The sequence below is a fragment of the Squalius cephalus genome (genome assembly GCF_949319135.1).
Source record: "Squalius cephalus genome assembly, chromosome: 11".
NCBI lineage: Eukaryota > Metazoa > Chordata > Actinopteri > Cypriniformes > Leuciscidae > Squalius > Squalius cephalus.
Genome location: NC_137132.1, coordinates 33,638,420 through 33,695,756, shown reverse-complemented (window position 1 = coordinate 33,695,756; position 57,337 = coordinate 33,638,420). Strand labels below are relative to the sequence as shown.

The window sequence follows — 57,337 nt, the reverse complement described above, 5'->3', positions numbered from 1 at the left end:
CAAAAAAAGACTGAAAAAAGAGGACATTTGAATTTGAGAGAAGCAACATTTTAACTAATTCAATAAAATCACTGCTACTTTTTATTTCTTTTTGCCATTTTGGGGGCAATTTGTATCTCTTTTGTTTAAACGGTATCAAGGAAATGACATGAATTGCAGACAAAATATAAAAATAAACAAAAGTTTCTAACCGTGGGTTGGTTTTTACTTTCCTTGTCATCACAAATCTCTGCCGAAGTGTTTGACTACACGCACGGCTGGTTTTCCGGCTCCACGTCGACCCCCACACAAGCCCTGTGTGAGAGATTCAGCCCACAGCAGGGGTCAGAGTTCACCCAGGGGTCAACAGGAAGAGGCCTGTCTCTCTGACCCCTTAAGGTCACCCGAGTCCCTCCAATTTCATTTCTTTTCATTTTTGACCATCCATTCATTAGCTTTTCATTTGAATTATACTTTTTTATCATTTTTTTAATCTTTGTCCATCAAGTAGACAAAGTCAAGTCACCGTTATTTAAATAGTGCTTTTTATAATACAGATTGTATCTATGGAGATGAGTTTGTTGAAAAATCCCTTGATAAGACACATTGTCTTTCTTCATCTGTTATTATGCCTGAAATTTATTTGAAAGGCTAAAGGCCTGTTCACACCAAGAACAATAGCTAACTATATTAGTGTCCACATCCATTAATCCATCCATCCACCCATCCATCAACCCATCCATCCAACTATCCATCCATCCGTCCATCCATCCATCCATCCATCCATCCATCCATCCATCAAACTATCCATCCATCCATCCATCCATCCATCCATCCATCCATCCATCCATCCATCAAACTATCCATCCATCCATCCATCCATCCACCCATCCACCCATCCACCCATCCATTCATCCATCAACCCATCCATCCAACTATCCATCCATCCATCCATCCACCCATCCATTCATCCATCAACCCATCCATCCAACTATCCATCCATCCGTCCATCCATCCATCCATCCATCCATCCATCCATCCATCAAACTATCCATCCATCCATCCATCCATCCATCCATCCATCCATCCATCCATCAAACTATCCATCCATCCATCCACCCATCCACCCATCCACCCATCCATTCATCCATCAACCCATCCATCCAACTATCCATCCATCCATCCATCCACCCATCCATTCATCCATCAACCCATCCATCCATCCATCCATCCATCCATCCATCCATCCATCAAACTATCCATCCATCCATCCATCCATCCATCCAACTATCCATCCATCCATCCATCAAACTATCCATCCATCCATCCATCCATCCATCCAACTATCCATCCATCCATCCATCCAACTATCCATCCATCCATCCATCAAACTATCCATCCATCCGTCCATCCATCCATCAAACTATCCATCCATCCGTCCATCCATCCATCCATCCATCCATCAAACTATCCATCCATCCATCCATCCATCCATCCATCCATTCATCCATCCATCCATTCATCCGTCCGTCCATCCATCCATCCATCCATCCATCCATCCATCCATCAAACTATCCATCCATCCGTCCATCCATCCATCAAACTATCCATCCATCCGTCCATCCATCCATCAAACTATCCATCCATCCGTCCATCCATCCATCCATCCATCCATCAAACTATCCATCCATCCATCCATCCATTCATCCATCCATCCATCCATCCATCCATCCATCCATCCATCCATCAAACTATCCATCCATCCATCCATCCATCCATCCATCCATCCATCCATCCATCCATCCATCCATCTATCTATCTATCTATCTATCTATCTATCTATCTATCTATCTATCTATCTATCTATCTATCTATCTATCTATCTATCTATCCCATTGGCAAATAACAATTTCTTGTTTTGATCGAGTGTAACCCTTACTAAATGTTAGCTAAATATATTTATCAATGGCATAACACCTGAAATAAACCTATATTTTTCGACAAAATAAACAAATCTGTTTAAATAATAATAATAATAGGCCTATTTCTTGTTTTAGGGATGTTTATGGGAAATCAAGAAAACAATGATGATTAACAAAATTATATTGTACATTGTATATCAAAGCCTACATATATATATATATATATATATATATATATATATATATATATATATATATATATATATATACAGTATATGGTAATGGATGATTACTATTGTCATATACCATGGTATTTATGAAGTTGGTGCACAGTCATGCAGCTCCACTTTATAACTATACGTCACTGTTCACAGCACTATCTCAGCAAAACTGTCGTGAACAAGCTGCTGAAATGATACATTCACATGCGCCCATGACAGAAGAGAAGTGTAAAAGTGTGTGTGAGACAGAAAGGAAAAATCCAGGCAGTTGTTAATGATCCAGCCGTTGGTTTAATGTAGAGAATAATTGGTATGAAAGTGCTGGGGTGCATTTTGCCACTGGCACTTCTCTATTTATCTCCATTAACTCACACTCCTCACAAAGCTGTCAATCAAAGCATCACAAACTCAGAATGTGTGTATTTGAAAGCCAGTTGCTCTTTGTTGCTAAGCCTTTAAATACCTCAGGCTTCAACCGCCTGTGTATCCAAGAAACGCAAGAAAAGGTCATACTGTATATCCAACTTATGAGTGAAAAGTACATGATGGTCAAAAAGTTAAACTGTGTATTTTTATCACTTAAGTTCTGGATTTTGCTGCAGATGGGAAACAGGTTAATTATATGTAACATTTTAATTTAGACTTAATGCCACATGTCTGAATATATAATCGGGCTTGTGATCTGGTTCCTTATATATGCATTAGTCCAAACAAACAATTTAACAAATGTAACAGTTAAGTGCTAAGTGTTTGTGTTCACCATTCACAATAAACTGCCAAGTGATAGGAACTAGCAGAGTTTTTTTTTTTTTTTTTTGCCCTTTCAAAGTGTAATGGTATAAATGATCACACCTAGGCTGATTATGTGTTGTCTGTTAAAGAAATGAGAATTGATACAAGAAACCAAAATAAACTGCAGTCCACAAAACCAAAAAACAAAAACAAAAAAACATTTAAATTACAACCCTCTCCACATAAATAAAAAACAAAGACAAATGTATGAACAACACAATAAGAATTCAAAATCTTCTATGTTTTTGGTAACAAATGAATGGAGAAACATATACAATAGTTCCCCCTAGTGGTCACAATGAACGGCAGAGAATTCATAGTAGGCCCTCATACGAAGAGCCTGTTCCTATACCCAAAATTGCGGTGTTGGCCACTCGAGAGCGCGTGCATGCAACAGGAAAGTGTACAAGACTGTCCCGTCTATCCATCAATCCATGAAAAATGCCAAAGCGCACTTAACCCACATGAAATCCACATTAATAACACTCTAATACTGCTAAGCATATATCTCAACATTCAGGAACTTTCCAGGGCAAGTAAAATTGATTAGATATTACATTGATAATAAATGTAAAGTTTTGGAAATTTTGTTGGTGGAGAGATTTGATGAAAAAACCTTTATATATTGTGTTTGTTACATAGAGACTGAACAGACTCTTTTTTTTAAAGAGTATTGAAAATCATTATGTGTAAATAAAGCTCTTGCATTTTAACATTTTATTCTATGTTGTAAGTGTGTCCCATCCGGTTAGCAAAAGTTATATGTACACTTGCGGTCTTTACACCCACTTGAGCACTTGGGCCAAATACAGGAAATAAGTCATGCATGCAGACAAGGTGCGAAGACCACAAGTGTGGGTATCAGGACTGGCCCTTAACTCTGAAAGGGTAGACTGAAAGACAGGAAGAGGAAATGTCTGAATTCAACAGTCACTCAACAGAGGAATTTCATTAGTTGAATTTCCTTGTTATCTGGACGAAACAGATGACGTGTGCTGGTGTACAAGATTTTCCTCTTGTAAACCTGATTCATGTTGTTTTGCTCCATTTTGAACACTTTGGAATAAATTAAAGCATTCTGTGCCACTGGAAAACTTCTAACATGATATTAAAATGGAAGTCATTTATTAAATATAGGCCTACTCATGAACTCAACCAATCAGCATGTTCAGCGCCCATGTCCCACTCCTAAAAGTTCCTGAACATTGAAAAAGTACAACCTCGCGAGCAGGGCGACATTTTCCCCCGGAACATCATTTAGACCCTGGACCTGGGACTAGTCCCACCCCAAAGTCTCCAAATTGTTCCTGGGGAAAGTTCCTGTGGTGGAAACGCGGCTTAATAAGTCCAAAGTTAAGTTCTTTGATACCACGTGCTTGTTAATTCAGGATCCTGTGATTTCCGTCTTTTCTCCATCAGTTCTCTCGGGACAGGTGAGGTCCAGCGTCTCTGGTACCTGTGCTTGCTCTCGACCTGCACTTCCCTCCTCTTCTTCCTTCACAGCCTCCAACTCTTCATCCAACTCCTGGAGTGGTTCCTGCAAGCTGTGGGTGACGTCGCTCAGACTGCTGGACTCCACGCTCTCGTTTAAAGAGTTCCCGTCCTCATCCAGCGGCCCGTGCCTCCGGATGGTCCTGCGGTTTCGGCTGTGGCGCGATTGGTTGCCGTGAAGTGTGCGTCTGCGATGCCATTGGCTGAGAGACTGGTGTGCTTCTGCACTGAGTTGCCGCTTCGCTAGACGAGGCTGGAAGCTGCTGATGTAAAAAAGGGCAGCGTAGAGAGACGTAAGGTAGTACCCACCTGAGAGAAAGATGGAGAAAGAGGAGCACGTCATGCACAGCAGTGTGCGAATCTTTAATTACACACCCGACCTGGGCCAAAATACCATTAACGGTCATTCATTTGAGTATTCTAATGCAATAAATGAACTTTTTCAAGCAACAAATACATCCCAAAAAATTCACAACATCCTCATTATCCTCATGTTTTTCCAAATCCGTATCTTTCTAGAAGGTGCATTCTGGAATTTGGTCCCAATTGTGAAGAGTTTAATATTTCTATATAAACATGTTTTAATGATTCATGCTGCCGGTCACCTTTATCAATGTATTTTTCCGTGTTGAAAGGACAAAAAATCTGACAATGGAACGCACTTATTGTTGCGCTTTACAAGTGGAGAGAATCGTATCTGTCCGGCTGAAGAATCTGAGAAGCCAGAAAGACTGATAATGACAAAAAAATGAAGTAAATATTGGTAAGGCATACACAAAGTGGAAAGATTTGATGACGGAGAAAAACCTCCGTGCATTTTTGTTGTATAGGTAATAATTAATAATTGTTGAGATCAGGGTTCCTCAAACTCCTGGAGGGCCACTGTCCTGCACAGTTTAGCTCCAACCCTGATCAAACACACCTAGCTGTGAGTTTCTAGTGATCCTGAAGACATTGATTAGCTTGCTCAGGTGTGTTTGATCAGTGTTGGAGCTAAACTCTGCAGGACAGTGGCCCTCCAGGACCGAGTTTGAGGAACCCTGGTTTAGATCAATGGTTCTCAACTGGGGGCCTCCACAAATTCTTATCATTCTTATGATGATACAAGTCTTATTATTTACATTTAGTTATATTAACATAATCATAATGAAATATGCTTAACATTAAAAACATTAAAACATGTAAAAAAACATGTTTTTTTTTTAAAAACATTAAAAACAAAGATGCACCAACTTCCAGGAGGAAGAGACAGGAGGGCTTTTGAATATTGAATATAATGGGGCGTTGGTGTCAAAAGGTCGAGACCCACTAGTTTAGACCATTCTCTACAACACTCCAGTGTAATTTACACAAAACTCAGGGATGATCATACTGAAGTGATGGCAGTTTACCATTGTGGTTTTGCTAGTTAGACTAGAGAATGATGTTGTGTCGCTAGCACTGAATGAAATTATTAAGGACAACTTTGCCACTATATAAATCTGTTTGAAAACCAACAATGTTACAGTCAGTGTTGTGTAGTAAGTAACTGATAACATGTCATCTAAATGATGTAATTCCTTTAAGTACTTGTAATTAGATTATATTGCATTTTAAAATACTTGTAATCAGACGATATTTAATTTTCATTGATAGATTAAATGATATTCTCACAATGGCAGTAAATTATTCACAATGCATTGATTCTCTCTCCCTACTACAAGCAGATCCCTTCTACTTAGTGTATTATTTTAATTGTTTTGATTTTAAAATTGTTTAATTACTTTTCATTAAACTCACAAACCCCTGCAGTTCCATCACGAACCCCGGTCTGAGAAACCCTGACGTTCTTTTTATCTTTTAAATCTTCCTTTCTAAAAAAAGCCCACTGTTTATATCCGTTCAGAAGCTCTTTCGGGTTTGTTGAATCGCACACTAAAAACAGCCTCTAGTCATGTGACTATCACTGAAAACTGAGAGCCACACAGCAGTTGATCACAGGATTTACAGAAATAATTTCACTTTTAAGAAGTGTTTTCTCAACACTGCAACATTGCATACTGAATCATCTCATGGCAAACACATCCATTATTATTTGAATTATCACTCAGTGAGTCATTTAACCACGCATTGCTGTTTTTTGGAAGGCTTTTGTCTCTCAAACACATTGAAATATGCAGATTCACATCATTAGATTTTAATTCAAGTTATGAGATTAGTTAATAAGTTAGCCTAAGTAAGTCAATAATAATAATAAATAATAATAATAAAAATATCAAGTTTTTAATGTAGTTTATATGTCTGTGGTGTTTTTAATATGCTTTAAGACCATGTATAAATTCATAAGTCGACAGCATTGCTGAGTATTTTCTCCTTAAAACTGCAGTGAATCAAAGACAGTCTCAAAAACACAGTTTGAAATCGCTGGTGTTTCTAAACTACCTTGTAACCAATCAGATCAACGTGTGATCATCAGCGAGTGGATCTCTGAGCTGGTGTGAGTGAGTGGAGGCGGGGCTCATTTGCATATACATAGAACCGTGTATACTAAATGAGGCAAGGGTGTAGAGTTACATTCAAGCTATTTTAAGGCATGACGAATTTTTTTTTTTTTTTTTCAAGGAAAAAACTTTTAAATATGTAATTTTGGTGATCAAAGATGAGTTTTAAGGGATACAATTATTGACTGCAGGAGGACTTTAAGTTCACGGTTCTCTGATGTTGGTTAATGGTCACATGACATGGAGGTAAACAAATCAAATATTTAATCTTTTTTATTTAAAGTGTTTTATTTTGATTGTTTATATTTTAAAATTGTTAAAATATTATTAAAACTCATGAATTTTTAAACTCTTACACAATTTACACAATGTTCTCAATGCTCGAGTTCATGTGTAGAGCCCCTGGTGGTACGTCGAGCAAAGTTTCATGTTGTGTCGAGCCTTCTTAGTGTTTTAAAAATAATCTTAAAAGTGGCATTTCCATTCTAATTATGCTTTTACCCGAAAGTTTGACTCGGGTAGATTAACAAAAACAGCCTAGGTTCAATTTTGGCGAGAGTTACCCTTTAAATGTGTAATGTAATGGATTACGTTACTAACAATAATTTTGTCATCTAATTTGGAATCAGCACTTGTTACAATAAAATTTCCGATCATGTGGATTCTTATTAAAATGACTGGTTTCAGTCACAAAAACTCGCTTTGTAACTGCACCTTTACAATGGAAGTGAATGTAAACTAAAGTGGTCAAAAAACGACAAAGCCACGACATTTGCTAAATTCCAACTCTTCTGAAGCCATAAGATAGGCAAACAGAAAACATTTGAAGGTATGGAAAAATAAAATGCGTAAACAAGAAGTCCAACATATTAAAGGAACAGGATAGTCCATAGTAATGGTCAATGGTATGATTCAGTACATGTGCAATCCATCAATCCAAACAGAAAAATAAGAATGAAAACAACGTTTAAAGTGCATTCAAGGACACACTTCAGGTTAGTCACAAATAAAGGGATTGGGACTGTCCTGCCACTGAGATGAATTTGAATGCCAGTGGATAGATCTCTACAGATGATATAGACGCTCTTGGTTCAGACAAACAGCCATTGATTGAGCCAGAAGCTGACATGTTGGACAGAGTAATGCTTTTTAAAGAGTTACAGTGTTTGCCTTCATCAGGAAGCCAACCATAAAACTAGTGGTGTGAACACTGTTAATGAGTGTGAATGTGTGTGTATCCCCTACCCTCTCCTTGTAGTTGCATGGGGTCCAGCAGCTCCATCATGTAGTCAGTGTCCACCTGTAGTATAGATAGATCACTACGCAGCAACACCCACGTCAGGCACGGCAGGAAATCATCTGCCCCGAAAACCGTTCCTGAACATAAATCAATCAACATAATCAAATCTTCTACAGCTTAATGACTCGGGTATTAAGGTATATAATGTATGAGGTGCCTTGCAGCAATCATGCATAGGCATGTATGGACAGTGCTGGGTACTAATTGATTACATGTAATCTCGATTACGTAATCAGATTACCAAAATTAAGTATTTGTAATTAGATTATTGCCACGATTATTCTTAGTTTTACCCTCACAGACTTTTAGTTTGTATCCTGCAGTCACATGTTGGTGCTGTTATCTTTCTGTCAATAAACTCGTCTTTGCGTCCTGCCTACATCACATTCAGCCAAAGTGTGACAATTAAATTGCATTTTAAAATACTTGTAATCAGACTATATTTAATTTTCATTGATAGATTAAATGATATTCTCACAATGGCAGTAAATTATTCACAATTCATTGGTTCTCCCTACTACAAGCAGATCCCTTCTACTTAGTGTATTATTTTAAACCTTTTGATTTTAAAATTGTTTAATTAGTTTTCATTAAACTCACGAACCCCTGCAGTTCCATCACGAACCCCAGTCTGAGAAACCCTGACGTACAGTGTAATGTTTAAATTTTATATACTTCATGTTGTTGGTAACAAATGGAATATATTTTCTTTCTCTTTGTATTTTCATATAAAAATGGTACAGGATTATTCTATTCAAATCAATGCGATTAACAAGTTAGGTCAAAAGTAATCTAAAAGTACTCTTATTATACCCTGTTTTAACGATCTAAGCGCATGGTCTTAGTGCATGTCCGAATCCACTTTTGCTAGCTTAACGAAGAGAAAAAAGGTCGGCGCTCCCGGCGCATGGTCTAAAAGGGTTGTCCCTATTCTCTTAATGAGTAATGGGTGTGTTTTGGGTGTAACGTGCAATAAACCAATCAGAGTCTCATCTCCCATTCCCTTTGAAAGCCAGTTGCGCTCGCGCCATGGCGGATTCTCTGTTTAAATGGAGGAATTTGCAAGCGGAAAAACTGAACGCTTCTCTAGCGAGGAAACGGCTCTGCTCGTGCGCGAGGTTAAAGACCATCTACGGGACAAGCCGGATTCCACCATATCTTTATGTACACAATAATAATCTTTTACATTGTAATCCTTTTATTTTTAATATATGGCATGTTTGTGTGCTGCTGCGCGTCCCTGTGTGTGTAATAAGCAGAGTGTATGTGCGTTGTGCACCCGCCTATAGGCGCACATTACTAACACGCTTTTTAAATACCAAAATTTTTTGGTATAGACAATGGCGTAGTCTATTTTAGTTGGCGCCGTCTGGCACTGCATTGCGACGGGTGTATGATAGGGCTCTAAATGTGTAATGTTATGGATTATGTTACCAACTACAATTTTTGTCATGTTATTTGGTATCAGTAACCGACTAAAAATTGTAAGTAATCTCCCCAGCAATAACTATTGAATTCTTGGTTTTTCGGCACAGGACACGTTTCTGTATGTGTGGAATGGGGAGTATATAAACATAGAGCATACAGTTTCAGAGGAAGTGGAATGTGGAACAACCATGAGAATCCAGAAAGTTTGCATTGCGTCTCTACAGTAGTTCACTCACCGGGCTTAGCATTAGCATTCATGCTGTGGTAGATATTCTTGCAGACTTTGAGCAGGGTGTTAACTTTTTTACTAGGTGAGTAAGCCTCATGCATTGTGGTCCATCGATGCTGGATCTTTTCCATCATGCTGGAATCAGGCACTCCGGCTCCGGCTGCTCCCTCCAGCTCCTCCAGGCTCCGGTTCTCCAGCGTGCTCTTGTTGGCCTCTAAACGCTGCAGAATGCCGTCATCCCTGCGTGCTGTCTTCAGATACACGTAAAGGTGAGTGTAAACTGGTTTTAAAGCCACTTTATGCAAGGCAAGCTCCAGCATAGCATCTAAAGGCAGAGAGGAAAAACAGATTTGTCAATAAATTTGGTTTTAGTGGAGGCGAATCAATAAGAATCAAAACAATATACTAGCAAAACATTTGCTTAGTGTGACCATAGAAAGCTCTCGTTTATTGTGTAGGCATACGCAATAAACCCTTATTATATATAATAAGACGGACTAATAAAATGCGCAATAATAATAAAACATAAGATGCTTTTTGGTTGATCGGATCACAAGTAGATGTAGGAGACACATTCCCGTTTACACCTGGTGTTTTAATCCACAAATAATGTTCACTACCAGGTCAGTTGGAGGAGAGTAGATGGTCTTTTGCGGCTGTTCGAACACATTGAACCACATGAGTGTTTACACTACCAAAGCAATCCGGTCGAATGTGTTTTCAACTACCTCTGGAAGTGGTGGAAAGTGGACAAGCTCAAAATGTTTAAGACCCCGTTTACACCTGTATTATGCGTCGTCCACTTGTGATCCGATAGACCAAAATGCATCTTAATACCAGGTGTAAACAGGGCCTAAGTTGACATATGGTTGCAAAGTTACTTATAGTCAGAATGTCTGTTGGAGGAGCATCATAATGAAGTGTTAGCAGATATTAAGCAGACAGTCTACTAATACTCTAAAGAGAGCTAGTTGACATGTAGTTACAATGTTACTAATAGTTAGTAGAATGTCTAAAGTGGACCATCGGAATAAAGTGTCACCTTCAATTGTAAATCAATTGCATTTGTTGATAAAAGAATAATAAAGATAAGCTGAAAAGTTATGTACGTTAATCATTTTGAGAAAGAAACTCAGGTATTATAACGCAAAAAAATAACGTTACTTCATCAATTGATTCTGATTAAATAACACGCCTATAACTCATTATAGTCAAGGTTGGGGGGTGAAGGGATGAAGCGGGGACTCAAAATGCAGAAGTGTTGGGCTTTTAATGATAATAAAATAAAACTAAACACAAACGTAAACTAACCCTGAAGGGAAAAACTAGACTTGACAGCCTGACTTGACTTGACTAGAAGGGAAACTACACAGAGGGAACATAAATGAACCCTGACAGTTATCTCCAACACATCCACAGCTCATACCCAGCTCAAAATCAGGAATGTCTCCACAGCTGTCTGTGATGCTTTGGATCTCTGGACAATCAAACAGCATTTCCCTCAGATTAGTGAGAGCCGAGCGCACGTCCTGCAGCATCTCGGAGCAAGTCACTCCAGGGGCGTCTCCACCCGCAAGAGTCTCCTCTACAAACCCCCTGACCGCCTCTGCAAAAGCCCCAGTCCTCCGCTCGGCCATCTCCTGAACACGCTTGCTCAGTCTGCGCTGAGGAGACACAAGTCCACCTAGAGCCTGACCCACTGCCGAGAGGCGGTTCTTCATCTTGTCTGCCAGCTGGAAGCGGGACGAGGATAGGGATGGGCTTGAAGCCGGTTCGAACTCCTCTTCTATGCTGCTGACTGACAGCGAGTCCAGCTCTAAGCAGGGCGGTTGAAGCAGAGAGGAAGGCAGTGGTGAATTCAGCCATATCTTGTCCTCTATCCAGGACACGCGGTGTGGCGACTGCGGGAGAGGACTCTGAATGGAGTCTGTGCTTGCTCTTTTTAGGGGGTCTTCCTTGCTGGTGGCACTCGCCCTTCGAAGCACAACTCCACCCGGGGTACATGGAGAGACTGGTGACGATGATCCTTTGAGAAGAAACAAAGACGTCAATACGTGACACTTTCTATCAGACTTCTTTTTTTATCAGCACATCCAATATATAAACATTAGCCGCTTTTTCCACCATCGGGCCGAATAAGTAAGGAATAGTTCCACTTGAGCTTGGTTTGGCACGGCACGATTACAAACCGTCCCACAGTGGGAAAATGTAACCGAAATGTCCGAAATTTTCGCTTGCATTTTTCCATATTCTTTGTTCGGTGGCTCCCAGTTGTCAAAATACCTCTCATAATGCTTGCTACTGATGCGAAAAACGCAGAAAAACAAACCTGATCCGAATGTTTGTTTGTTTTTATGACAAACAAAATTTTCGGAGGCAGTGTAAACGTGATTGACACCACGTGAGGGCGGTTTTTTTTTTTTTCTTTTTTTTACGTGCGAAAATTTTGGACGAGAATTTTGGACTTAAGCAACAAGAATGGTTTGGCCCAAGAGTGGAAAAGCAGCTATTGTTTGTCGGTTCCTTGAAATCAGTGTTATTATTGTTTACTAAAGCTGAAACTATTACAAATCTTTTTCGTTCTATGAAATTAAGCTGAATTCAAATAAAATATAAATATTTGATGAAAAACTTAAAAATTCTGAAATATATATAAAAATGTTTTTATAAAAATGACATACTTTTTAAACTGAAATAAAAAAATTAATTGAAAACTAAAAATATACAAATAAAAATAAACAAATAAACAATAACAAATAAAATTCTAAATACTATACTAATTAATACTTGAAATTATATAACTGAAAAAAAAAAAAAAGGAAAAAAGTCCACCACTACCTTTGTCATGGTCTAAACTGCTAGAGTTGTCCTCGGCTAGTGTAGATGACCTCAGTTTCAGTCCTCTCCCTTCCCATGCTCTTGTGGTACTCAACCGCTTGTCTCGCCTCAAGCCGATTGGACGATTGACTGGGCTGGCTGGAGACTGAGTCAGCCAATCATCCCCATGCTCTTGAAGGTACAAGGGATTGATGAAGCACAGGGCACCATTGGCGGCTGTAACCTACCAACAAACAGAAATAATTTGAAGATCACGTCTCTATAGAATACAGCCTCAAGTGTCAATCATTGTGGTCCAATTAAATCCCAAATTAAAAAGAATAGATCCCCATGGACACATTTGTTGTGTTGGTAAATTTCAACTTCCTTGTTTTAACATTGGCTGGGTAGATTACTTAGAAACTGCAGTCAATTACTTATTCCAAATGACGTGACAAAAATTGTAGTTATAACATAATCTATTACATTACACATTTAAGGTAATATAATCTGATTACTTTTAGATTACTTTTGAACTAACATTGCTTTGAATAGGATAATCTTGTACCATTTTGATATGAAAATACAAAGAGAAAGAAAATATATTTTATTAAGTGCATTAAATATTACATTACACCAGACTGAGGTTTGTGAGTTTAATGAAAAGCTATTAATTAAACCATAAAAAAAAAAAAAAAAAATTAAACAAAAAAACACTTACTAAAAAAAGATTAAAATATATATTTTATTTGTTTACCTGCTGGGTGAATCAATGAATTATGAATAATTTACTGTCATTGTGAGAATAACATGTAATCAATAAAAAAGTAACTGTAATCTGATTATGAGTATTTTAAAATGCAATATAATCTAGCACTGTTCATAGTTGCACAGGTTTTCTTCCTTTTAAGCACCCGCTAGCATCATGAATTGATGTTTGGACTTTGCACTTAAAATAAGTCTTGGTTTGCCAAATGATGATGGTTTTGATAATGTTTTGTCAGTGTCTAGAAGAGACGTGTTAGTGTTAGTGTTAGAAATGTGGTTACACTTTTGGTTTCACTTTATTTCAAGGTTTCCCTGAAATAAAGTAACTGTAATCTGATTATGAGTATTTTAAAATGCAATATAATCTAATTACAAGAACTTAATTTTTGGAATTTTATACTTAATCCAGATTGCATGTAATCAGTTACTATGCTGCACTGTTCATAGTTGCACAGGTTTTCTTCCTTTTAAGCACCCGCTAGCATCATGAATTGATGTTTGGACTTTGCACTTAAAATAAGTCTTGGTTTGCCAAATGATGATGGTTTTGATAATGTTTTGTCAGTGTCTAGAAGAGACGTGTTAGTGTTAGTGTTAGAAATGTGGTTACACTTTTGGTTTCAATTTATTTCAAGGTTTCCTTAGTTACTTAGGGGCTTAGTTTATGGTTAGTCACTTGCTATCGATGGCTTGGAATAATGCATAATGACTGTTACCTCTACAGAAAGTAGATGTGTGTAACATAAGTTTTTTTATAAAATAAGTTCAATACGTAAAACAATCTATAACTTTGTAGGTTTGCTTTATGTTACTGATTACCTCAATTCACATACAATTCAAATCCAGAAATAAGAATCTGGAATTGGAATTTCAAAGCATTCTCAGTTCCGAATCACTTATTTAAAGGATTAGTTAACTTCAGAATTAAAATTTCCTGATAATTTGACTCACCCCCACGGCAATCAAGATATTCATGTCTTTCTTTCTTCAATCGAAAAGAAATTAAAGGAGAACTCCGGTCAATTTTAACATTGAGTTCATTTTTTTGTACATTTGGAGTGCTGTCAATACAGAGAACAACAATAAAAATCGGTGTTGCCTACACCGTGTTATCTTCTTTTTAAAATTTGCACCCTGTTGACTTCAATGGGGCAAGTTTTAAACCTGCTTTTAGCCTCTTAACATCCTTGATGTGTCATTACAAGTGCCCAGCCATGTGAGTGATTCCTTCAGAGTGAACGCGGGTCAATCTGACTGCAGTAGATGTGAAAGATATGAATAAAAATGATGTTAATTCAGCCAGCGCACATACCTGTATTTATTTCCTGTTTTCGGTCGAAGTCCATAGTAATCGATTGTCGAGTTCACGCGCATAATCATAGGTACTAAACCAATGCGCGTGAACTCGACAATCGATTACTTTGGACTTTGACCGAAAACAGGATGTAAATACAGGTATGAGCGCTGGCTAAATAAATATAATTTTTATTCATATCTTTCACATCTACTGCAGTCAGATTCACCCGCGTTCACTCTGAAGGAATCACTCACATGACCTGTGCACTTGTAATGACACATCAAGGATGTTAAGAGGCTAAAAGCAGGTTTAAAACTTGCCCCATTGAAGTCAACAGGGTGCAAATTTTAAAAAGAGGATAACACGGTGTAGGCAACACCGATTTTTGTCGTTGTTCTCTGTATTGACAGCACTCCAAATGTACAAAAAAATGAGCTCAATGTTAAAATTGACCAGAGTTCTCCTTTAAGGTTTTTGAGGAAAACATTGCAGGATTTTTCTCCATATAGTGGACTTCAACGGGGACCAACTGTTTGAAGGTCCAAACTTCAGTTTCAGTGCAGCATCAAAGTCTCTACACAATCCCAGCCAAGGAATAAGAGTCTTATCTAGAGAAACGATTGGTCATTTTCTAAACAAAAGAAACATTTATATACTTTTTAACCACAAAAGCTCGTCTTGCTCTAGATCTGCAATGAGCCACACGTAATCACATTAATAGGTCACGCGTTACAGGCGGAAGTATCTTTGTATACGACCTATATATTTATAAATTTTTTTAGAAAATTACGATGGTTTCTGTAGATAAGACTCTTATTCCTCGGCTGGGAACATGTAGAGATCTTTGAAGCTGCACTGAAACTGACATTTGGACATTCAACCCATTGATCCCTGTTGAAGTCCACTATATGGAGAAAAATCCTGCAATGTTTTCCTCAACCTTAATTTATTTTCGACTGAAGAAAGAAAGACATGAATATCATGGGGGGGGGGGGGGGGGACGACGACTAATTCTGAAGTGAACTAATCCTTTAATACTGAACAAATATAGTGAACTTGAAAACATTAGAGAAGTAAAGCAGAGCTAACTCAGAAGCTCAGTATCACCTGTATAGTGCACAGGACGGTTTCTGGCATTTCTGCTGTGCCTTGTGTTTCTGAAGTCATAGTGTTAGCCTGCAGATCTGAGGAGGGGCACAGCCAGGTCTCTGAAAGTCAAACACACACAACCCTTGAAACGGAGAGAGTCTGACTTACATAACAGCAGATTTATAGTGTAGCACATCGAATGGTGAATGACAGGGGCAAGTACTAACTTGGACCAAGCTGAGGAACAAGGTGATCTGGTAGCTTGATAATGGTGTAAACCCACGAGGGAACCAACAAACAGACAGGCAAAACATCCCTGAGAGAAATGTGAGTGGAGTGGAGCAAAGAAAAAAAGAAGAAGGTTACAACAACACATTATTTATACAGTTTAGCACTTATTATAATCTTTGGTGTAAGGGAAACAAGGAGATTATTAATTCTCTTTCAAGAGCATTAACTGCAACTGTTTGCCCCATAAGAGATTTTTAGTATAATTTGCTATCTAACACAGCGGTGCAGTATTTCCTGTGATGACACTCCTGTTATCAAGAAAAACTAGTTAATAGTTGCTAGATAATACTAACTCATCCGCACCTGCTCAGTGTGTAGAAGTGCAGCAGCTGAAAGAGATCAGGAAAAGCCAGGTGTGATGTTGTCAGTTGAAGCGCTGTGAAAGAAAAAAAGACTCAGTCGGACTTGCGCTATGTGTCATAGAGAGAAACTGGACAAACTAGTCATGAACTTTAAAAGAACACGGATGTAATGAGGAAATAGAAAGGCTGCAGTGTTCATGATGTCAACTAGAACAGCGTGCGCAAATAGAGAAGAAAGCACAGTGCAGAAGAGTTTAATGAACTGCACAAACTTCTCATGAACACTATTTGCACATGGTTTCCCACAGTGTGCTTCCCATGTCTGTTTGTAACAGGAAATGTAGAAAACCTGCAGGCTTTACATCCGTATCATGCCTGACAGCTTGTGTGTTTCTTTTCGTGCAACATAAAAAAAAAATGCTATGAAGTCACTCTTTCATATCTCAGGAAGCTTAGCTATGCTTTGATAAATGTTTCCCTTATAAAATCATATATAAAAAGAAAAAAAATAATTTAAAAAAAACAAACAAATGGGGCTGTAGTTGATATACAGTAATAGTATACAGCTATAAACTGTGGACAGCATAGCTCAGATACGTAATTTGATGTTGAGAACATGTTGATCGTGACGAGTGTTTGAGTTTATGTAGAAATATGACTTTTGATTGAGTATCAATTAAGACTATAGAATAACACAAGACGCGTCTCTCGTATTGTTTTGAATGGGGAAAAGTGCAACACTCAATATATTGGAATAAGTCCCGCCTTCCAACGATAAAGGAATTCCACATCTCAAAACAAAATGGCTGCCGTTAGGTGTCTTGGTGTTTGTTTGTCAACAAAGCAACAAATTGTGGATGATAAATGATGCTATACTTTTTGAAGGTGTAGAATAACCATGTTTTACCATAGACTATAGAATAACACAAGACGCATCTCTCGTATTGTTTTGAATGAGGAAAAGTGCAACACTCAATATGGAGGAATAAGTCCCGCCTTCAAAATAAGAGCCAATCGCCGATTGGTGAAGTCATTAGTAAAGCTGCTGTTAGAAGCTCTGGCTATTATAGAAACAGTCGTATTGCGCTTCCACTGCGCATTAGCTTGCTCCAGCCTGAAAATTTTTATTTTCTGTCATGATTCGAGCATTTAGAAACAACATTTACGAGACAGTTGTCAGATTTCATTGGAAAATTAATCGTAATCTTGGTGAACAGGTTTGGAGAATTTGATGTTTCCCCATTCAAAGAGAGACAGAAGCTGCACTTGCACGCCCGAGAGACGTTTCAAAGATGGCCGCCGAGTGAAAGGACTTGTCTTAAAGGGACTTTGGTATCAGTCAAGGATGAAAGCTGTTTTCAGTACCTGTTCCAGTGGTTTTGATGGGGAATTCTTTGACCGGCTCCCCACTGTCCGCTACAGACACACACAGAAGCTGGTCTTGAGACAAAGACCCTTGGACCACCAGGAAACTCTGTGTAAAAGAACGTATTTCGTTGTTATGCGAGTTTAATGAAAGGGTTATATTGAGATCATTGAGGATTGAAATCTTTTGGAGAATATTGTCTCATTGCCATATGAGAACTCATGAGAATGAGTGACACAACCAGCTTTGACATCAAGGAAACGCACACTTTGTGGGTAAGCTCTCTCACAAGAGGAAGTCAGTGCGCACACAAGTCGGGTGCCAAAAAAACTAAAATAGATGACAGTGAGAGCTACTGAAGTTATTTGAGTTTATTTAGTTTATCGAAACCAATGATGAATATGCTTCTAACAATATTCACAGGATATATGTCATTCAAATTCACTCCCTAAAATATAAACAACAAGAACCCTCTTAGGAATTTGTTGACCACAGGGGAAGTGAAATGAGATCTTTGATCATTTTAACATCTAATTACACAGAGTAAGAGTGTGTAGGACTATGGGAGTATCTTTCACAGCTTTGAAATCGCCTTGGCACAGACTATCAGTGTTAGCCGACACTTCTAAAAAGTTCAACATTGGATCCTTAGATATGTTGCTGAACAACTCTTTTTTTTACAAATTTTTTTTATTCATTCTTTCTTCTTTATTCGGATCGCCATTAGCTTCCACGGAGTGGTTGCTAATCTTCCTGGGGTTCACAAAGCAATATTATGTAGATCTTGTATTATTTTTAACCATTTATACCAGCAAAAGCAGGGAACAAAGTAAAATTGCATAATGCTCGATTATTGACCATTCTGAATCAGCATATTGTAGATAACCACTTGCAGAAACTGTAGAATAGATCTTACCTTACAATACTGCGCTCCTTTAAGACATCAGTGCTCTACTCTCTCTCTCTCTCTGCCTCTTCTTAAGTACACTTGCACTCATGCTTTCTGCACTCTTATCTAACTCTACTTCTGCAATTGTCTGCAACATAATGACAGTTTATTCCATGCAAGAACTTATACTCATAGTGCTGGTTAGGTTAGTAAACCTTAATAAGATGATTTTTTTAAGATAATTGTATTATGGCACATGTATAAACAGCCGTAAGTCAATCATTGAAGAAACTTCTCCCCAATAGGAGACTACGCTTCCACTAAGTATTTAGAAAAAGAAATTAAACAGGTTTTATTAAACAGGGTCAAAGTTCAGCAAAGGGAACGGTGACTTTCCACAATAAAAATAGCATCAGTAATGCTATGTGTTATATAATATACATATTTCCATGAGACTCAGTGCTCAGCAACAAGAAATTCACAGGCTAAAACTAAATGGCTTTAAGGCAGTTGATTGAACAAACGTAATAGGCGAACATGGTTTCCCCAAGTAAATCAACCAATCAGCTTTGAGGGACAAGTTAACAAGTTAATGTTTAGGCTTATAACCAGGGTTAGGTGCTTCTACATCGGTTTAATTCACTATAATTTCCCTCTGATCTTAGGGATAAGTTATGGGTATAGGGTTAGGTTTAGGGGTAGGGATAGGGTTATGACTAAATTTTGATCGAGAAACATGTCTTACTTGGCAAAATTACCGTGATCTGTATTAATAATAAGAGATGAAAAAGAGTTATTAACAATTAAAGTCTAGCTTTCATGGAATTTGAAGCTAAAACATTTCAAGCAATGATTGGATTGTGCGTTACAATTCAAGTCACACTAAAACTGCTTGACTCTTTTTATTTTTATTGACAACATTAGGGTTTACAAGACCTACTGTTGAAACAGCTGAATGACTGATTTAGCAAACATTGCAAAAAAGGAAGTAAAGGCACCCACCCCAGGAGGTCTGCCCCACAGAGCGGCGTGCGCCCCATGACTGTCCCAGGGGCTCTTGGGAGCCCAGGCATCCTGACACAAGCGTAAACCTCGCAGTAGACTCAGGGTTTTTGTCTGATCCCCGAAGACCCCATTGGGTTCCGTCCTGGCATCATTTTGTCTATGAGAAATAAAAAAAGGTGTTTAAATAATAATTTTACAAAAAAAAAAAAAAAAAAAGAAAAAAAAAGAGGAACATACTGTATTGAACAAAATGGTGATTGTATCAATGTTATCTCTCACCTGTTCCCACTGCTTGTGAATTCATCTTTTGACTCTTTCATCATCATTGCACTGGACCTGTTCAGGAAATCTGTTCCAGCACAAGATCTTCCATTTTAACTATGTTGCTGTAACCCTGTTGATATTTGGAAAGAGAGAAATAAAATAAATTATGAAATATTGTTTCTCTCCAACCATACATCCTTTCATTTGTATGTCTTTTCGTTCACTCTTTGTCATAGTTCCTTGTTAACAGTTGAACATGTTTTATCAGCAGTGAAATCTAAAGTCTAAAAGGACATTTTTTTTTTTTTCAAACTTAGGGGAGGAGTTTCATCTGTGAAGTGCAACTTTGAAAACAGAGGCCATGTGCTGTGACAAAAAGAGCTACTTCCAGCTTGTTGAAATACATATGCACTATCTTTCAAAAAAAATTTGGACACGCCAGTTCTTTGCTACTTATTATTGTTATTTGTCACATTTTAGATAATAGTAAAGTTATTAAAGCAATTGCATTATTTTACAGTAAATTCACTTACAGTGTATATGAAAGAATATAAGATAACTACATTGGTTAAGTTTGGGTTTAGGAGTAGGTTCAGGGTTAGTAGGTTTAGGTTAGGTACTTTAATAAACAGGACTGCAAAATAAAGTGATACCATTAAAACAACACACATATGGGACTTATGTAGTGATCAACAAACTGTTTAACAAATTACAAATATATCATATTTTAGATTATTCAGTGTAACCCGCAGGCCTGCACCGGTTGTTTAGGGATTCTCTGAGCCCAATATAAGGCATATCCCGGGATGTTTTGAACTGTAAAACTGATGCTGAATAATTGATGCCTGTTTTTTCTTCACTGTGTACTTTGATTAATTTATTAAAACCCTTAATTAAAAATGGGTTTGTATTAAACTATTTGCACATCTTAAATTTGTCTTCATAACAAACTGGCACAGTAGTTTATACTTTGGATGGATGACAAATTAATAAATCGTTAATTTCGCTCACATGAAGGCATTCTTCCATTTGCTTTAGTTTGACAGCTGGGAGATACATTGCTGGGTTCCCTATAACAATAAACAATGAGCACAAATTATTTTGAATTCATTGGGCGAAGAAAAAAAAAAAAAAATTACTATGAAATAGAAACTTACCATTAATAGCCACTGCTGTAAAATCAAATTTGACTTGCATAGAAATCTCACACATTGACCTCCTGAGAACACACACACACACACACACACACACACACACACACACACACACACACACACACACACACACATTTTTTTCCAGGGTTTTAGAAAACATCTTGAATGTCGAGTGTGGTTGCTTTTTCCATTTAATTTTTTTTGTATTTAGTCATCTGTAGAAGATTACGATTTTGAGAAATTTGTCCAACACTGCTACTTTATTTAATAAAGTGTTTAAATATTTAAGCTTGTGGTGCAAACTATATTTTTTTGTCAGCCCTTTCAGCTCTCAACTCCGCTGTCATCAATAAGAACTAACTGTTTGACAGCCTGTTTATTCTTAATCCATGTTTAATGTCAATATTTATAAAAAATATTTTTCATTGCAGTGTGTATTATTTTAAATCTAACACTTTTGACAATTCTATTGAAAATGGAAAAAGCATGTGATTGCTCCCAAAAGTGTAAGCAACAGTAAATACATAAGTCCTTGGTAGGCTACAGTACATAAACTTGATTTTTTTTGTCCCATGTCTCAAGAATAAGTTGATAAATATGCATTAAAAGTAACACTCTTGGAATGATGCAAACAAACGTCTTTGCTTAACTCACATGTGGTGTCTTCAAAATGTCCTCCTACATGAAGAAAAGACTTCTCTGAACATCTCTGAAAGCTGCTCCAAACACCTCCACCCACTGCAAGTTTGCGCGTGGAGTAATTGAGACTCCTCATTACTAATCTTTTCTGTACTTAGTCATGTCACCTACAGTGAGACTCACTTTTGATCTGTGACATACATATAAACGTTCAATTTCAGTCACACTAAAGATCAGTATCAGCTTTGATAAGAGTGACAGAACTCTTGATGATGTCCTTTGTGTCTCTCACACCATAAGCTCCACCTACTTTTCATGACTGTGGTAAACCTCACTGTGACAAACTTTCAAGTGAAAGTAAGATACATCAGAAAAATTATATCTGAATGAGTGTTACAGTACCAAGTACATCAGTTCAGTTCCATTTTAGTCAAGTCAGCAGTTACGTTTCAAAAAATAAACCCGTATCCTTTTATAATAATTGAGCTTAAGGGAAGAAGACAGTTACCCGTGTTCCTCACTGTATTTCCTCTTACTATAAATGATACCATATTAACCCACAATAAGATCAAACTCATAGCCAACTCTAAAACCAGTTGACTCTAAAAAACTAAGATTTTTTTAAAGGTTTTAACAAATTTATGAGATGCTGTAACGTTCTATATCTTTAGCAGTCAGACAAACATCTAAAAAACGCAAAACTCCATAAAGGTCTATAATAAATCTGCCGTACTAATGATCACAAAGGTTGTTTTTACCAGAAATAGTTTTATCACACTGTAACTATAGCATGCAATATGTACAGTGTGATGAAATGATCTATGAAAAATTCTTATGAGAAAATGATAATAAGAAAGTTTTCCTAATTATTTCAATAGTCCACTTTACACTGTTAAACCCACAGCATCTACTCTCTCCCAGAACCGCCACCAGAGAGCTTCATGCCCAGAGGTTTAGCTCTTTACTCTCACAAACTGCATTTCCCATAGACCTATCCCCAGACTCATTTTTACCTCGCACCTGTTTCCTATTAGTCCTCGACTAATAAGCTCCCCATGTTCTCTCATACTTTGCAAAGTCTTGTTAGCCTAGCCTGCAATTCTGAGCGCCTATATTTCTATAATTTTTTCCTATGTTTAACTTGTGCCTATTTATTCTGCCTACTGGTTTGCACTTTGTTCGCCTAGTTGGACTGAATTTTGTGTACCGAACCCCTGCCTGTTTACTGTACTACATTTTTGTCGTTATCATTAAACTGCATATGGATCCTAACGACTTCACCTCAGTCTCTACTCAACAGAAGACGTCAACGCAATTGGATCCTGCAGCGGTTCAACAGCTACACAAAATTGTTGCTGCACAAGTGGAAATGCTGTCAAGTCACTGTCAGCAACTCCGCAAGCTCACCATGTTGACGGAGGAGCTTGCCAGATCTGTGCAGCTGCAATCCAGCATGAGCACGCGTCCGGGTGAACTAACCACAAGCATTCATGCCGGCAACACAACGCATATCGCATCTAGCGCCTAGAATCTCAACTCTCTCCTTGAGAATTTTGTGTCTAGGCTTTCTCATGCAATGTAATCTCTTTCTGACCCAACAACCCCAACAACCCCTTCACGAGTTCACACTTACATATAATTAGATAGAGTAAAGGTTTATGTGTATTTGGCATGCTGTCCGAGGGGAATTTGGCCCAAACCTACAAACGTAGTACTCCTCCATCCCAGGTTGGGATAGGAATAGTAAGAAGTGAGGAGATGGGGTAGTCGAGGGATGGGTCGATCTTCTATGTTGGCTGAGGAGCATAAGAGCCCATCTGTGCCTTTACTGTGGACAATCAGGACACCTACTGGCTCTCTACCCGATTCATCCCCTAGGAAGGGGTGACACATTAGGTGGTGAGTTTGGATTTTTATAATCTACTTTTTGTAGGCCATTTAGAAGTCCCAGTTATATTATATGTTCATGATGAGGCACATTTTCTATCAGCCAATTTAGATTCAGGAGCTGCGGGCAATTTCATAGATTTTAGTTTGGTTGATTCCCTGAATTGCTCTCTTGTTCTTTGTGTTCCTCTACAGTGCTAGAGGGCCGCCTGTGGGCACGGGCAAGATTTGACACATCACTCCACCCATTTGTCTGCAAGTGGGCCTTCTACACTTTGAGAAGATCCAATTCATAGTCACTCATTCTCCAAAAAAACTGGTGGTCCTCATTTTGCCCTGGTTAAGATTATACAATCCTGAGATTTCTTTTCACCTACTCTCATTTCTGTCTCAACCTTCTTGTACAATCCTTTCTCCCTCCAGTAAGCACCACAGCAGTGACCAGTAATGAGAACACTCTGGCCCTGCCCTCCTATTATTCTGATCTCCATGAAGCATTCACCAAGTTTAAGGCCACCCAACTTCCTCCACATCGCTCCTGTGTATGTGCTATTGACGTTTTGCCAAGTACCTCTCCCCTCACGGACGCATATATACCCCCTTTCAGAACCTCAGGCCAAAGCCATGGAGGAGGACATTTCTGAGGCACTGGAGAAAGGCTTCATCCAACCAGGTACCATGCCTCCGCCGGCTTCTTTTTCATGGGAAAGAAGAGCGTGTTTCTCCGTCCGTGCATTCATTAACGGCATGTGAATGCTATCACCATTAAGTATCACTTTCTTCTACCCCTTGTTCCTGCAGCCTTTAAAACAGTTGAAGTCGGTGAAGATCTTCACACAACTAGATCTTTGTAACGTGTACAACTTGATCTGCATCCGTGAGGGGCACGAATGGAAGGTTGTCTTTTCCACTTTCCACACAGGGCACTATGAACATCTGGTGATGTTGTTCGGGTTATACAACAGTTCATCTGTCTTCCAGGCCTTTGTCAATGACATCTCCAGAGAATTCCAGGGCAAGTGGGTCATGATCTATATTAGGGGTCTCCAAACTTCATCCTGGAGGGCCACTGTCCTGCAGAGTTTAGCTCCAACTTGCCTAAACACACCTGCCTGGAAGTTTCTAGTATGCCTTGTTTGACCTTGATTAGCTGATTCACCTGTGTTTAATTGGGGTTGGTGCTAAACTTTTCTGGACAATGGCCCTCCAGGAACAGGATTGGACACCCCTGATCTACACCCCTGACCACTGATATCCTGATCTACTCCTCTTCCCTTGATAAGTAGGTCCAGCATGTCAGAGCTGTTCTACAATGCCTCATTTAACAGCAGTCTTATGCCAAGATAATTTTTTTGATTTTTTTTTTTTTTTTTTTAAGTTTACAAGACCAGAATCTCCTTTTTGGGTTAGATCATCTCTCCTGAGGGTGTAGCCATGGATTCATCTAAGGCACAAGCCATCCTGGACTGGCCACTGCCCGCATCAGTCAAAGAACTGCAGCATTTCCTCTAAACTTTTTTAGATGCTTCATCTGGGGTTTTAGTTTAGTGGCCGCTCCGCTTACCTCCCTGCTTTGAGGCAAGTGCAAGAAATTTTCGTGAAGTTTACGTTTTTCAAGTATCTCAAACTACGTTTTACCAGCGCACCTATTTTTCACCATCCTAACCCTGCTTTCTTCTTAGTGTTTGAGGTCGATGCTTCTAATTTCAGCGCCGGATCTGTGCTCACCCAACGTCATGGTTCACCCACAAGACTCTACCCCAGTGCAGCTCTCTCATGGAAGATGTTGGAGGTACCCATCCCTTTTCACTAGAGAAGTCTCCAAGGGGTTCACTGCCATCCAGGAATCCAAGCTACCAGCAGGCTAGTTCAGAACCGGTTTTCACTTGTCACTGATGTCGCCACCTATGTTACTAATTGCAATGAATGTGCCACATCAAAATATTCCAGACAACTTCCCTCTGGACTCCTTCATCCTCTGCCTACTCTATGTCGTTCTTGGTCTCATTTTGCAGTGGATTTCATCACGGACCTATCCTGCTCACAGGGTTTTCAGCCATTTTGACAGTTGTAGACAGATTCTCCAAGGCCTGTCGACTCATCTGCCTTCCCCAAGAATGACCGTTCCAGTTCGTCTTCCACTTCTATGGGCTATAGATCTGGGAAAATTGCTCCGTGCTTACTGGCAGCTGAACCAGACGGACTGGAGTTGCTTCCTTCCTTGGGTGAAACACACTCAGAATTCTCTATTCAAACCTGCTACTGGGACCCACCCCTTCAAGTGCATCCTGGGCTTTCAACCTCCACTCTTCCCATGGTCCGGAGAGCCATCAGATATCCCTGCAGTTGACGATTGGATGCTACGCGGTGAAACCATGTGGAGCCAAGCCCATGTCTATTTGTAACACGGCATCTGTTGACAGAGGGAGCAAGGTCCCAGTATCGACCAGGTCCAAAATACTCTCTGGATCAGTGGGTGGGGCTGTCGACCAGAATTCTCCGTCTGCAGCTTCCTTGCAGGAAAGTCCCAGGTGTGTTGATCCTTTCAAAATCATCCGTCAAATTGATCCTGTATCTTTCAAGTTACAACGCCCTGAGGGAAGTTCCGGTGACATGGCGGCAGCTTGATTGAGCTCGCTCATACCTCCCCCGAAATTAACTCTGTACTTCGTCTATCCTACATTTAAAGAAGAAAATTTGCTTGGCAGTGAAAACTGAGGTATGAACCTTCGCTCTAGAACGCATATGGAGTTTAATAAGCATCAGTCAAAGAAGAAAACTGCAAATAGACAAACTGCTGGAGACGCAAACAGCATGGCTGACCTAAGTGAAATGCGCAACTTGTTTGCCGAGTTAAAAGAATCTTTAAGCAGTGAGTTCAAAGGACTAAAAGATGAATTGAAAGAGTTTCACCAAGAGACTGAACGTGATATAAGAACAATTATGCAACAAACAGTTGATTTGAACCAAAACCTGGACGTGACAACAACGTGCGTTGATCAGCTGGAAGCCCGGGTGAGTGATTCGGATGATGCTGAGGCTGATAATCAGAAAACTACGAAATGGATGAAGTCTCGAATTGATAAACTTGTTGAACAGATGGATTACTTGGAGAATAAGTCGAGACAAAATAATTTGTGTCATGTCATCATGTCATTTCTCGATCAGCTGATTGGAAAAAAATTTGAAGTACCGGGAGAACTGAACATCATTCGTGCCCATCGCACTTATCAAGAACATAAAGACTTGGTTCATTGTATCTTTATATAAAAAGGGACAATTTAGATCCTATCCCACTGAGTTGGAACAATTTATTATCTCTGCTACTTCAGTTAAGGGGAAGATATCTCACTTGCATAAAATTTTGTCTGAAAGCTCCTAGAATTAGAGCTTAAAAGGAAGTTCAGTGAAAAAGAAAGGTTAATTTTGTGCACTGAATTGACCTCACCTTTGACTACAAATATTAATGTTAAAGAAACTAATTATAAATTTCTGTATAAATAATATATAACTCCAGTGAAGCTTAATACATTTGATGATACAAATTCTTCTAGGTGTAGAAAATGTGGAACTGAATTAGGAACATTTACACATTTATTTTGGTATTGTAAAGCTGTTTACTCTTTTTGGGAGAAGATTCATAAAGTAATTCAAGATATTTGTAACTGTACTTTTGAGCTATGCCCTATGTTATATTTGTTGAATTATGATGTGGAAAATAAGTTTCCCTATACAAAAAGATGTGTGTTTACAATGTTTTCTTATTTTGCTAAAAAATGTATACTTACTACATGGATTTCCCAGTCAGGACTCACTTTGGGTCAATGGCTGGAGCAGATAATAGACTTGTTACCCATAGAAGAAGTAAACGGCATTTAAGACTGAAAGATTTCCAATCCACATGGTCCTTAGTACTGAATTATATAGAGACTATAAAATGATAAACCCACGTTGAATAAGGGATAACCCACAGACTGTGGTAGTGTAGATTTTATTTATTTATTTTTTATTTATTTTATTTTTATTTTATTTTATTATTATTATTCCCTCTCTTTAATGTCTTGTCAATATATTTAGTGGTATTGTCTTTACTGTTTGGTGTGTTGTTGTTGGGTTGTGTGTGTAATACAGTATGTGCTAAATTGTGAATAAAAAAATAAAAATTAAAAAAGTTACAACACCCTATCTCACCCACTTTTCATGTTTCTCTGCTTTAACCAATAAGGGAGGAGGGCTCACAAGACTCACATACACTCACCTAAAGGATTATTAGGAACACCTGTTCAATTTCTCATTAATGCAATTATCTAATCAACCAATCACATGGCAGTTGCTTCAATGCATTTAGGGGCGTGGTCCTGGTCAAGACAATCTCCTGAACTCCAAACTGAATGTCAGAATGGGAAAGAAAGGTGATTTAAGCAATTTTGAGCGTGGCATGGTTGTTGGTGCCAGACGGGCCGGTCTGAGTATTTCACAATCTACTCAGTTACTGGGATTTTCACGCACAACCATTTCTAGGGTTTACAAAGAATGGTGTGAAAAGGGAAAAACATCCAGTATGCAGCAGTCCTGTGGGCGAAAATGCCTGGTTGATGCTAGAGGTCAGAGGAGAATGGGCCGACTGATTCAAGCTGATAGAAGAGCAACTTTGACTGAAATAACCACTCGTTACAACCGAGGTATGCAGCAAAGCATTTGTGAAGCCACAACACGCACAACCTTGAGGCGGATGGGCTACAACAGACCCCACCGGGTACCACTCATCTCCACTACAAATAGGAAAAAGAGGCTACAATTTGCACAAGCTCACCAAAATTGGACAGTTGAAGACTGGAAAAATGTTGCCTGGTCTGATGAGTCTCGATTTCTGTTGAGACATTCAGATGGTAGAGTCAGAATTTGGCGTAAACAGAATGAGAACATGGATCCATCATGCCTTGTTACCACTGTGCAGGCTGGTGGTGGTGGTGGTGTAATGGTGTGGGGGATGTTTTCTTGCCACACTTTAAGCCCCTTAGTGCCAATTGGGCATCGTTTAAATGCCACGGCCTACCTGAGCATTGTTTCTGACCATGTCCATCCCTTTATGACCACCATGTACCCATCCTCTGATGGCTACTTACAGCAGGATAATGCACCATGTCACAAAGCTCGAATCATTTCAAATTGGTTTCTTGAACATGACAATGAGTTCACTGTACTAAAATGGCCCCCACAGTCACCAGATCTCAACCCAATAGAGCATCTTTGGGATGTGGTGGAACAGGAGCTTCGTGCCCTGGATGTGCATCCCACAAATCTCCATCAACTGCAAGATGCTATCCTATCAATATGGGCCAACATTTCTAAAGAATGCTTTCAGCACCTTGTTGAATCAATGCCATGTAGAATTAAGGCAGTTCTGAAGGCGAAAGGGGGTCAAACACAGTATTAGTATGGTGTTCCTAATAATCCTTTAGGTGAGTGTAAGTTGACATGTACTAGCAAAGTTACTTCTAGTCAGGAGACCATCAAAATAATGTGTATTAATTAGACAGTCTACTAATACTCTAATGACTGGTTGTTGACATGTAGTTGTAAAGTTACTTATATGTCTAAAGTGGATCATCAAAATAAAGTGTTAAGCAATAAATAAGGATGGGTCGTTCATGAATATATTACTACAACATTAAGAACAAAACAGTGTTCCTAATTATTAAACAGTGTGGAATGAGAGGTAATGCTATTATGAATATATTATTGCTTATTGCTAACAAACTTACAACACAATAAAATTAAGGACACATTTTTTTCATCAAAACATCAAGTAATCAAATTACTAAGGTGTCATCCTTAAGCTAAAAGATATGGACCTGACACATAAAATAAGGTTAATAGTTGGCATGTGGGTGTTATGTAGTTTTAATGCCTTTTGATAACATCACACCACATGCATACATACAAAACTTGTTCTTGTTTCCTAATAATGTTGCGTACGGCTAAATCAGATATGATAGTAATGTTGTAAAACACTACTGGGCCAACTTCCTCTTACACAACTGAAGCATAGGGTGGATATCATTCCAAACCAAAGATAAGCATCAGAAGAAGAAGAAGAACAAAAAAAACACCGGCCAAATGTATTAGAATAGTTTATATACTGCATATATTATTAATAATTCATTAAAAGAAACATTAATTAATTAACCCTTTTAAAAATATAACATTATAGTCTACTAAAGTCTACAAATGATTGCACAAAAAAAGAAAAGTCTCATTGACAAGGTACACCCTCATTAAAATTATGTTGAATATCATGAAACCTGTTAAGAATTTACCTCAGACTTAACACAAATGCATTTCATAACGCAAATAAATGTAAATCTCATTATAGTAGTGCACAAAAAAACCCGATTGCATCTAAATAGTAAAAAATGTATACAGCATGCTATCATTTGTTGTACAGCTTTTGTACGTTTCTACAAATTCTATTTAATTTAAGTTAAATTTTAGTTAATAATTAAAAACAATGTTAAAAAGGGTGAAAAGTAACACTCAATGCTTAAATTAAAATGTCACAGTGCAAAAAAATCTCCATGGTCCTTAAAGTACGCTTCATTTTCTTTATGTAGAATACATTTTTAGTTAAATGTGACCTCAACATGTTTTCCTGTTTCACCCATAAATAACTTTTCAAGCCAACAGCCAAGTTAGCCTGTGAGTCTCATTTGACACAACACGCCACATCCCTGCGGCTTGTTTCAGACACATTTGCTTTTGCAAGATTAAACGAGACCTTATGTGATAAAGCCAAGTGTAATGCTTATCAGCTTTAAAAAATTACATTTAAAGCATTATGTTTTTTTTATAATTGTGTTTCACAAACTGTTTTTGTCAGAGCAGTCTCTTGGCCAAAGCAGAACACCACACTTCTGCTAAAGTATTTGCTGTCTATCTGTCTCACTGTTCCTGTCTGAGCTCTATGTGGTTTCTGTACGATTTCTATGGCATCTATATTGCAATTACAGACAAAACAGCTCAGAGAAACAGAAAAACATGATGGACAGTAGATAAGAGAAGGCCAGAGTGGAGTGAATTACGGAGATCTGTTAGGACTGCCATGCAAACCCTCTGCATGCTCTGATTGGTTATTCTGTCTTGTCAGCCTTCACAGGCTCCGCCCCAGTGCTTCTGGAGCTCTGATTGGCTTCCTTGTCTTTCTTTTTATCATCTTTGCTGTCAATCAAAGCATGTTCACGCTTCACCATCTCTTCCAGCTCTGCCTGAAACCAAAAAGGTTGACATCTCATGCAACAAACAGTTTAAGGAGGGAACACTTTTACTGATTTACATTAAATGTCAGATCTGCATGTGAATATTTACTGGATTTACCTTCCAGCCCAGCAGTTCGGCAAGAGCCATGCAGCCGTCATCACAGGTGCTCAGGTGAGCCACATCTCTGTGAACGATCAATAAAACCCCACTTATACATGTACGTGTCTAAATGCTTATTCACACCACCTGCCATTTTAAAAGTATTTTAAAAGACATTTTATGTTTTTGGTATATTCAGTAGTGGGGTATAATGGTGTATATATGAGTTGAAGGGGAAAATCTGGAATCTACTGCTGCTTAAATGTATATCTAATGAGTGATTCTAATCAAGGTATTAATATTTTTCCTTCTAAATATCAAATGGGTTTATTGACATCTCTAGGCTTATGAGATTTTACTTCGTTATGTTCTTTTCAGGTAATCTCTAATGTCTGTATTTGATATCTGAATGATATCTTTGATATCTTTTCTAGGGTACCCTGACAACTATGGTCATTGAAGTCTATAGTTTAAGGGACCATTTCTCATTTAAAGCTTTACTTTACTGGGTTATTTTAAAGTGTCCTCTCCTTGAGAGAAAGAACACATTATCTTGATGTTTTGAGAATACTCTCCTGTTTATAGTTAGAGCCTGGCCAAATCCAAGCTGTGAAGCAGTGTGTCGGTGTGTGTGTGTTAGTCTTCTTGGTTACAGGTTAAGGAACAACTGCATTATTGGAAAATGACTGAGTTGTTGTTCTGGATATGTTGGCACCCAGCAACCCAGATCTGAGAACTGGAAGGTCAGGACGTGCCTAACTTCAGGGTCCGAGTGTCAGCTGCATAATCAATGATGATATGATTCAGTCTATCTGTATATGTGTGGAAAATTACTATGTTTATCTATTTCTTAGCCAATGAGAATCATTCACCTGAAGCAAGGACATAGCTTAGACCTTGGTGTAGGGTATAACTGCTGTGATCTTTGTAACTGTAAACGGGCGGCCTACAAACTCCTGTGTGAGTCTTGAAGCTGACTTCTGCTGATGAAACTGCAAACTATCTTCAGTAAAACTTTTCTTTAATTTATTATAATTCTGACTCTTGTCTTAATTAATCATTCCTGGTTCTGGGTCTTTGACTGTTAATCCCCTTACAGAGTCATTTGTCACCTATATTTCATAAAGTCCTTTTTTTTTTTTTATCATATCAAAGGTTAATGCTGAACTGAAGAAATCAAATTTTTCCTCACATCAAGCACAATTCCAATTTTGTGGTCAATTTTCAATTGTTAATTCTATATTACAGATAAAACAATTATTTAATTTTTCCTGAAATAAAATTTATAATAAATCATTCAAAAATTATTTTGCATTAACAGAGCTAAATTGATAAAATAATGTAACTAAGTTCAATATCCTATTATATCAATAGTAAATCCTAGGAACACACATAGTACACAAATAGCACAGTTTTGAGACAATTAACTATGTATTGTACCTGCTTAAATTCAGTATCATGTCATGAATAATGTGAATAGTTTGTTACACTGTAAAATCTAATTAGTTAAAGCATGCAAACCAAATGCCTTAGAAAACTAAGTAAAGTGAAATAGGAATATGTTGTACTGACAAATACTTAGTTTGAATACTTCACTTACACAAGAGTTCTAGTAACTAAAAAAGAACTGAGTACTTTATAATTTACTGTAGATTTACTCTTGACTTAGTATACTGTAGCTACCATTGTTGTGTTTTGCATGTTGAATGTTGAAGTCTGTGTGTCTCAAGCATGATCAATTGCAAGATATTGACACAAATATAGAGGGATTATATCAAAGTTTTACAAGGTGTTTATGACATAAGTGTTAGCAATAAAAATGTAAAAGATCATTATTCAACATGAAAAATAGACTAGTTAAAGATTTAGTTAGAAGTTAGGTCACCTTTTAAAAGCAACCTATTTATTACTTCCCTTCCTTTAAAATCAAATAACTGATTTCTTGTTGCATCGCTGCATCAATAGGAAGAGAATTACAATAATATAAATGAAGCCCCAACCAAAGGGAACATCGATCACCATAATGGTGAGTTCCAACAAAAACATGTTAGGAAAATCAACATCAATTTATGAAGTCAGCTTATGTGATGTTCTCTCAAATTTTTCAGTTGTATTGACAATTCAACATTTAAGATGACTTTGGGAAATCCGTGAATGCAAAAGAGAAAAATAACTGCAGAAGTGGAGGAAATGAGCGGAAGTCTAAAGGAGAACTCCGGTCAATTTTAACATTGAGCTCATTTTTTTGTCAATTTGGAGTGCTGTCAATACAGAGAACAACGACAAAAATCGGTGTTGCCTACACCCTGTTATCCTCTTTTTAAAATTTGCACCCTGTTGACTTCAATGGGGCAATATTTAAACCTGCTTTTAGCCTCTTTACATCCTTGATGTGTCATTACAAGTGCACAGGTCATGTGAGTGATTCCTTCAGAGTGAACACGAGTGAATCTGACTGCAGTAGATGTGAAAAATATGTATAAAAATGATGTTATTTAAGCAAAGTAGTCGATTGCCGAGTTTACGCGCGTGATCATAGGTAACTAAACCTATGCGCGTGAACTCGGCAATCGACTACTTTGGACTTCAACCGAAAACAGGATGTAAACACAGGTATTTGCGCTGGCTTAAATAACATCATTTTTATACATATTTTTCACATCTACTGCAGTCAGATTCACTCGTGTTCACTCTGAAGGAATCACTCACATGACCTGTGCACTTGTAATGACACATCAAGGATGTAAAGAGGCTAAAAGCAGGTTTAAATATTGCCCCATTGAAGTCAACAGGGTGCAAATTTTAAAAAGAGGATAACACGGTGTAGGCAACACCGATTTTTGTCGTTGTTCTCTGTTATTGACAGCACTCCAAATTGACAAAAAAATGAGCTCAATGTTAAAATTGACTGGAGTTCTCCTTTAAGAATTTGTTTTTTTGCCTGACAAAATGGCACTCAAACCAATCAATTAATCTTAACTTGGGTTTTTTTTGGGGGGTAAACAAGGAATAGTATGTGAATAGATTTTTACAATTAAGTTTAGACATTAAGTTAACTAAAAAGTGTTAGTTTGAACAACTGTTGGATTTTACAGTGCACTTGTTTTGTCCAGCACTTTACAATGCTCTTTGTGTGAACAGGCCTCAAGAAGACACGCTGTTTAACATGACAATACCTGGAGACCTCACCTGTAGGCTTTATCTGAGTCAAAGTCCATTCCTCCTCCAAAAGCGAACAACCCCATGCCAAATTCCGACTGTCGGAGAAAGACACGTAATGCAAGAATGTAATTATAAAACGAATTTGTTTCATTCAAATGTTTATTATAATTAGATTAGCAATTACAGACCTGTCCGGTTTTCTCCATGTTGATGAGCAGTCTAGGACAGCTGTTTGACACTCTGCAGATAAGACAATAAATGAGCCAGAGATTTAAACAACTGCAGACTTGCGCAAAATTAAATTTTTTGATGCGATGCGCTAGCCTGGCTCCGCCCTCCTAGGTTCTTCTGCTCAATTTTCATTTTCCTTCAGTACTCCGTCTGGGTTTGAGGTATATTCCTGGGTTTTCTCCGGCCAAATTTTTACCGGTCCAATCAGTGAACAGAGGGCGTGGCTGAGAACGATGACGTTGAGGTCGTGCGCTAGTTTGAGTTGTAGGGTTACGTCACGACCCAACGTTAGCGATTGGTTACGGCAGATCCAGAGAGGCTCTGGGCAGATCCAATAGCTTTGAACTTCAACAGAGTACCCGCCTTCAAGGAAGTTAACGCTTGTCAATGGAGAGTGGACAGACTTAGGGACGTCACTAGGATTGGAAGATGGGGGGGCTTAGCCCCCAGGGTATTTGTAACTTGCGTTTATAGAAAATCTTAGTGAATTTGAGTAAAAAACAGTTTAGCTGTATTTGTCTCTTCAACCCCGTTACCATCTTCAACCCTGTTACCCTAGTCTCAACCCCGTCACACCGTCACACTACCTAACCCTAATTTAATGTTTGTTGAACTTAGTCAGAAATGTTCAGACCAATCATAAGAATACTGATTTTAGTTCAAATTCTGAAGTTAAGCCACATATTTGATAAAAAATGATAGGGTTGCTGTCACAAAAAGTGCCAATTTTAGGCTTTAGTATAGCATAAGTGTAAATTATGGTGCATGGCACAATTTCTGGTAAGCTACGCTTTTTTATTATTTCAATTCAATTCAATTATTGTAATTTGATTTAATATTGACTCATTTGGATAAGTATTAGGTACTCAAGATAGGCGTTAATTTTTCTCAAGAAAAAAACAACTCACCTAATGCTGTAAACATACAGACAGCCCTATCAGCTGGTAGTATTTAAGGTTAAAATAACTCAAATTAAATAATAACAACAACTTTATTTAATGATATAAGTAAAAAAATATAATAAATATGTAATATAGAACACATATTTAGCAAAATACTCTCTATAGCCCTTTTTTTCTTGCCAACTACATGCTATAGCCTATATTATGTTCATTAAATGGCTTTCCTGAGGTAAATGTGACATAATTGTTCTCCAGCTATGTTATTGACCTCTTCACGCTGATAAAAAACACTCTGATTGATCGATATTATGTATGAGGAATATACATTTCGGTAAGTTGTAGCCTACTACTGTATCTTTCAACAGTGTTCGTGTTTTTTTACTATTAGCTAGTAGATATGATCGGTTCACGTGCGCTAGGGATCTGTCGCGTCACATCTACAAGCGCCAAAACGGTATTTATTGTTTGAATTTCGTAATAAAATTGACAGAATCTGAGAGTTGAGATTCTTTTATATCATAAAGTAACCTGCTCTGTCTAGTCTGTCAGTCTCCGTCACTCCGTGTCCTCTTTGCTTCGCGATTTTTCTGTGCGTGAGAAAATGGATGTGTGGCGTGAGAGCGTGTGAAAAGTGTCAATTGCGTGTGTCTCACGGTGAATGCGTGAGAGTTGGCAGCACGACTCTTTGTACTGTCCAACTTCCGACTTTTCGGCTATTTTTTGTATATATATTTTGATATATATCATTTGTTGCGCCTAAATATGAATGAGGATATGGTTATTGATAAATCGAATTGTTATTGTTGTTCTTATTATCATTTAGGGGGGCTTAGGAACATTTTGGGGTAGCTTCAGCCCCCCTAAAATAGGCCTAACGACGTCCCTGGACAGACTCTCTGTACAAATGAAATGTACGAGATTCTGATAGGACCAGGCTAGCGATGCGCATCTTTCAATGATAATTGTTGGAAAAATAAAATTAACCAACATTATTCATTTGAATTTGAATTTAATTTGTGAATTTAATGCACATTAATTCGGATACCTGGAGACATGCTTACCTACTGACTAGTGATGCGAACGGCTGAACCTGTAGGGATGTGCCCAATATGATGAGAAGATCACATCGAGGAAAGTCCTGTGGTACACAGTGGGATGACAGTAAGTCATGACAGAGTCGAACTGAAAATGTGGAACGACTGGCTTTGACCTTAAAGATGGGCTGAATTCTCACCATTTTCATGGAAGTGAAGAATCGGGCAGGAAGATTCTCCCCAAAAAACACAATATCTAGAAAAGGACAAGAAATATATCCACAAAGAGGCTAAAACCATCAGAATATAAAAAGAGACTAGTCACCAATGAAAGCAATTTAATGACGGAGTGAATATAGGACTGTTCCTCACACTAAGCTTGTATGGTATGGTATTTTTAAGTTTCATTGAGTTTCATTCAATTTATTTGTATGCTAAAGGGATTCTGCAATATATCTTTTGTGTTTTGTGGAAGAAAGAAAACCATACAGTTTTGGAACAATATGAGAGTAAATAAATGATGACAGAATTATCATTTTTGGGTTTGTCTTGAATCCAAAACTAATTCTAATAAGAAAAAGAAAAGGCTACAGATATTATTCTTATTCTTAGAAACGATTGCCCTTACCAGGTTTGACCAGGCTTCCACAGGAATCGCACTTAGGAGTATCTTCAGAGAAAATTTTATCTGCGAGTCAGAAACAAGGAATGAGAATAGTGAATCGAAACAACATTCCCACATCTCGTTTAAAACTGAAACCAGAAACCACAGAGACATGTCAGTGTTCAATCCTGTACCTTTCATCCAGTCCATGGAGTACTCCTTACGACAGAGGAAGCTCACGCAGTGAGAGGTGTGAAATGTGCCATGAGCTTCAATCAGGTCCTCGCCTTCCAGACCGGCAACTCTCTCTAGAGTATCGATATTCTGAAAAAAATAGCAATAATAATTGTATAATATACATATATTATTGTTTCGCTCGCAAAGTAATTGCTTATTCAAAATATGCATCCGAACACTGTCTTACCTGAGAGTAACAGCGACTCAGTAGGCCTTTGTCCTTCAGCATCTTCATGAAATAGTGACACACTGTGGGCTGGAGAAACCAAAGTGCGTGCATTCATGGGATGGGTCATTATTTGTATGTGGTGACTTTTTGACCACATGACATGGCAAAGACGACCATGTAATATGTGTAAAATAATAATAATGAAATGTGGAATAACATTTTTGGTATGACTTTACAATAAGGTCTCATTTGTTAACATTAGTTAATGCATTTACTTACATAAACTAAAAATGAGCAATATATTTTTACAGCATTTATTAGGGCCCAAGCCTAAGCGGTGAAGGGCCCTATTGTTTTCCTATGGCAAACCTTCAAACTTTCAGGCCCGTTTGGTGCCCTTAACATGCTCAAAAACTCTTGAAACTTTTACTAGCACAATGGGGGCTCTGTGGCGCAACCTTTTATATGGTTGTTGTATTTGAGGGGCTCTGTAGTGCACCCCTTTTCATCTACAGTAACCAAACTTCATATATTTATAGATCTCATGGTACCAACTGCTGCAGAAACTGTGGCATATTCAAACAATTTTGATGAAGTTCTTTTACATTTACCCACTTTAAATAACTTTTGATTTTAATAATGCTGAGATTAACATTAACTAAGATTAATAAATGCTATAGAAGTTGTTCATTGTTAGTTTAACTAATGTAGTTAACTAATGTTAACAAATGAAACCACACTGTAAATTTTGCAGGATTTTTCCATTTGAAGAAAAAAAAAAAAAAACTAAAACAATTAGAGACAAAAGAGTATAAAAAGAGAAGAGAGGAGATTCATAAACTACCTTAAACTGTCCTGGGTAGAGCTCTCTGGCCAGAGCAAAGAAGGGCTCCGGATGTTTCTGGAAAAAGGGAATGGAAAAAGACTTTGAAATATGACTTATGTCCTCTTAGATGACAAACAATGAGTGTAAGACAGCAGCATTTCTTCAGAATCACAATCAGACCTTGAAATAGTCGATCTGAAAGATGGCCTCTGGGTAAGGCAGGTTGTACTTCTGTAAATTGGCATACAGACCAGTGCCAGGAGAACGGAAATCTGGGATTCCAGCAGCTAAATTATGAATAATTTACAGGTTAATTAAAGGCACACTATGTAACTTTTTTTTGTTCAAAATTAACACAATTTAAATAATGAGCCAATACATCATCAATCCTTCTTCCAAAACGTGTTTTTGTCTTAACCTAATTCACTATGGCAAGCAATTATAAGCGTTTATATTTTAGACCTGACAGGATGGTTTCTACGGAAAATTGCGAACATGTCACTCGCCCGTGATTGCTTCATCATATCAGTAAATAGAGAGAAGTTGCTCCGGCTACTTTGACGTGTGTCTGGTGTGGGAGTGACAGAGGTTAGTTTTTACAAAGATTTCAGCTAAATCTCCATCCTCCGGGGAATCACCCGTTTTAAACAAACGCCGAACAGAGGAGAGTCTGCTGGTGAAAAGGGAACTGGTTCACGAGTAGGCACCGGCTCCGAACCGGCACCAGCACTGCCTTGGTGGAAAAGGGGTAAGAGATGGCGAGAACTGAGGGATTTGAAATGTTGTAGAAGCGATGCAGAGATGGCTTTTTTATTTCTCAACAGGTGAGTAAGGTATTTTATTGAATAGATAAACTGCCATATGTAGCTCTCTAACGGAGTTCATTGTAAAGCATTAATGGGTAAAGCTACAGTAACATCTTCAGCTAGCCAGCTTTCCATCTAAACTGGATGCTTAAATCTTAAGCCTAGTAGTGAATGTTTTATTAGCAGAAGAATAATATTCATCCACACAGTCACGCGGAGCCGAAGCACAACCAAAACAATGTTCTTCCACAAAATGCATGCAGCTTTGGGGGCCAAATGTGACAGTGTACCTTTAATAAAAAAGTCATTAATAAAGTCAATAATAATACATTTAAAATTAAAATAGTATGACCACAAATAATTTGCTTCTACAGAATATATTCATGCAGCTCTGGAAAAAATAAGACCACTGCAAAATGATCAGTGTATCTGGATTTACTATTTATACAGATTGTATATATTTTTTTAGTTTTCTATAAACTACTACTGCATTTTCTGCATTTATTTTCAGAAAGATCAAGACTTAATATTCTGCAATATTATTGACTTGACTGCACTGATATCACTGTTTTCTCCAGAGCTGCTTTATAGATGAATTGAACTCTTTCCATAATTGATGATCTTTACACAGTTATTGAACCAAACTGAATCAACACTGAACTGACTTCACAACTGTCTTTTTAGATTTGCTTTACAGAAGAAGTGAAGTTTTTTTGTGTCATTGAATCATTATTTTCTTGTTGATCACTGTAAAGCTATACAATCTATATTGTATAAAGTGCTATATATAAATAAAGGTGACTTGACTTGACTTGTTTTCTTTGCATTATTTGAGGTCTGGCATCTTTTTTTTGTTATTTTGACCAGTTGTTATTTTCTCAAATAAATGCTCTAAATCACAATATTTTATTTGAAATTGGAAAGAAAAGCTATCAGTAGTTTATAGAATAAAACAAAAATGTTGATTTTACTAAAACACATTCAGAGAAACCAACAATCTTGCTTTTTTCAGAACTCAAAAAATACTACAATATTATAGCCTGTTTAATTCTAAGGATCAGTGATAGGAAATGGTCTAAAAAACTAAATTATGACTCTATCAAGCTCTATCATTATAACAGGTCTTAAAAATATGATCTATTTAAAAATAGCAATGCTTAATTTAAGAAAATTGTATTTTATGATAAGATATTTACTTACATGTAGATATTCCAGCTCCAACCATACAGATAATGTTCTTGCCTGTTGACACAGACAGACACATCAAACTTCCTGAACAACCGACTCCTCAAACAGAGCATTATTTTCACTGCACCACAGTGTTTACACTGTTCAGGAAGACAACCTTCAGTTGGCTTTCTTATAGTTGGCTGTCCATATTGAATGGAATATAATAGAGTATTTTAACATCGAAAAAATGACACACTTCACAACTACCACCCTCATCTGAGAAGTCAACTCACATTTGTCACTCAGGATGTAGCGGGCGACCCCATCCAGGGTCAGCTCATCCAAGACTTTCTCTCCAGGACTCAGGCCAAGGGTCCGTGAGAAGAGATTGCGCAGGAAATCCACTGAAAAACATCGAACTTTAGCTAAGATCACATGAGCTTTTTAGATGTACTTAAAGGAACACTCCACCGTTTTTTCATATTAAACTATGTTATTCCCTTAAATAAGACGAGTTGATACATACTTCTCTCGTCTCAGTGCGTGCACTCAATCGCTCTGCCGCGCGGCGACACTTTGATAGCACTTAGCTTAGCCCAGTTCATTCATTAGGATCCAAACAGAGATGAAGTTAGAAGCGACCAAACTCCTCCACGTTTTCCCTATTTAAATACAGTTACACGAGTAGTTACACGACCAAGTATGGTGACACAAAATAAAACGTGGCGCTTTTCTAAGCGGGTAAAAAGGATAACTATAATGTATGGCGGAATAGCACTTGGGAGTACTTCGACTCGGCGCGGTAATATCATCACTCCTGAAAAATCCTCTCCCCCTCTCCCTCTCACTTCTGTCATTAGAACCAATGTGACTTTTTACTGCGCCGAGTCGAAGTGCTCCCGAGTTTAGAAAAGCGCCACGTTTTATTTTGTGTCACCACACTTGGTCGTGTAACTACTCGTGTAACTGTATTTAAATAGGGAAAACGGGGAGGTGTTTGGTCGCTTCTAACTTCATCTCTGTTTGGACCCTAATGAATGAACTGGGCTAAGCTAAGTGCTATCAAAGTGTCGCCGCGCGCCAGAGCGATTGAGTGCACGCACTGAGACGAGAGAGGTATGTATCAACTCGTCTTAGTTAAGGGAATAACATAGTGTAATATGAAAAAACGGTGGAGTGTTCCTTTAAGGGAGAAATTCCTTGACACATACTCTCAGTGTCTCCTGAAGCTTCGCCCTCGTCACTGCTGTCGTCAGACTGACCCTGCAAAAAAGAGTTACAAAAAGAATTACAGAGATTACCAATCCACTCCAATAATATAAAACAACACTCACTATTAAAACATGTCTTAATAATATATGAGTAAGAAATAAAGTGTGAACTTGTAAATGGTGGATGTTTGCTAAATTGACTTGTCTCATGTTTGTCTAACATAATCATCTCCTATATATATATATACATACACGTTTTGTGAAAGAAAAAACACTAGAAAAATATGACTGATATACTAATATATGGCTGAAATTTGGCCTTTTTTAAATATTGGCATTGGTTGATAATGATGATTAACAGATGTATTAGTTCCATTCATGCGTTTCAAATTCTATTGGCAGCTTTTCAATTTCATTTTTTTTTTGTACATATTGTGTAAAACAAACCTTTTTATTAATTAAATTCATTATTATTATTTTTTACTAATTTATTTTTATTTAACTTTTAACCACTGAAAAATATAGGCCAATAATAATGTTGATATTTACAGTAATAATAATAATACTGTAGCACTACCATGGTAAAGTGATGGCACAAAATGGTAATACCACGGTATTTTGATAAATACTACAGCACTTCAAAGAATACCATGTATTTCCAAGGTCCCAAAAAAAGAGAAGGGTTTTAGCTTTTTAAAAGCCCCAAATTACATGGTATTAGTAAGGTAAATGTCCTTGATTAGTATAATGATGTTTTTAGTGTCGTGTGCCAGGTATAATGCACATATTTTGTTTATACAAACATTCATCTCTATCATAAAAACAACTCATCGTTGTATCTTTATTTACCTCGAGATCTGGTGTCTCAGCCTCCTCTTCTGCCCTTTTAGAAACCTCTACAGGACACATAAATCATATCACACTGATGTGACTGTCATAATAACAAATATCAATCAAACAAACAGCGAAAAACTTCCAATGCACACTTAGCTTTCTCTTTTGCTAAAGGCTAACTGGATCTGACAACACCCATATATACAAAGGCATAATTATATTACCTTCAGACATCTATCCGCTTTCAAACCGTACTATACAATTCCAAAACACATAAAGTTAAGAGATGACAGCACTGTTTTTATTAAAGGGACAATTGCTTGTGTGCGTCGCTAATATTTCTTTGGGTGGCTTGGCTAATGTTGATAGTAAATGTTTAATATGGCATATACAGTTATTCCTCAAGGGGCGCATGGAGGCTCAGATTGCCATTTAAATCAATTAATTATATTTTTGGAGAAACATATATGCTAAAAGTACGATAATTTAAATTCATTAATGTAAAGGAATGGGCCTGACATATGAAAATCCGCCCTTGTAATGGATATAAAAATTAAAACACGGATCCAGCGATCACAAACGACTGTGATTGGTCCTTCTTGACAGTGATGAGAAAAGTAACACGCATCACATGACATGCCATCTATGCTTCGCATAAGTGTCGATCATAAATAATTTACACCGGTATAATGAAACTGAAAATGTATAGCCATTTAATTTTTATTTATCGCATCTGACCAATTAGAAACAGTCTTTGGGCCTCGCGTGCACGCACAGTTCGGCTATCGTGAAAATTACCATTATTTACAATTCTATATTATACATAATAGTTGTCTACAATTTATTGATCAGATCTTTCGGGTGGAAACTAATGATTTGTTCTTATATTATATTTGTTCAAAACATGTGTTTCAAGGACAATTTACAAACCGTAAAGTCAACTTTTAAGTCTAATATTTCTCTTTTTTTTATTGAAAGTAGATTGTTCAAATATTTACATTAAAGAAAAACATTACCTATACCGAGATTTCTTCATCCACCTTTCCATTGCATGTGCCTCAGTCTGTCTAACACTTAGATATCCTCACACCTCCATAAAAAGGATTACAGGATTTACTCCGTCTGACTAATTAGACTCAACACCTTTTATGGATGGTACCATAGTATTACCATGTACCACCACAGTGGTTTCATAAGGGAAAGTGGTAGCACCTTATTTTTTTTCTTTGCATGTACCATGTACTTGTAGACTAACTGCGTCCTAACCTTAACCCATGTAGTTACCTTACATTGCTCAGTGGTTTTGTGGCAAGTACACTGTAAGTAAAGTGCAAGTGGGAAAGCAGCGATTTATATGGAACAAATCATGTTTTAAGAACAAGTTCTCAACATTTACACATAAAACTTTATTGTGTCCGTCTCAAAAGTACAATGTATTTACAACAGTTATATATAAGTACACAGAACATACATGGGTGCAACACAATAACTCAGCCATGTAGTTTATATATGTCTGACTCCAGTGTTTGCGGAAGCTTCATGATCCTCCTCTGTTGGCTCTCGGGTGTCTGGCTGGATCAGGCCCTGCTCGTATTCAGCTCCAGTGACCCGACAGTGCGGCAGCATTTCCTCCAGCAGAATCCGGACCAGGCCTGGACTCTGAAGCCGGGCAAGTCCCGAAATATCCAGACGCTGTAGCTTTCTGTGGGGTAAAGACAGGGGGGGATCAAATAACACAGAAAATGAGGTTTAAAAAAACATACAAGGTATGATTTGGTTATTTGTTGCCCTACAAATATTTTGGGACACATGTCAGACTGAAATAAAAACCAAAGGACTACTAAAACAGTATTTTCGGGCATAAGTCCCAAGTGAAGACTGACTGAAATCACCTGAGGTTTTGTAATGCAGCGAGACCTCCTACAGTGACACAAGGGCAGTGGGACACGTCTAACTCCACCAGACTTTCTCCAAAGACATGAAGACGTGCGAGAAACCAGTCGTCCACCTCAGGACATCCTCGCAGAGAGAGACTCTGGAGTTTATTCTGCTTTACTGAGATCAGACAATTTGTTTGAGTGAGCCAGAGAACAAAAATACACCACAACAATATGTTTTACTGGCAGCTGAACACTTCATAATCTTCATATGGATCATACGTTTTGTTCCCATTTGATCCAGGAAGGCATTTTCTGTTGGCTACGTCTATACTGTTCAACATCAATCATAACAACTCCCAGAACAGATGTAAACAGCATTTATTGATAAGAATGGGTTAAGGCCCATTCACACCAAGAACAAAAAGTATATTAGCTGCTGCTTTGCCGTCTGAATCTCGAAACATAATTTGGCTTCATGATAAGGAAGGATTTCATACTTGACTAGTCAAAGGCTGAGACATCAGGAGAAGTTGATTACCAAGGTTGTCAAGTCCATTATGGTTTATTATGGTGCCACTCAGATCCACTTCCTCTATTTGTGCGTCAGGTGTGCTCATGAAGTCATAGCTGAATCTTCCTCTCGAGTCTGGACGAAACCATTCAGACTGGCCTGCAAATCTAGAGACACAAGGGTTGAGCAATGGAGACCATCTACTTGCTGGATGGGTTCATAAACGTTTTGTGATCAAAGACATATAAAAGTGTCCAAAAATATATTTAATATCAATATATAATATAATATTTATATATTTATTTAGTAAAAAAAAAAAGCTAAGTTCTTATATATGTACTTACTGTATTCATGTTGGTTTCATATTGTTATATTTAATATACAAACTTTTATACCATTAATTTCAATTTCAAGTGAAAATTCTGTCAGCATTTACTCACCATCAAGTTGTTTCAAACCTGTATGAGTTTCTTTCTTCTGCTGGACACAAAATAAGATATTTTGAAGAATGCTGGTAACCAGACATAGTAGGAACAAAATACTATGGAAGTCAATGTTTTGAAGAATGCTGGTACCCAGACAGTTGATGGACCCCATCAACTGTCTGGGTACCAGCATTCTTCAAAATATCTTCCTTTGTGTTTAACAGAAGAAAGAAACTCATACAGGTTTGAAACAACTTGAGGGTGAGTAAATGCTGACAGAAAAGTGAATTATCCCTTTTAGGACTTACTGTCCATAACACTCTCTATGATCTCATTTCCTGTATTTTTCCCTGCACCACATGATTTTGATTCAGCAGACAAATAGTAATTAAGCAGTTTTGTTTGAAATAATTATGAAATATTTCATTTCAAGGGTAACACTTTACAATAAGGTCTCATTTGTTAACATAAGTTAATACATTAACTAACAATGAACAATATTCTCTGACATCATTTATTAACTTTTGTTAATGTTGCTTAAAAAAATTAATATCATGTTCATGTTAGTTCATTAGAATGACATGTAACTTGGTAAAGGTTTTGGCTCTTGCTATGTGAACACAAAAAAAAATATTCAGAAAGGTTAAATGAAAAAGATAGTCACACTTGTACAAAAATGTCCGCATTGGAAATTAATGGGAAGCAAATTTCATCCAGTGGAAACATTTGGTACAAACAAAATCTTACTGAAAAAGCTCATTCTCACATACAGTGCTATGCATAAGTTTAGACACCCATTCTAAAGTTGACTAAAAAGAGGAATAAAAAATCATCTTTTGGAAATTGAACTTAATGCCTTAATTAAAACAAATAGGAAAAATCCAACCTTTAAGGACACCAATTTTCTTTGTGAATGAATAATGTATCGTAAATAAATAAATGTTCTTCCTTAAAATACATGGTGCATAAGTCTGGACACCCCTATGTTAAATTCCCATAGAGGCAGGCAGATTTTTATTTTTAAAGGCCAGTTACTTCATGGATCCAGGATACTATGCATCCTGATAAAGTTCCCTTGGCCTTTGGAATTAAAATAGCCCCACATCATCACATAGCCTTCACCATACCTAGAGATTGGCATGGCTTTATTTCAGTTAGCCTAATAGTTGGTTTGATTTGCATTGAGAGATGATCTTATGGAAAGTACTCCATGCCAATCTCTAGGTAAATCTGCCCTCCTCTATGGGAATTTAACATAGGGGTGTCCAGACTTATGCACCCTGTATTTTAAGGAAGAACATTTATTTATTTACGATACATTATTCATTCACAAACAAAATTGGTGTCCTTAAAGGTTGGATTTTTCCTAATTTTTTTAATTAAGGCATTAAGTTCAATTTCCAAAAGATGATTTTTTATTCCTCTTTTTAGTCAACTTTAGCATGGGTGTCAAAACTTATGCCTAGCACTGTATATAAAACTCAAATTTGGAACACAACTTGTTTAATAAATTCATGGCTTGTTATAAATGTTTTTTTTTAAACCTTTTTTTTTCACTGCGAAGTGTCTTTTTAAAAAAAAAAAAACAACTTAAAGCGACACTATGTAACTTTTCAACCTTCATAATATATTTCCAAGATCCTTGTGATGGTACATCGACTTACAATAGGTTGAATGACACGTCTGCCATAGCCTGACGGGGTCTGTATCGCTTTTACTGGCACTATGTAACTTCGGGGTTCGGGTAGTAACCCGAGCATAAAAAGAACTACAAAATTCGACTGCTTTACGGCATACGTCACTTCCCCCACCACTTCGTCAAATTTGGACGTGAGAGGCCAAGCAGCGTTTGTTTTCGGCTTTGGTGCGTATGTTTTTGTCATGGGGGTTGTTTACACCTGGCCACTTCATGCGTTTTCTCAGATCGGATAGCTATCCGATCGTGAAAAGACCAGGTGTAAATGTCCTCCGAAGCGCATTCAAGACGGATTTGAATCCGATCGCTCAAACCACTTCAGGAGGAGATCTGAGACGCATTCCAGACGAAACTGGACAAGTGTAAATGCATCTGGTTGTTGAAACCACATGTAAATTGTACTCCTCCCAAAAATGCTAAAAAAAACAAAAAACATGTGAGAGCGTGTTATAGGCTATATGTTATATCCAGATATGATGACGCTACTGGAACACGCATCACCGCAGATGAGCATCTATTCATAAGCCAACGTGCAAACTATCGCAAATCAAAGTGAAAGTAAGTCACAGACGCTTAACACACAATCTTCATCATTAAAAGTAAAGAAACAAAATGATCTTACCAGGGCTGTTACTGCTCTCTCTTATTGCGGTCTTTGATTTTGACATTTTAGCTGATGATCTATAAAATGCAGCTCATATCTGTTGCTTTCGGTGACGTGCACTCCATTAAATCTGCATAGGCTATAGCGCGAGAATTGAAGATCAGATTTAAATCCGTTTCGCAAAAATACATTTATGTGACCAGGTGTAAATGGAATCGTTTTGATACATCAGATAGCTATGCCTCACGAATTAGTTTGGCAGCTGAACTCAGGTGTTGTGAGGTGTATTTATCACGTAGTCCTGAGGGATATCAGACGACGCTGTTGACGTTGATTCCTGCAATTATCATGAGAACAGTTTTCAATATCTCACATAATCAGGACATAAATAAGCCTAACGTAGAGGTTGTTAATAGTGTAAACGAGCACAATTTGCAAACTATTATGATAAATTGCAATAATCATGTCTAATGACATCATAACGGCCAATGTTATGAAATAATGCGACGTACATTTCACTTTATTGATGTTATCTGGCATTTTGTAATGTTTACATTCCAATAAAAACAACACAAATTAAATTATACAGTAGGCCTAGACTATAGACTATTTACTTGTGATTTAGCTGCAATCATGTAAAAACGTTATACTATAATATATTTACGACAGTGCAAGTATTCCACAGCGACTCTAGGGGTCGCTGTTTGACAAAAACACAATTTCTACTTAGTGTGGCTTTAAGTCTGTGCTCCAAAGCATTCAAGATTTACCACAGTTTAAGTTGGACATTTCATTTTCAGGTCTATGCTCAAAAAGTTAATAAATGGATTATAACTACTGTATACATATAATTTAGTACCATAAAATCCCCTACAAATAGAAAAGATTAAATAAAAACACTTATAGAACTAAAATATGGTAAATTCATTTCATTGAATTAAAAGAATCAGCTGTTTCTGAGCTCTCCGTTTTTCGAGGAACACCATAAATGTATTAATCTGAGATAAACATTAACTAAGATTAATAAATGCTGCAGAAGTATTGTTCATTGTAGTTAATGTAGTTAACTAATGTTAACGAATGAAACCTTATTGTTTTTTCTTTATAATGACTTAAGACTTTATGCCCTCAATTAACTTTAATTCACAAAAAAGATTCAGCAGTAAAATGTGTATTCAATTAATGAATGTTTGAATTTCCTTTTAATGTAGTTTTTAATTGATTAACAGACATAAATAAATAGGATATAAAAAAGGGGCATCACATCATGGACTCTTACCTGAAGCTCCCTCTGAGAGTCAGAATATAATAGGCCGCTCCTATATTATCACCAAACCTCTGCTGTGCATAACCAAAAAACCTACAGAAAAAAGACCATAAAGTCAACATTTCAGCAGAAAGAAATAAGTAAATAAATAAAAAATGATTTGTTTATAGAGACACTATACAGCCACTATGGTTTTCATTTACAGTACAATATTCTATTGGGCAATAAGACAACATACATCAACACATCTGAGCACACATACACTCACCTAAAGGATTATTAGGAACACCTGTTCAATTTCTCATTAATGCAATTATCTAATCAACCAATCACATGGCAGTTGCTTCAATGCATTTAGGGGTGTGGTCCTGGTCAAGACAATCTCCTGAACTCCAAACTGAATGTCAGAATGGGAAAGAAAGGTGATTTAAGCAATTTTGAGCGCGGCATGGTTGTTGGTGCCAGACGGGCCGGTCTGAGTATTTCACAATCTGCTCAGTTACTGGGATTTTCACGCACAACCATTTCTAGGGTTTACAAAGAATGGTGTGAAAAGGGAAAAACATCCAGTATGCGGCAGTCCTGTGGGCGAAAATGCCTTGTTGATGCTAGAGGTCAGAGGAGAATGGGCCGACTGATTCAAGCTGATAGAAGAGCAACTTTGACTGAAATAACCACTCGTTACAACCGAGGTATGCAGCAAAGCATTTGTGAAGCCACAACACGCACAACCTTGAGGCGGATGGGCTACAACAGCAGAAGACCCCACCGGGTACCACTCATCTCCACTACAAATAGAAAAAAGAGGCTACAATTTGCACGAGCTCACCAAAATTGGACAGTTGAAGACTGGAAAAATGTTGCCTGGTCTGATGAGTCTCGATTTCTGTTGAGACATTCAGATGGTAGAGTCAGAATTTGGCGTAAACAGAATGAGAACATGGATCCATCATGCCTTGTTACCACTGTGCAGGCTGGTGGTGGTGGTGTAATGGTGTGGGGGATGTTTTCTTGGCACACTTTAGGCCCCTTAGTGCCAATTGGGCATCGTTTAAATGCCACGGCCTACCTGAGCATTGTTTCTGACCATGTCCATCCCTTTATGACCACCATGTAGGCCTACCCATCCTCTGATGGCTACTTCCACCAGGATAATGCACCATGTCACAAAGCTCGAATCATTTCAAATTGGTTTCTTGAACATGACAATGAGTTCACTGTACTAAAATGGCCCCCACAGTCACCAGATCTCAACCCAATAGAGCATCTTTGAGATGTGGTGGAACGGGAGCTTCGTGCCCTGGATGTGCATCCCACAAATCTCCATCAACTGCAAGATGCTATCCTATCAATATGGGCCAACATTTCTAAAGAATGCTTTCAGCACCTTGTTGAATCAATGCCACGTAGAATTAAGGCAGTTCTGAAGGCGAAAGGGGGTCAAACACAGTATTAGTATGGTGTTCCTAATAATCCTTTAGGTGAGTGTACACTGGCACTTACGTATTCTTGCTTCTGACCAATTTCGTCCTCGCCCAGTCATTCCAACCTACAATGTGCTCTACATCATAGAAGTAGCGACTGAGGTTTAATAAGAGCCTGGTGAAGACGGATGGAGGAGCAGCTGAACTCAAACCCCTCCTGACAGCAACAGCAACAGCAGCAGAAGCACAGATGTGTGCTGAACATCTCCTCATGCCATGGGACTTATATAAAGAGACAATATATGAGACATAAAGAGCATTTACAACATGATGCTACCAAGAAGATGAACACGTTTCAGATTAAAAAGCATATCCAGCTAACAAAAAAACAAACAAAAAAAAAGTCTTGATGAAACTTAGACTAATAATATTTAGTACGTGAAACTGTAGCATGAATTTAGCCCTCACAGAAGTACTGTGGTTTCATGGATGAGAGATCAGATGGCATTATCATCATGGTAAGGTGATAAATAATGGCAAGGTCCATGACATTTATAAGGGTTACCATTTATATTTCTGAACAATCAGCCTTCTTTCAATTCATGAGCTGGAACATGAGATGAATTCATTTCCATAGGTGGCATTTCAAACATTGATTATTACCAGCATCTAATATTTCTGAAAATATCCCATATGTGGTGCTGGCTGGATTAATATGTTTATGGGTAATTAATACTGAAAATGACACTCTATTAAATATGACAATTGGAGCAGTTTCTTTGAAATATTTAATTTAAAATCTACGTTCATAAATTCAAATTGTAATTCCTGAATTTGAATCGAATTAATTAATTCCTTGACATTACACCTTAGGTAGCTACTTCATAACAGCATGGTACCAGATACAAAACAACAACAAAACCTTACATTACCATAGTATAAACATGGTAACATGGTGCATTTTGCTAGTTTTTTGCAAGTAGTGAAGTGACTCGATTATAAAATGAACCAATTGTAATGTAAAACTCTGGTGTGTGTTGTGGAGAGAAAAACAACAGCAACAATTTCCTCAATAAATGAAATGTATGCACGCAGGACAGTTGAACTCACCAGCAAGGAGGCTGCCATGTTTGTTTGCTTTCTTCTGTAATTTCAAAGATTTGACGTTAGGAGGCGCGATCTCAGCGAACCCATTGAACTAACGTCTACATACATTTTGAGTTCGGATTAGTTTTATAATGTAGACATTTTATTGGCTTATTTGTATAGTAAAAAAGAACAGCAGTAGTTAATTGTCTCATTTGTATATATCAGTGGTGTGTGTGTATAGTACAGTTTGCATGTTTGCGTTTTCCTTACACTTACATGTTTTGACCAGCAGATGTCGCCATCGTATAGTCTTTTGAGCTTCTTAAAACAGTGAATGATTTCGATTGATTCAGTTGATTCGGAGCTTCGAGAAAAACTCTGTTGTTTCTCCCACCACTGCTTGGGGAAGTTGCCTCTGTCTCTTCATGTAATCCCAGTCTGACTTGGGTGAGATCAGATCTCTGTGTGGGTCAGAAAATCTGTTGCAAGACTTGGACATTCAAAATTAGATTTCCTGAAGGTAAGTAGCCCGAGTGGATGAAAACAAAGAGCTTACTTGCACACCTCCAAAAGGTTTGTCTTTGGACCACTGACGCAAGAACTCTCACATCAACTACAGTTTGATGAAAATACATCTGCCAGGGCTTATATTGTGCCAAAACTCATATGATTGTAAAGTTAAGGGGTCATGACATGAGAAATCAAATTTGCCTTGATGAGGTATTTGTCCCATTAAAACATCCTGCAAATTTTAATAGCTTAAAAAGGCCTCCTTATTATAAAAAAGCATGTATGGGTCGACAGTTGATGACCCCATTGCCTTACATAGTATGGAGACAAAATGCAATGAGTCAATGGGGTCCCATCTATTGTTTGGTTATACCAACATTCTTCAAAATATCTTCTTTTGTGCTCAGCAGAAGAAAGAAACTCATTTGGGTTTGGAACAACTTGAGGGAGAGTAAATGATGAATATTACTAGCCCTGTTGCTTTCCAGTGACCCTCACCAACCCAAATCTCCCAACCCAATCATTTATATATTGGAAATATATTTTCTTTTCATAAGGGCAGCCCCAGGATCCTTAAATATGAATATTAACTTTAGGTTTGACAAGCATTCTACAATAAATAATTTATTCAGTAAGAAACCTATAATAATCAGGATCTTGTGTGTCCGTGTTTGGGGGTGTACAGTATGTGATGCATTTTATTAACAGCTGTTTGTTAAACTCCTCACCCTTATGAAAAGAAAATATATTTCCCTATATATGAATGATCAATATATTAAATGGTTTAACAGTATATTTGAAAATACACAGAATAATATATTATGCTAATATATTACAATATATTGAATTATACATAAGGAATTGCCGCTTTTCATATATTGAAAAATATGTGACAATATATTTTCTAATATATCATAATGTATGTAATTTTATATTCAGTAAGACACTTCATAATATATAGATGTATATGTGATCAATATGGTACTGCATGTGTAAAATGTAATATCATATTATATTTTGCAGTATATTCCCTTTTTTTTTTTTTTTTCGAAAGGGGTGTTTTACTCTTTATTATAGTTTTCACTCTTACACAATAGCGATGACAAATAGTTTCTAATAGTTTAACAATATACACACAGATTCCACCATTGGACACATAAACTTATCATGCAGTATAAAATTGCTGGTGAATGTATGACGATTCACAATTGGCAGAAAATGGAGCAGGTTGTCCAACAGGTGACCTTACTAAATACGCCAGACACCCATATTCCTTTTATAACTGACAGCTAAACATCTGTTTTGTTGTGCAGCAAGTACCCAAGATGTTCACTCATCGCCTTGTTTTCCCTTACCATGCTCCCTTGTGTAGCCCTTCTCTATATGCATTCCTGACACCTTTATTTATAGCGCTTTATACAGTACAGTTTGCTAAAAGCAGCTTTACAGTTATACAAAAGTAAAGTAATGATTCAGTGATGCAAACATAATTCAGTTCTGCTGTAAAGCAGCTCTAAACAGACAATAGTAAACAGTCATTATTCAGTTTAAATCAGTTCATCAATTCTGGTTAGGGGTGTAACGATACCCTAATTTCATGATTCGATACATATCACAATACTGAACTCACGATACAATATTATTGCGATACTCCAAGACATATAATAAAAGGTTAAGAAAAAATGTATCCCGGAGTTTTTTTTTTTTGTGCATCCACCTTTAATTCTTTAAAGGGGTGGTGTAATGCCCTTTTCACAAAATGTAAAATACGTCTTTGAGGTCCCCAGAGTGTGTATGTGAAGTTTAACTCAAAATACCCCACAGATATTTTTATATAGCATGTTAAATTTGTCACTTTTTGAGGGTGAGCAAAAGCGCACCGTTTTTGTGTCTGTTCCTTTAAATGCAAATGAGCTGCTGCTCCCGGCACAGGGGGCGGAGCTTCAACAGCTTGTGTCCTTTTACCTCACACAGACATGCACTGAAAATTTCAACAACTTTTAGCCTTTTATGTTTAAACCGAAGTCAGAAAGATGGAGAGACTCAAGAAGAAGTGACAACATGTAGACAACATTTCTGAATGGTTAATTGGTGAATTTATGTAGAACATATGTGTGTAGTTATCTTCTAGTCATTGATTAGCATATTCTGACTTGATAATCTATAAATCGTGTTCCCGGGGGCGGGTTTATGTAAATTTTAGGGTTGGTGATGTCACTAACCCGGGAGGAAGCTTGTGTAGTCCCTACCAGCCGTTTGTTGTAGTCTTTAAAAAGCAATTTCTTTAAAAGCAAATATGAACTTTGAGCGTTGTAACTTTGCAGATTTTGTATATGCTCAAACAGCAGCATTACACACTAACTAAAGTTAGAAAAGTGAAATCATATTCAACCACCCCTTTAATCATAGTGCTTTGCCCTGTCTTGTCGTGTTTTTGTTCTGTGTCAGCTTCAGTCCTTTGCCTTGTCCTGCCCGAGGTTTTGCACCAACGTTCTGTTGGCCTTTGCCTTCTAGCCTCAGGGCCCTTTCACACCTACCTTGTTTGGTCCGGACTTTCGGACTTTTCAGTTTGGTCCGAATCAAAATTACAGGTGTGAAACCTCCCCTGGACCACGGTCCGGACCAAACAGACCAAATTTGGTCCGACGAAAAGGGGTAGTCTCAGTCCGGATCAAACTGAACAAAGGTTTGGTTCGTTTCTAGTGTGAAAGCATTTTCTGTATTGTTTGGATTTTCAGACCATTTACAGGAAGTTCCGGTGGTTCCCGCGTAGGCGAATATTTATGTGCAGATCTGTCAGTCCTGCCCACAGCGTTTCTTCCAGCTGATTCGGAAACACACACACACACACACACACACACACACACACACACACACACACACACACACACACACACACACACACACACACACACACACACACACACACACACACACACACACACACACACACACACACACACACACACATTTTTCCTGCGTCCTGCCGGCGACGATAAAATGTTCACACAACGAGGACGTTCATTTGGCGAATTTGAACTCGCCTCGAGTATAGTTGGTGCTCCAGGGAGTAATGCCATAATCCTAAAAGTATAGTGGCAACGATATGCTTCTGTTCATTCATTCTTGTCAAAGTTACCCGCCGAATTGACAACACGCTAACGTCAGACGAATGTCATGAGATGCAAGTACCTCATGTAAAGTTCTGTAGTGCGCTCGCATAATTGCAATATGAAGCCAAACCAAAACTAACCGAATGTATACAATGTATCAAAACATGAACTTTGGTTCGGACCTTGGTGTGGACTTTCAGGTGTGAAAACGCCCTCAGTCAAGCCACTTGACTTTGGTTGCAGGCCCGAACTGACTCCTGGTTTCTGACCTTCTGCCTGGCTCTAACTTTCCTTTGTGTTTGCCCTCCCAACTGTCTGCTTCCTTGATCTGACCATCTGGCTCTGACCCTCCCCCCGCCTGGCTCTGACTTTGCCCTTGTGTTTGCCCTGCAGTCTGTCTGTTTCCCTTGTCTAACTACCTGGCTTTGACCTCTGCCTGGATATTACTTATCTCTCTGCTTTCGCCTTGCTGGTTGGAGTTAGTCCTGGAATTATGTGACCAGTCGACAATTTCCCTTGATTTTTCTTTGTTTTCTAAATTAAGTTTCTGTTTTGCAGTTTAGCACTTGGGTCCTGATATTGGGGGTGATACTGTATTTAGTTCAATGGACTTTTTATCTTTATTTCATAACATCCCTTTGTGTGAGTAGGATAAAAAGTCTGCATTTAGAACACCCTTAGGTCTATACAAATTCAACCAGCATCCAGCGGCTATGAAATATAGCCAATAAGCTTCTGAGGCTTTGGATGTATTTGGTCAAAGTGTTAGTGGTTGCTCCAAATGAACTGAAGAGGATGGATATGGTATTTTGCAGATTGAGTGCCCATGGGCTGAAAGTAGCTCAAAAATAGTTACAGGGTGGCAACAAATCAAAATCAAGGCTATCACCCCCATTACTGAAGAGTTCATGACCCAAACCCAAACTGTTTTAGTATTGTCAAATGCTTTTCATATTGACTGCTGTAAGTAAGTGGAAGAGGAGCTGACCAAGAGGTGGTGCTGTCTTCCAGAAACTCAGAGCCAAAGACTGAATAGATGAATGCTGTCCAATACCTACAATAAACACCATTTTCATTTGCAACAGTCGAGGGAAAACTCTGAAAGCATGTCCTTTATGCAGCATTTCACATTTTTAATGAGCATGAATAAAATAACAAAGATTGGATTAAGTTATAAGTTATTGGGCCAGAATAATCTGTTTTTTGATGTCTTGAGCTGTTGTTATTTCTGTGTTCACAAATATTCATATTATCACAGAAGTACTGGGTTTATAATTTGTATATAAACACTGATGTCTACGCTAGTGATCAAAGTAGAGCATCACCTTTTGAAAGTAACTTGGTGCTTCAAATCAGGATTGTATACATTTTATTGTTACGCCACTAGGTAGTGTCAAGTGACAATTAAAAATGTATTTGTCATTGAATCATTAATTTAAGAGAAAAAAACGTTAATTCATCTAGTAGTGAAAAAAGTGAAGTCTTTATGAGTGAGCCATCATTTAGTCATACTGATTTTTTTAAAAATCATTCAAAATCGAAATGATTTCATTCAAATTAATTAAACATTTTTAAATAGACTGCATCAATTAACATTTTGTCAGAACATCTAGTAAATCACATTATTTTGTTTAGTTTTTTTTCAGAATCATGAGAATAGCGAGATTCTGATAAAAATGTGATTTTCAGTTTATCCAGAATCATGCAGCTTTAGTGTCAATAAACAGCAGGTTTAGATTGTGACAATTTACCATATATATTTACATTTACATGTATTATGGGCTCTGTAGTGCACCCCTTTTCACCTACAGTAACCAAACTTCATATATTTAGTTCTCATCAGAAAAACAAAAAACATTAGCATTATTAAGTCCAGCAGGAAGTTGGCTATTATGGGTTGTTTGAAAAACGCATGCTCTGGATTTTGATCCTAGGGTATTCATCTGATCGCCACCAAACTCGGTCAGCATGAAGTCAAGACATTGAGGATGCTAAATTGTGAGTGGATTTTTGATATCTCAAATGGTTTGGTCGTGGCGAGGCAACAAATTCATGGCGAAAAAAGGGAATCAGGAGGTGTGTTATAACTTCTGCATCATTAATTGATTTTGATTAAAGCTTCAGCTGTGTGTTCGTAGTTGGAGGCCGATCACATGGATGTGACTATTTTGAGTCAAAGTCCTAGTAGGAAGTGTTTCACTGGCAGCTGGAAGTGTGTCACTTTCAAAATGCTTTGAAATCATTCTCTTATTTTATTCTTCTTTTATTCTTATTAACTTTGTCAGAATAATATCAAGACACCACAGATGTACATCTGTAAAAGGATTCTTGATATTTTGAATACTGTTGTCATGGCAATGCATCAAACTTTAATAATCTCATTGGGTGTTTTTGAGACTTTTAGCATTCTTCAAATTTCATGAAACTTGAAACACACATCAGAGTTGTCGGCCAGTAGACATGGGCAAAGCTTTAAAATGGATATGTAGGAGGGGCTCGATAGCACCAACTTTTGACTAAACGGTTTACCTACATTTGGATATATACTGTATACTGTATATGTATGTATATATATATATATATATATATATATATATACAGTCTGTAACTGATCCTTTGATCTCACCCTGCATATCTCATGATTTAGCCCATGATTTACTCACCCT

At 37.7% G+C, this 57,337-nt stretch overlaps 3 protein-coding genes across 4 annotated transcripts; all 3 read right to left on the bottom strand.

Moving 5' to 3' along the window:
- Positions 1-2,400: 2,400 nt before the first annotated feature.
- On the bottom strand, positions 2,401-22,011 carry rinl (Ras and Rab interactor-like). 2 transcript variants are annotated; one of them, XM_079885409.1, is made up of 14 exons: positions 21,739-22,011; positions 21,088-21,149; positions 20,942-21,000; positions 19,946-20,060; positions 19,664-19,823; positions 17,772-17,880; positions 16,408-16,480; positions 16,041-16,129; positions 15,832-15,932; positions 12,681-12,903; positions 11,269-11,868; positions 9,850-10,167; positions 8,131-8,262; positions 2,401-4,714 (listed from the first exon to the last, which is right to left on the bottom strand). In XM_079885409.1, exons 4-14 carry the CDS (start codon positions 19,990-19,992, stop codon positions 4,299-4,301), a joined length of 2,268 nt encoding a protein of 755 aa, XP_079741535.1. In that variant the 5' UTR covers positions 19,993-20,060; positions 20,942-21,000; positions 21,088-21,149; positions 21,739-22,011; the 3' UTR covers positions 2,401-4,298. The 2 variants fall into 2 exon arrangements, with proteins under 2 accessions (XP_079741535.1, XP_079741534.1); XM_079885408.1 differs by lacking the exon at positions 21,088-21,149 and having other exon boundaries at positions 21,739-21,818.
- Positions 22,012-29,795: 7,784 nt separating this feature from the next.
- sirt2 (sirtuin 2 (silent mating type information regulation 2, homolog) 2) lies at positions 29,796-42,555 on the bottom strand. Its single transcript, XM_079885928.1, has 16 exons — positions 42,377-42,555; positions 42,168-42,214; positions 41,319-41,370; positions 40,401-40,511; positions 40,138-40,179; positions 38,312-38,418; positions 38,150-38,206; positions 37,324-37,392; positions 37,094-37,223; positions 36,924-36,983; positions 36,496-36,551; positions 36,323-36,399; positions 34,317-34,368; positions 34,156-34,223; positions 30,985-31,051; positions 29,796-30,875 (listed from the first exon to the last, which is right to left on the bottom strand). The coding sequence occupies exons 1-16, from the start codon at positions 42,384-42,386 to the stop codon at positions 30,741-30,743; spliced, it is 1,140 nt and encodes a 379-aa protein (XP_079742054.1). The 5' UTR covers positions 42,387-42,555; the 3' UTR covers positions 29,796-30,740.
- Positions 42,556-43,099: 544 nt separating this feature from the next.
- dmac2 (distal membrane arm assembly component 2) lies at positions 43,100-51,167 on the bottom strand. The gene is made up of 6 exons (XM_079885930.1): positions 51,070-51,167; positions 50,039-50,241; positions 48,548-48,628; positions 44,571-44,710; positions 44,045-44,207; positions 43,100-43,854 (listed from the first exon to the last, which is right to left on the bottom strand). The coding sequence occupies exons 1-6, from the start codon at positions 51,085-51,087 to the stop codon at positions 43,656-43,658; spliced, it is 804 nt and encodes a 267-aa protein (XP_079742056.1). The 5' UTR covers positions 51,088-51,167; the 3' UTR covers positions 43,100-43,655.
- Between the last annotated feature and the right edge of the window lie 6,170 nt (positions 51,168-57,337).

Coding starts and splice junctions, on each gene's coding strand:
- rinl (XM_079885409.1), bottom strand. CDS start 19,992: ATGATGATGAAAGAGTCAAAAGATGAATTCACAAGCAGTGGGAACAG. Junction 16,130..16,407: donor CACTTCTACACACTGAGCAG/GTGCGGATGAGT, acceptor CATTTCTCTCAG/GGATGTTTTGCCTGTCTGTT. Junction 12,904..15,831: donor CCGTCCTGTGCACTATACAG/GTGATACTGAGC, acceptor GTTTGTTGGTAG/GTTACAGCCGCCAATGGTGC.
- sirt2 (XM_079885928.1), bottom strand. Junction 38,207..38,311: donor TTCAGATCGACTATTTCAAG/GTCTGATTGTGA, acceptor CCCTTTTTCCAG/AAACATCCGGAGCCCTTCTT. Junction 30,876..30,984: donor CCGAACTGCTGGGCTGGAAG/GTAAATCCAGTA, acceptor TTTTGGTTTCAG/GCAGAGCTGGAAGAGATGGT.
- dmac2 (XM_079885930.1), bottom strand. Junction 48,629..50,038: donor TTGGTCAGAAGCAAGAATAC/GTAAGTGCCAGT, acceptor TTTTTTCTGTAG/GTTTTTTGGTTATGCACAGC. Junction 44,208..44,570: donor TAATGGACTTGACAACCTTG/GTAATCAACTTC, acceptor GTCTGATCTCAG/TAAAGCAGAATAAACTCCAG.